This window comes from Pituophis catenifer, unplaced genomic scaffold (genome assembly GCF_029215685.1).
Source record: "Pituophis catenifer annectens isolate HBS135680 unplaced genomic scaffold, rPitCat1.0.hap2 SCAF_12, whole genome shotgun sequence".
Taxonomy (NCBI): Eukaryota; Metazoa; Chordata; class Lepidosauria; order Squamata; family Colubridae; genus Pituophis; species Pituophis catenifer.
The window spans coordinates 25779796-25844821 of NW_027256892.1; the positions used below are offsets into that span (position 1 = coordinate 25779796).

The following is a 65026-nucleotide window of genomic DNA, read 5'->3' on the forward strand; positions in this document are numbered from 1 at the left end:
AATTTATAAAACAAATTTAAAACAATTTAAAAGGGAGGTTAAGCCAGACCAGCCTGCTGGAATAAGAATGTTTTGAGGGCATGGCGGAAAGTGCGCAAATCCGGGATCCTCCGTATCTCCGTGGGGAGCTCGTTCCAGATGGCAGGAGCCCCCACAGAGAAGGCTCTTCCCCTGGGGGCTGCCAGTTGACATTGTTTGGCTGACGGCACCCTGAGGAGTCCCTCTCTGTGGGAGCGTACTGGTCGGTGAGAGGCTATTTTATTAGAGATGTCATATTGGCACATCTGGGAAAACCCGAATCTGAAAGCTTCCAGGTTTTCCCAACCCAAAAGTCCATGTCCCTGCTCAGCACCCAAATGTCCATCACATGGTCCAATCAAAGCACCCTCCCAACTGGAGATGCCTCCCAGTCATGTCACTCCAGGTGCAGGGCAAGATGTCCTTGACTCTCTGAGAAAGGAATGTTATTATGACTACATATCACCCCTGCTCCATACAATCCCCCCACTCCCAGTTTCCCACAGTAGTAAATGTGGCAGGCCTGAAGGCCCAATGCAAAAGAGATGGCTTCCAGGCCTGACAGCCTTTTCATCTTATCTTATCGTCTTATCATTATGATGCATCTGGTCAAAAATATTCATTATTAGATTGCCTCTGGTCTTTGACTGCAAAAAAACAGTCATTTGGCATTGTTACTTGCCTCCATTCATAATAATTGAATGGGAGTTGGGTAGTTACCATATCATTATTATTACTCTATTATGGAAACTAGGTTTTACTGAGAGTGATGGGAGCTGTAGTCAAACCCAACTGCCAAGTGATCAAAGCTAAACACCCAGCAAATGAGGAAAGCAATTTAAAAACAAAAGTTAATATTGCATCTCTATTTCTGCAATTGCTTTCAAGGGTTAGGTTTATGGTCTGCTTTTGGCATATTTTGATGGATTAATAGTTGCTGGGATTTAGCTTTTTATGATCTACAAACACAGCCTCTATGTCCTGTAAGCCACGATTAATGACCTAATATGCTATGGGAAGCCCTACCACTGTAGTTTATCTGGTAAACTATAGTTAAGAAAACCATGATTTACTGCGTGGTGTGAGCCAAGTGTTCTGTTTTTGTTCCTGAAACATTTTCTCCTTCCCTGGTCATTTCTGGGATCGGGACTGCACATCTGCCAAATTATCACCTCGTGGTTATTACACAAAGCTATAAACTCTCAACAATTTACATCTCCTGTTCACAAGGGTGCAAATTTATCAGAGATAATTAGGTATGAAAGGAGGAACCTCTTCTTCCATAACAAAACTCGTTTCCCCAATCTACAATCGATGCAGGATTTTTAATTTGCAACCCTTTGGGGTGTTGTTAGCAAAATACCTTCTTAAAGGTGAGGCCCCCAAGGTATTTACTTTTCTTTGTGGAGCAAAACTGTTATTACTCAGTGAGCTCGACACTTGCAAAAAAAACCAACCCATTCTTTGCCAGATTCTCATTTCTAATCTTTGGGAAAATGTCATCCTCAAAATAACGCCAGCCGGTGAAAAGGAAGATTTTTAAAAATGTTAAAGAAATTTGTAATGAAAAAGCAGAGCCCATAAAGCCAGAGATTACCAAAGAAAAATGTGAATATGATGATGTTGGCACCAACAAGCAAGTCTGTTTGGAAGTTGAGGAGAAAAAAAGTTAATTTAAGAAGACATCCGGCAGTTTTTCAATAGAATTGTCTCTGCTTTTGGCTGCTTCTCAAACTATTAGCAAGGATTTCAACTGCCTTTGTTGATCACATTCTATCATTCTCTAAATGTCTGGCCTCAGTTGCAGAAATGTCTGGTTATTATTGCAAGATGAAAAACATATATATGGCATCTTTGACTCTTGGGTGGCAAAGTTCCTCTTTCAAGCTAGGAATCTTAAATGCTGTGTTTGGGCTCACAGATGCTCTGCATCCATTCTGCTTCTCTGCAGGCTCCAGGAAGGACATGGGAGCGATCCCATCCTGGCCCAACGTCATACAAAATATTCTGATCTGCGCTTCTTGAATTAATATGCAGACCATAACATGATCAAGTAGCAAACCCTGCTGTGCAAGCATAACCTAAAATGCATTTAAATATGCATTTTGAAAGTAGAAACATTATTAAATATGTATTAAAATATGATATAAATATTCTTAGGCGTGTTTTTTTTTTCCATCCAGATTTTTGCAGAGATGGGTTTGTGAGTAAAGAAATTTGGCACCCGAAGCGCTGGCCCAAATTCCTCTCCGACCTTACTGCCGCATCGATAGTCCTTTGTCTTTATTTCAGCTTTTTGCTGGCTAATTTAGGACCCAGCTCTAGAGCTGTAGACAGACTGGTATCTAAAGAAGTGGAGATGGATAAAACTTCCCCAACAGCGAATGGACAGTCGAGGGTTTAATCTGCCAGCTTTGGTTACCATATTATACAAAAGATGTAGAGATTGGAAAGAGTGCAGAGAAGAGCATCAAAGATGATTCAAGGGATGGAGGCTAAAAGATATGAAGAATGGTTGCAGGAACTGGGTAGAAGGACTAGGGGTGACACGATAGCATCTTCCAATATTTGAGGGGCTACCACAAAGAAGAGGGGATCAACCTATTCTCCAAAGCACCAGAAGGCAGGACAAGAAGCAACGGATGGAAACTAAGGAGAGAAGCAACCTTGAACTAAGAAGAAATTTCCTGACGGTGAGAACAATTAACCAGTGGAACAGCTTCCCTTCAGAAGTTGTGAGAGCTCCATCACTGAAGACTTTTAAGAAAAGACTGGAGAGCCATTTGTCTGGAATGGTGTGGGAGAGAGGTCGGCAACCTTAAACACTCAAAGAGCCACAAAGGTCCTAACCGGAAGCCCCCATTCAATTCTGGAGCTGACTGGAAGTCAGTTCCCCCACCATAGAGTCTCCTCCTAGAGTCTAGCGCAGTGATGGCTAACCTTTTTGCCATCGCGTGCCAAAACTCGGGTTGCTGACCCCTGTTGTAGGATCTCCTGTTTGAGCAGGGGATTGGACTAGAATTGGACTGTTAAGATGCAAAATGTTTTGTTCTTGTGCTTTATTCATGCTCCACTGGTTGAAGAGCAATGAGGGAGTTGGGTGGGAGGGTGAAACGGAAGTTTTCCATCGTTAGAAGGAATTCCTTGCTAATCTTTGGTGCCACAAGCAGCTTAATTCCCTACATTTCATCATTTCCAAGGACTTTGGAGCCCCTCCAAGATGGGGGCAGATCATTACCTACCTTGGCTCCGTTCCTCAGAGACCCCTATTTTGGCTGGCAGGTTTTCATTAAGCTTTTGGATTGGATTTAGCTTCCTCTTTTCGGATTTATCTCTCAAACAGTATCTTCAGGTACAAAAGAATAAAAAGTAGCTCATTAGAGTTTGAAAGGGATTCTTGGCAGCGTTTCCAGATATATTTAAATCTGTATGATTCTCCCTTGTCTGAGTTCTTATTCATAACTATTCAATGGTTGCTTCTGGTGTTTAAATCTCTCCATGAGTCTCCACCTTTAAGTTGGGGCAGGTCATTTTCCAAGTTAATGCATGATGGTGATTATTCAGCCACAATGGAAGACCCATTTCAAACAAGGTGCTGTTAGCTTTGGGATGAGCAATGTTGAGTGTTTCACGAGGCCCAATCTTGGGTTAAAAAGGAGGAGATTGCAGTAATTAGAAATATCCTATTTCCTGGCTCATTTCAAGGCTCATTTCTAGCCTTGCTCGTTTGTTCCTGTTCAAGGACAGTTGAGTGAGGCCCCAACTGGCCCGGGCAGATATCAATACAGATCATTTTGAAGCCTGGATGGTGCCATGAGGAGCAAGTGTAGGCAAGCAGTGGAGAACGCCTGCCTCTTCTCATTCTCCTCACATCCTCTGCTTCTCCTCTTTCTTCTACAACCCTCAAGTCTGGGGCTTCCTGTCAGACATGCCAATGGCACTTTTGGAATTGATCTAGTACAGGGGTCTCCAACCCCTGTACTCCAGGAATATAAATCCTTCCATTCCCCACCATCCAGTCAGAACTGAAGAAGCTTCTTGGATGAGAAGCGAAACGTCTTCAAAGAAAAACCAGAAAGTCAAGTAAAAAAAGAAAAGCACTTTTGGGATGATCTCCATAAGTCGGTTCCCAATTTAAGATAGGAGCATCTGTCAGATCACATTGTTCTAGATTCGTGTTTCTCAAAGTTGGAAACTTTAAGACAGATGGACTTAAGGCACATCCACCTGTCTTAAGGTTGTCAAGTTTGAGAAACACTGATCTAGATCAGGGGTCTCCAACCTTGGCAACTTTAAGACTTGTGGACTTCAACTCCCAGAGTTCCTCAGCCAGGAACTCTGGGAGTTGAAGTCCACAAGTCTTAAAGTTGCCAAGGTTGGAGACCCCTGATATAGTAGATTGGAACCTGTAGCTCCACCACAATATTTCCAAGCACTATCTGAAAACCTTGTCCCGCACGTATCTCCTATTTTGGCATCTAACAAGGATCCCTCATGCTGAAAAGATCACCAATCCATCCATTAGAGAGGCCTAAAGTTGAGAAGACGGGGAAGGAGAAACAAAAGAATGGGTCCCACAGCAGTTGTGGCCCTCGTCCCAAACAATGTCACCCAGAAAAACAGGCTTGTTGTGGGATAATTCCAGTTATCCCCCCACCCTCAAGGCCTTTCTCTCATTGGGGTATAAATACACACCTCGATGCCTTCCCTGTGGAGCAACACAGTTTCATAACACGCAGTTTCCCAACCTGCCCTCAGCCATCTTCCCTTCCTTCACCGTTCTCACTCTTGTCTGCTGCTCCTGATGAGAAGAGCCTGTCAGTCCCCTCTGCATTTTGCTTTCCGCTTGGAACGATAATAAATATTTGCCTCAAGCTGCTTCCTGTCATACATTGTTCAACCGGGAAAGAGCTCTGTTTTACTGCAAAGATTGTGGTCATTAACCTCTATTGCCTGTGGAGCCATGAAGGTCTTTGGGGAAACAGTTCAAGACCTGGCGGAGTCAACATACAACCCAGGCTCTGATTATTATTATTATTATTATTATTATTATTATTATTATTATTAATTTAATTTGTATACCGCCCTTCTCCCAAAGGGACTCAGGGCTGTGAACAGCCAAAATTAAAATACATACAATACAAAAGTTAAGATAATTAAAAAAGATTAAATCAATCGGCCACCCAATTTAAAACCCCAAGTCTATAAAATTTAAAAATCCCATTAAAAAAACCATTTAGGCTAGGCCGGCTTGATGAAGAGGGATTAGTCTGTTTCCATTCTGGAAGTCTCTCCCAAAGCTTGCTTGTTGTTTCAGAATTCAGAATCTTCTTTGGGGATTAAATAAAGCCCAAAAAAACTATTTCTTGCAGAATTTACAATATGGTCAAGTTTAATTCCAATCCTATTCTTGGAAACTTACATTGCTAGTGAAGTAACCCTTAGGATCCGTGATGGCGCAGTGGTTAGAATGCAGTATTGCGGGGTAACTCTGCCCACCGTCTGGAGTTCGATCCTGATGGGTCTCAAAGGGGATCATGACTCAATGCGGACAAGACTGACCTTTTGCCCCCAATCCCTCCCTTTCCGATCCCCAATTATCTGCTTCTCATTGGCTATCTTCCAAGTCACTCCACTGACTTCTTGTCTCGTCATTTCCCAGGAATGTCTCCCCCTCATTTCCACGACGACCGGGCTTCAAAGGGATTTAGCAGGCAAAAGTTCAGGGCTTATCTCTCTCCTCTCTATGCCAGTGGTGAGACGCTGACATGGGGTTTGTTGTTCCTGAAAGATGTAATGTTAGTTAGGCTGGCAGGTAGAAAAGGGAGCCTCACTTCAAGAGACTGAAGAGTTGAGGAAAGGCCTGTTCAATGTAGCTCTTCAGAGGCTGCTTCCTTCTGCCATCTTCACAGGTTCTTGCTCTTCTTCCTTTGAACTCCATAGGCTTGGCTTCCATCTCAAAGCCAAGATTCATTGTTGGACACTTCTGAAGGATATGCTGCCAACAGAGAAGGCTTTTCAATTGAGGTTATTAAATAAATTTATACAGAGCAAGAAACACAACGGGTGGACTGTTCTCTGCCTAATTAGCCAAACATGGTTAATCTGACAATGGTCCAGATTAGCAGAATTGACAAGACTATTGTAGGGCTTCTTTTGCATCTTCTTTACTCTGGAGCAATGATTGTCACGCAGCCAGAAGAGCAACAAAGGAGACAGGAGAAGCAACCCAGGATTTTGCCATGAACCAGGTTAATGAGTATACGCTGGGCCCAGAGAGATGAGGGTTTGCGTCATCCCACTGTACTTGTGTCATCTGGTTGTCCCCAGTGCAACATAATGAGCCAAAAGGACAAAGATGAGAAGGACAAGATCTGGGCTGATCAACTTTGATTCCAAGATCAAAAGCAAGCTTCAACAGTCTTTGGTTTGGTCTCTAGAATCTCTCCACAAGTTGTGAGTTTTAATGGTCAACAACTTGCGGTATGATTAGGGGACTGGAGGCTAAAACATTTGAAGAACAGTGGCAGGAATTGGGTATGGCTAGTTTAATGAAAAGAAGGACTAGGGGTGACATGACAGCAATGCTCCAATATTTGAGAGGCTGCCACAAAAAAGAGGGAGTCAAGCTATTCTCCAAAGCACCGGAAGGCAGGACAAGATACAATGGGTGGAAACTAATCACAGAGACAAGAAATCTAGAACTCAGGAGGAATTCCCTGACAGTGAGAACAATCAACCAGAGGAACTGACTTGCCTTCAGCAGTTTTGGGTGCTCCATCACTGGAGGCTTTTAAAAAGAGCCTGGACAGTCATTTATCCAGAATGTTGTAGGGTCTCTTGCATATGTAGGTTAGATTAGAAGACCTCCAAGTTCCCTTCCAACTCTGTGATTCTATTATTCTGTTTTTGCCATAATGGGACTACCAGTGGAAAACATTCTGATTCCAGGAGCAGACGTTGGGGATGGCTATCCGAAGGTGCCACAGAGTTCTCCAGTGGGACGTCTGACTAAATACGATAAGGCTGTAATACTCTCTCATCTGGCTTCAGAGATAAAGCTAACCTTTCAGAGGCACTCAAGCTATTCTCCTCTGCTCTAAATGTGTGCCGAGATGGCCAGGTGTACTTCTGAAGTCCGCTCTGCCATGCCATCAAAGCCCTGGATAGTTTGCAATTATGAGAAGATGTTCTTTGGAAACAATGAAGGCCATTTCTAGCCGGCTTTTATCTTCTCCAGGAGGGGCCGGTGAAAGCCTTTGAACTGAGGCTCTTCCATGGGACACGGCTGACCCTTTTCACATTTTACAGTTCACAGCCTTGGAGGAGGAGGGGGCTTCTTCCTTTTTTATTTTTTTAGGCAAGGTAGGAACGACATGTGTACCATGGACTAAAATGTATTCGAATGGAAGGACAATAGACCCAATGCTGAGCTGAAGATGATTATTATTTAATCAGAAGTATAATTAAAATATTCATCTATTGATGCTCAAAAATTAAACAAAGCCTTTGAAGATGAGTTGAAAGGGAAATGTAGAAGAAACTGGTCCCAGCTTCATCATGTGGTGAAGGCTGAATGGAGAGGGTGATGTTCTGGTGGGTTTGTGTTTCCATCCATGGTCAGAAGTTCTAGCAAAGATTCGGTTAAAAACCAACAGTGCTCCAGATAAGGGAAATGTTTGTGGTGTAGATCGTCCTGATGTTTATCCTCAGCATCTGTTAGCAAGAAAATTATGTTCCACCAGAGATGGTTTAATATAACACCTGGAGGCCTCACGTTGCTTTGTAAAATCTGGGAACCGACACACAACCAGAGGACGTCAAATTAGGAAATATGGACATCAAAGCCTCCTTTTCTTGTGTGAAGTCTATTGTCTGTGTATTCCACAGGCACATTATTGGCAGATTTGTGGGCCCGTAAGAGTCATCAATGTACTAATCACACAACATGGGTGACACAACATCCAGGAGACCATATTTCTTGACAACATTTCGTCAGCATGTTTAGCATGTTGTGTTTAGCATGTTGTGTGAACGTGGCATTGTGTGATTGGAGACTTGTGATTTAGGCTAAGTGTGTTGCAAGATGCCAGCCGAATGTGATTAAGCAAGTCAGGATACAGCCTGATATGGGAACGAGCCAAGGAGGGAAACGGAAGTTTGCAGTTTATGAAATGTGACTTGGCTGAACTCAAATAATGCTCTGTTTTGTTTTGTTTTTTGATGGTCTTTATTATGATGTCTATAGAGATTCTCAGTCATCCAGGTCATGGTTGTCCCAAAGGTGCTTTTTCAAGAGGCAACTGGACTTTCTGGTTTTTCTTTGAAGATGTTTCGCTTTTCATCCAAGAAGCTTCTCATCCAAGAAGCTCGTCCGAGAAGCCTCTTGGATGAGAAGCGAAACGTCTTCAAAGAAAAACCAGAAAGTCCAGTTGCCTCTTGGAAAAAGCATTTTGGGACATCTTTATTATGATCATATTGGATCACCAAAAGAAAGATCTACAGGTAAATCTATAGCTTTGTCAGAATCCCTAAAGCTTACTTGCATAATTTCCTTCCTTCCTTCCTTCCTTCCTTCCTTCCTTCCTTCCTTCCTTCCTTCCTTCCTTCCTTCCTTCCTTCCTTCCTTCCCTCCCTCCCTCCCTCCCTCCCTCCCTCCTTTCTTTCTTTCTCTTTCTTTCTTTCCTTCCTTCCCTTTCTTTCTTTCTCTTTCTTTCTCTTTCTCTTTCTCTTTTTTTCCTTTCCTTCCTTCCTTCTTTCTTTGTTTTTCTTTCTCTTTCTTTCTTTCTTTCTTTCTTTCTTTCTTTCTTTCTTTCTTTCTTTTCTTCCTTTCTTCCTTCCTTCCTTCCTTCTTTCTCTTTCTCTTTCTCTTTCTCTTTCTTTCTTTCTCTTCCTGTCTCCCTCCCTCCTAAAAGAAGCCTCCTAAATTCAGGGAGAACCTCATTATGCTCCATGTCTGGAAATAAAACAAATATTGCGTATCACCCTCTCACCCCCAATCTTTACGCAGCTACATAAAATCAACCATGCTTTCTTTGGCAAAGGGCAGCTCTGCCTGGCTGCTGCTGCTTCCCCATTTCTCAGACAGGTAAGTGAAAGGAAACCAAAAACAATTGCTGAGCCAGGATTCCATAGAGAATTCACAGTCCATTTTGCTCTCCAGCTTTAGGGGGGCTAATGAGAAGCACCGAGCAAAAGTGTCAATATTTGCAGAAGGAGAGGACCTTCCTTTACAAGCCCAACCGAGTCTCTCCAACATGTGGGGTTGCTTCCCCAGAGACAGGCAAAGTAAAGTTCACAACAACCTCATTGTACAGGCAGAGTGACACACACACTTTCACCTACTTGCTGATCCTGCGGTGGAAGAAATCTTTCATCCTGCGGCATTGGTTAAAATAAAAGCCGTTCAAGGTTAAATGGCCTACTAGGACTAAATGGCTATTAGGATTCATCCTGCATTCCCAGGCTTCTGGAGGCCAAGTGTGCCTCTGGAATTGACTGACTTATTCTTAGATCCAGCTTTGGCTTTTGGTCGAAGTGGGGCTCAAGTCGGTGAACCATCACAAGAATAAAAATTAAAAGCGTAAATTACAAACTTAAAAACACGTCTATTAAAAAGAGCCAAGTAGGTTAAAACCTTGCCCCAGAAGACAGACATCTCCATCTGTGCCAGATGTCTGGTTAAGTGAAAATATATTTGGGTCTTGGCTGTAGGCTCCAAATTGTCCACCTTCACACCCTGCCTAGTGTGGCTCTAAAGCAGATGAAGTCTTCTTCTAAGACACGGTCTTATCATCGATTTTTTTTCTCTTATGTCCCTCACTCCATTCGTGCAGATTCTTTGCTTTGAAATCGAAATTGATGACAGCTGAGGCAGAAGTGTTTCAGAAGATAGAAGAAACTGAATATAAGGGAAGGGAATGGAGATTTTACAGTATCCTTCCCCTGCCATGCCCACCAAGCCATGCCATACCACGCCCACCAAGCCACACCCACAGAACCGGTAGTAAAAAATTTTGAAACCCACCACTGCTTTATATATTATATTCATTTCTTTCCATCCACCTGCTCCTGTTTTGATTCCGCAACGAACATCTGGGGCAATGTTGTGCTGATATTAGTTCAAATGTGTGACACTAAGCCAAGCTGGTTGCAGCCACGTGGATGGCAACCACGGGACAACATAAAAGGAGAAGTCAGGCTTTACCTCTGGATGGTTCTGGTTAGATGAATGGTGTGCCACTATTTCTTGACATAGCAACAGCAGCAGCACTTAGACTTATATACCGCTTGACAGTGCTTTACAGCCCTCTCTAAGTGATTTACAGAGTCAGCCTCTTGCCCCCAACAATCTGGGTCCTTATTTTACCCGCCTCAGAAGGATGACAGGATGAGTCACCTTGAGCTTGGTGTGATTCGAACTGCCAAATTGCAGTCAGCCGGCAGTCAGCAGAAGGAGCCTGCAGTACTGCATTCTAACACTGCACCACTGTGGCTCATTATCTGTATCTGTTTTCTGCTCCTTCAAGAAGCTCTGAGATATATTTAGAAGAAATAAATGCAGTGAGAGGACAAACAAAAGAGCTCCTTGTGCTTTTTAGAGAGAGAGAGAGAGAAAAGAAAGAAAGTTTATCTCCTTCTCCTAGTATCTTAACATTTCATTTATCTGGACTTATTCCGACACTTCTAGGAACATGACCTTTGGAGCATGATAAACTAAATAAATGAAGGAATTCTAATCATGGCAATCTCCACGTAAGTGGCCTTTTCATCTGGAAGAAATCTCAGCGTTAGTAAACTGTGGAGGCTGTCATCTCACCAGGCTGCCTTTCTGTACCCTTTGGAAAAGACGAGTTGATGACTTGTTGCGACGTATTCAGTCACTTGGCTGGATTAGCAACCCAGCTGGCAGAGGCAAAAGAATGGCCTACAGCTGTTCTCTGCAGTTGGATATATACCCTGTTTCCCCGAAAATAAGACCTCCCCTAATAATAAGCCCAATCGGGCTTTTCAGCGCATGCACTAAAATAAGCCTCCCCCCCAAAATAAGCCCTCCCTGAAAATATTTAAACGTAGATCTGGAAATCAGTTAAGATGGCAAAAGGAGCCCCATCTTGCTCCATGAGCCCCAAAATAATAAGACCTCCCCCAAAATAAGGCCAAGCGCTTATTTCAGGATTCAAAAAAATATAAGACAGGGTCTTATTTTCGGGGAAACACGGTAGATGGCATCTCGTTTTTTCTTTGGCAAAGAGAAAAAACTTCTTCGATTTTTCCAGAGCAAACAAAATGCACCCACAAACCCCCCAGGTATCAAGAACTAAGGTGAGCAAGGGACAGGTCCCCCAGTTCTAAAGATAACCCACTCCTGATGATGTCCCCAACATCTCTAGATGTTCCTCAGGGTTTTTAGTGTGTGTGTATTCTTCTGCAAAAGAACAATCCAGTCCTACAGAAGAGATCTTCCTACCTTGAGTAGATCCAACAGTCTAAGACACTGTGCTTAGAAAAGAATAAGGCCTCTCCACACCACGAAAAAAAGGGGGGATTGTATCTTGAGTAGAGAGAAATATGGATCATAGGCGATTCATTTTTTTTTTTTAATTGATCCAGATCAAGTCAAGCATTTGGAAATGAAAAAGATTCTCTCCCTCCAGAAGAAAGGAAAGAAAGTACTTGGTGGACAGAAGAATTAGAGATACAGATGGAACATTTTCCCAATTTCAGGCTGTTACTTTCAGCATCCTGAACCAATGCATGTTCCTTAGCAGCACGTGGCTTGATCCGCTTATGTTCTTTGGGTGCTACCACTCCGATTTTACTACAAATCTTCTCTCAGCTCCCTATTCTCTCTTCCCCAAAGTGATGGAATCCCATTGAGCTCAATGGGATTAGGGCTAGGATTGCACCTATTTCTGCATCTATGTGGATATATTTTGTGTCACTGCTTTTTTTTTTCCAGAAGACATTAATAGAAAAGGCAAAAAAAATAAATCACATTTGTAATCATGGGTTATTTGCATGTGAAGCAACCAGTTTGCCTTTGTGTGTACAAATGCATTGATTGCTTTTTGGCTGATTGTCATTGCACTACCCTAAGAATTCCAGCATGGGTCCAAGTTATGGGGAATCGTGTTTCCAATTTCCACTACAGAAACCTCTTGTCAACTTTTATTTATTTTTATTTATTTATTTGTCAAGAACCCATTAGGTAATAAGTATAAACATGGATTGGATACATAAAATAGATACAAATAGAGGAAATATTAGGACAGGGATGGTAGGCATGCTGGTGCACCTATGCACACCCCTTACAGACCTCTTAGAAATGGGGTGAGGTCAACAGTAGACAGTCTAAGGTTAAAGTTTTGGGGGTTTGGGGAAGAAACCACAGAGTCAGGTAGTGCATTCCAGGCATTGACCACTCTGTTGCTGAAGTCGTATTTTCTGCAATCGAGTTTGGAGCAGTTCACTTTAAGTTTGTATCTATTGTGTGCTCATGTGTTGTTGTGATTGAAGCTGAAGTAGTCATTGACAAGTAGAATAGAATAGAATAGAATAGAATAGAATAGAATAGAATAGAATAGAATAGAATAGAATAGAATAGAATTTTTTATTGGCCAAGTGTGATTAGACACACAAGGAATTTGTCTTTGGTGCATACGCTCTCGGTGTACATAAAAGAAAAGATACGTTCATCAAGAATCATAAGGTACAACACTTAATGATAGTCATAAGGTACAAATAAGCAATCAGGAAACAATATCAACATAAATCGTAAGGATACAAGCAACAGAATTATAGTCATACAGTCATAAGTGGAAGGAGATAGGTGGTGGGAACAATGAGAAGATTAATAGTAGTGCAGACTTTGTAAATAGGACACTGTAGCAGATAATTTTATGAGCTATGCTTAAGTCATACCGAAGGCGGCATAGTTCTAAGTTTTCTTAGCCCAGAAATTCAAGTCTGGTGACATAATCAAGAAAGAGGAGATTGGAGAAAACTCATTTCTGTACATTCATTTGTTTTGATCTGTTTTTAGTTCCTCCCATCATTTCTCTGTTTTATTTCCTGTATCACCGCTCCATTACTCAATTTTGCTCAAGACATCTCACAATAACTGTACATTGGAAACGGCAAGAGGAAACTAAATGCCAAGCTGAAAACACAAAATGAAAAGCCCTGTTTCTCTCCCATGCTGGCTTCAGGTTTCTCGGATTTGTCATGCCAGAACAACTGGAACAACTGGAAGCGACCACTGACCAGAAACCTCACCAACTCAGCTCACAGGATTAGATCTTTGGGGATCAGTTCTCTACTTTCACTTGCTCACTTCTGCCTTTTCTTGAGGCTGGCTTTACTGGTGCTTTTCATACTGAAATGTTCTCCTCGATTTATGCTTTGGTAAGTGAAAACCTGCACGTTTCCTGAACATCTGGGAAAGCACAGGTGAACAGCTGGCAAGAAGAGCAGAAAGAGGCAAATCCAGCCACAATAGGAACAGACGCAACAGATCGGAATGCATCAATGTTTGTGATGATGTTAGATGGAAGGAAATACAGTCGGTCAGAGTTCCACCTTCCAGCCCAGATCATAAGTCGCAACGGTTCGCCTCCTGATTATCTCAGTGAGAGAAAAGCAAAGGCAGATGTTATTGGAAAGGTTACACTGCTAATACGAGAGTCTGAAAAGATCCGAGGAAGATCTGTGCTGGAGATCTTTTCTGAATGTGAGGTACGGAGGAACAATCAGATTGAAATTCAATAGAAAATCTCCTACTAAGACGTCTGAGCCCTAAACTTCGAAATGAGCTACCAGCTACTGATTCCCAAACTGTGCTTGCCTCTTCTTCTGTTACGTGCATAACGTTCTCCATCTGTCCTCTCTTGGGGTCTTCAAAGAATAGACATGGAAACATGAATACATACCGACAGAAAACAAAATAATCACTAAAATCACAGAATGTGCAGAAATGGACAAACTTACAAAAGGAGAAAGATGACACGGAGTACTACTTAGCATGGCAAAAATGGTATAACTGGTTGGAGAAAAAGTTAGAAATACATTCGTAGGGACACTAAAGAATAAGGTCAATTCTGAGAAAAATTTTTGAGTACCAATTAAGGAGTGTAACAATTTAAGGATGGAATGTACATTAATGCCTCACATGTAAATACATAAATATACAGACATATAGATAAATAAGGGAAAAATAGTCTACCGATGTGACAACTTTAAGAGCAAGTCGTAAGACTGATTGATGTTTGTTTGTTTTGTATGTTGTATTGTTGTATTTATATTTGTTTGCATTTTTTAACTAATAAAAGTCTAATAAAAAATAAAATTAATTTTTTTTTAAAAAAAAAACAAAGAATAAACATTCCTGTCTCTTCCCTTCAGGTGGTTCGGCTCAAGCTCCAGCCAGCTATTTTCTCTTGCAATGTTGGTTCAGGTTACTCCACAAGCCTATTCCAGATGCAGGTCCAATCCTGCCAACCTGTTAGGTACTCAGCTCGACATTAAGGGTTCTTTTCCCTGCTCCTAGACAAGTTGTTTTGTGTGGGGTCCTCAGTACTCTCTGAGCTTGGTTGTTTTCCTGTAGACATTTCATGACCCAACTAGGTAACATCATCAATGCTAGAAGGGGTGGGGTTTGTGAGGAGAGGGAGGAGGAGGAGGAGGAGGAGGAGGAGGAGGAGGAGGAGGAGGAGGAGGAGGAGGAGGAGGAGGAGGAGGAGGGGAACTGCAAGGTCCTTGATGCTCTCCAAGCTTGGCTGTTTTCTTGCAGACGTTTCATGACCCAATTAGGTAACTTCATCAGTGTTAGCAGGGAGTAGGGTTTGCTCTCTGTTTATCTATTAATGGCTTGTCCTGTCAGTGTTGGTCGGAGGGTTCTTGGTGGTTCCTTTATTAGGCTGTTGTTTACTGTTACCTTGTTTGCCTGAGGTGGCAGTTCATTGATTGGGGTGTTGTTTACTGCCAGATTGTGGGTCTAATATTAATCTTGCTGTTAATCTCTGCTCACCTGGGTGTTGATTTCTGGCAATGCTGAGATTCTGAAGTGCCTGAATCTTGAGAGAGGCTGGCTTCAAAAAAAGAGGCTGTTGACACTGCTCTGCAAAGCCATTTCCTCTCCGAGAGGGCCCTCAATTTACAACCTGGCCTGGTTGCCCCACACACACACACACCCATCCAGGATGTGCCCATTTCAAAGATGCTCTGTGACATTTCACAGAGAGTTTTTCGCAAACCCATTACTCATGCTTCAGAATCTATAAAGCTGATGGGATCAATAGCTGGAGAATGATAGCCAAGCCTTCTGCTCACAAGTAATATTGCCATCTCATTTTTTTTCCTCCCCCATCTTACCTTGTCAATGTCTCAGTAAATAAATCTAACACGTACAAGATACGACTCTGGAATCCCAATGCATTTTTATTTATTTATTTATTTTGCACAAGTGCTATAGAGCCTGGAGAAGGGAAGCTTCCCCATCCTAAGTGTCTGCTCAGAATGTCATTTGGGAAGGATGGAATCTGGACCTGGGAAAAGTGTTCCATGGACAGTCCAGGGACCAGATGTGCTGGGGTTGATGTTCTGGTTTACTGAGGGAAGAGCACATTTTCATGTTTCAAAACAATGTTCATCCTCTTTCAGGATGCATGCTACAATTGGTGCCTGCTTCCTGCATCAAACACATGGGAAAACTAATAACTTTCATCTTCTATATGCTTTAGGGGCTGAATCCCCATAAACCAGGGGTCTGCAACCTTAAACACTCTGTCAGGGCGCTGATTAATCCCATTCTGCTTTTGGGATAATTGCACCTTGATTAAGAGGGGCGGATCGAGACCTTTCCTTGCCAGCATACTTTAAGAAAACAAACCGGAAGATATATCTTCTAAGAAAACTCATTTATTTGTTATAAAGAAAATAAAACATCTAACTATCTAAAAAAATTAATTGTTACATTTTTGCAAAAGTTCTTATCGGTTACTTCTCAGCAGCCGGACGTCTCTTGGCAAGAGAAGAAAGAAAAGTGTGTGAAGAAGGAATGTGGTTGGAGAGACATGCGCAATTTAGCTTACTGATAAGGATTCTTGGCAAGCTACGGAAAGTCTGATAGTCCAGAAATGAGAGCTCAGCTGGTAAATAAAAGAACGCAGTGACACACTCATAGAGCCATTTGGATCCGTTTCCCACAGAAAAGAAAACACCGGGAGCCACAAAATCTGGGTGGGCGTGGCCAACTCGACGTCATTCACTTCCACAAGTCACATGACCCCCCTAGCCACGCCTACCCAGCTGGTCATTAGGGCAGAGAACCAGTTGTTAAAAAACACTGGGAACCACAAAACCCTTTTGACATCTCTCTCTCTCCCCTCCTTCCCTCCCTCCCTCCCTCCCTCTCTCTGTATCTCTCTCTGTCTCTGCCCTGATTGCTTCTCCATCCCTCCGCCGTCGCCCTTACCTTCTCAGGCCAGGCGAGGAATGACTGGGAGGGGAGGGCGAGGGGTGGGGCCAGCAGTGGTGGGATCACTCAACAGGGAGTGTCAAGTGGCCCAAAGAGCCGCATGCAGCTCCCAGAGCCGCAGGTTGCTGACACCTGCCCTAAACCTTGCAGATTGTTCTCCCTCCCACCTCCCTCCCAAAAAAACCCTGCCCTCCCCATAATTCAATAAAGCACCAGCAAGGAGGGAAGAGGGACGGTGGGATGTGTATTAAATATCACCGGCCACGCTAAGCCTTACATTGTCTCAGCCCCCAAATCCCTGCTTTGCAATTAGGCAAAACGATGTCACTGCTTACAGTCTCTTGATTACATTTGCATACAGGATGCCTTATTGTGCTGCGGCTGTTATTTTGGAGTAGCTTAGGTGGGAATGCGCATTTTAATAATAGGCTTCTAACCGCTGCTGATTAGTTTATGGATACAGCAGGATTAATTGGCCCATGCTAATAACACAGAGCACTGATGCTGTGGGAGGATTTGTTGGACAGGCGAGAAACAGAAACTGTAGGGCGTGGAGGTTTTTTTTTTTTTTTAGCAAGCTAAATCTCAGCTCTCTTTTCTGATTTAATTCACCGAGCTTTTTCCACTAGACGTTTATGATTTGGCTGGCACTGCAAGGGTCAGGAGTTCCAAGAGTCGGAATAAGCACAGAAACAAGGAGCTGATTTAATTGCATTTGCAGTAGGAAAAGAATGCGTCTGGTGTCAAATTGCATACTGTGAGAGAATTAAAATACTGTAATTAAGCCAACAAATACTCTCAGGTTTTTCAGAACGTGGGACAAAACTGTTCTCCTCCGGGTATCCCACTCTGCGGGATTGTTGGCAGGGTGTTGCAAAAAATTCAGAATGGAGGCCACCATCCATGCCCATTAAAAAAAAAGAAACAGGCATCACTTTGATTGTACTCTCACGGCTGCCATTTTGACTTTTTTTGACTTCCAATATACCTCTTGCCATCTCGCAGATATTAATTCTGAAATTTGGCAACCGAACGTTTGATGTGTCTGTGTCCCTTTTCAACAGATGAGAAGCAAGTAAAATGGATCTTTGGCGCTCGCAAAGACTTCTGATCCCAATTGTGTTTCCAAATTAACCCCTTTTTGAATGGATGTATGTTTGTCACCCAAGGATCTCACCACTAGCTTGGTTCACAGATAACATTCAGCCATTAACTATGGGGGAGGGGGCCTTTCTACTGCATGCAGATAAAAACATTATAATATCCTGGATAATGCATACCCTCCTTAAGTATTTCAGTTGAGCAATCCCAGAGACAGGGGTACAGATTAAGAGTGTTGAAGGGAAGGGGAACAAACCCCATACCACAATTTTGGGTGAGAGCAAAGGGCATTGAATATCTGAATATCCTGAAACCTTGGAAGGTCCAACAATATGGGACTGTCTCATCTGAGGAAGTTCTGGGGAGAGCCTTCTCTGTGGGGGCCCCGGCCCTATGGAACAAACTGCCCCCGGACATATGAAGGATCCCCGACCTCCGTGCCTTCCGTCGTGCTCTTAAGACCCTATTATTCCAGCAAGCTGGTCTGACGGGATAAAGGATTTTAAATTGGGTTTTGATAGGAGTTTTAAAATGATTTTAGTTGGGTGTTTTAAATTCGGCCAATGATTGAATTATTTTAATCAAGTTTTTAAATTTTTGTTGTATATTGTTTTTACCATGGCTGTTCACCGCCCTGAGTCCTTCGGGAGAAGGGTGGTATATAAATATAATAAACTAACTAAACTATACTAACTAAACTCCTTCATCTCCAGCAATTCCCTATGCAAAGCCAAACCCTTGGCAGGGACCCTCCACCTAGCAGTTAAAAAAGCCTTGGTGCTCTCTGACTTTGTCTTCTTGCAGACATTTAATGACCCTACTAGGTAACATCATCAGTGCTATAAGGGGGTGGTACAGAGAGCAAAGCCCGCTCCTTTCTAACACTGGTATTACCTAGTTGGGTCATAAAATGTCTGCAAGAAAACAACCAAGCTCAGAGAGCACCAAATGACCCCTCATTTCAACCCCGAGCTACAAATATTCTCCTTTATAAGAATCAAAAAAAGCGCATCGGCTTCCACCACTGCTATATTCAGCTTTATAAAAAGAAGAAGAAGAAAAATTAAAGAGTGCTTTCACAGCAACTCAGGGAGAAGAATACATGCTGCCTTCTTTCTTTTCTTCTTCATATTTCCAACCTCTTTTATCTGGAGGGACTTTTAAAAAAAATGAGTTGTGGAGTTTCCAAAGAAATAGTGAGATACATCCCAAAGGAGATCACACCATCTGCCAAGACAAAACTCAAACAAGTTAACTGGGAAATACATCTAAAGCTACCGAGTGAACAAAATGTTATTTCATCGGATGTCTTGTCTTATATCGGAGGTCTGTTTTTCCTTTAGGAAAGGGGAGGCAAGGAATATCACAGGGCATTACCCAACCTGATGCCCATCAGGCAAGCTGAACTTCAAATCCCCGGGGTCTTGAGTAGCTCAGAGTCACCTTGAGGTGGGTGGTGTGTACATTTAATAACTAAATAAATAGGATTTTTCCCAAGACAGAGAGCCAGGTTAGGAAGTACATCATAGGTACTTTTCTGCACAGGTATGGACATGATAGCAATGTTCCAACATCTAAGGAGCAGCCACAAAGAACAGTGGGTCAAAACACCCAAAGGCAGGACATGAAGCAATGGGTGGAAACGTGTTAGAAATTATGTTTATATATTTATAGCACCGCAGGGCAAACAAAGAGCACAATCACCATGTGCTTTACTGCTCAACTATAAAACTGTAACAGGAAACAGGAAACTCTACTTAGAACAAAAGAGCATAGAGTATATACACCATAGATCCAAACTTGTAAACATTGCCATCTACTGGCTGAATACTACTGTAGTTGTTGCATAGAAATACATTCCAACAATGAATTCCAACAAAACTAATCAAGGAGAGAAGCAACCTAGAACTAAGGAAAAATTTCCTCACAGTGAGAGTAATTAACCAGTGGAACGACTTGCCTCCGGACGTTGTAGGTGCTCCAATACTAGAAGTTTTTAAGAAGAGATTGGATAATCACTTGCGTGAAATGGTATTAGGGTTTCCTGGTTGAGCAGGGAGTTGGACTAGAAGATCTCCAAGGCAGGGGTGAAATCCAGCAAGTTCTGACAGGTTCTGGAGAACCAGTAGTGGAAATTTTGAGCAGTTTGGAGAACTGGTAGCAGAAATTTTGAGTAGTTCAGAGAACCGGCAAGTATCACCTCTGGCTGGCCCCAGAGTGGGGTGGGAATGGAGATTTTGCAGTATCCTTCTCCCTGAAGTGGGGTGGGAATGGAGATTTTGCAGTATCCTTCCCCTGCCATGCCTACCAAGCCACACCCACCAAGCCACACCACACCACACCAAGCCCACCAAGCCACGCCCACAGAACCGGTAGTAAAAAAATTTGGATTTCACCACTGCTCCAAGGTTGCTCCCAACTCTTATCATTCTTCAGTTTTCTTAGTTGGCCTAACCAATGTCCGGTCAGGGTCTCTGGGAATGCTAACCCAGAAGAATGGGGTGAGGTCTACAGTAGACAGTCTAAGGTTAAAGTTTTGGGGATTTGGGGAAGAAATCATAGAGTCAGGTAGTGCATTCCAGGCTAAGTCGTATTTTCTGAAGTCTAGTTTGGATCGGTTTACCATGAGTTTGTATCTATTGTGTGCTCTTGTATTGTTTTGGTTGAAGCTGAAGAATTCATTGGCTGGTAGGACATTGTAGCAGATGATTTTATGCACTATGCTTAGACTGAAGACGGTGAAGTTCTAAGAAGTCTAAGCCCAAAATTTCGAGTCTGGTGGCATAAGGTACCTTCAAGGGGCCTGTTCTGCCCTAGCTATGGACCCAAAGAATGCAGCACACACAAAGTCTGTACAAACCTTAGTTTACTAAATTAAGGTTTTTTTTTCAAACAAAGGCTGTTAATTAACTTTCTTAACAGCCTACAAAATTCCAAAGAATAAATAATCTTAATCTTACTATGATTGGCAGAAAGCCCAGAAGCAATTTGCAGAGAACTAAGATCAAGGCATGAAGGAGAGTGAACGAAGTTGTTCCTTGCAAATTGCTTCAGTCAGCGTTCCTCCTTAAATAGGCTAAGGGAGTGGCCAATTAGCCCCAAGCCTTACTCTCGAGGAGACCTCCTCCTGAGGAGTCAGTCCTGCCTTTTGGCAGCTCTGCGCGCCCGTGCATTGAGAAGAGGCTCCTCCTCTTCTTCCTCTTCACTTATGGGAGCTTCTGGAGGTTCTGAAGGCCCTGGCTGAATCCCCGCCTATGGCACCACATCTTCTCCAGCCTCCTCACTGTCCGACTCGAGTGCCAGCTGCACAGGCTGCTGGCGCAGCACCACACCAGCCTCCTCGCTGTCCGAATCAGCCACCAGCCGCACAGGCTGAGTACGGGCCACAACAGGGCCAAGGATGAGAAACGTTGCTCTATCTAAGCGATGCCAGAAGTTGAAGCATCCTCCAGAACCAACATAAATAAGAAAAAGCAAGAAGCTGGTTTGTAATTATGTTCCCTGTTACCTTGAAGCATTCTTTTTCACACTTTAAATGACTCAAACCCAAGCATTTCATTAACTCCAGTGAATAACTCCTCGCCAGCATCACAGGCAGGTTCTCACCTAAAACAGAAGCCAGCAAGAATCTGTTTTGACAGCTCTCTCTCTCTCTCTCTCTCTCTCTCTCTCTCTCTCTCTCTCTCTCTCTCTCTCTCTCTCTCTCTCTCTCTCTCTCTTGAAAAGTTAACATAACCCAAATTTTCTTCCTTGGATATATAATGGGGAAAGGAGTGAAAAGCGTGCTGCAGCCAAGCAGCAGAGAAAATACAAGGAAGATATTTCCTCAAACTCTCTCATTGTTGTCCTGCTATGAATCACATCATGTAGATTTTATACCTGCTAATGGAGAATGAATTTACTGGACATGACCTTCTCTCTCCTTGGAGGGAGGATTTGTGAAAGCATCAGCGTTAAAAAGCCCCAACTGCAGTAAATTTAGAAGGCTCCGCTTCTCCCATCCGTCTCTGAAAATGTAAGAAAATAAGGCCTTATTTTCACTTGCTAAGCTGTGAACCCATATCTCAACTTCAAACTGATAACAGTTCCAAAAAAGCTTTCTCTTCCCCCACCCCCAAACTGGATGGAAATAATTCATTGGGTTTCTTCTCAGATGACCTCGTTTCTCTGACCTCTCCTTCTAAAGAGATGGATCTACTTCAAGGGGCATCTTGTTTGGGAGTGCAGGGCACAAATCATCAGTTATCTTATTATTATTATTATTGGTTAATCTTTAATGAGATTCACAGCCTTTGAGGCTGGTTAATAGCTCAGCAGCTCGAGTCCTAACCAAGGACCTAGGAACTGTTAAGGTATCATCGGAGGATGTAAGCTGTTCCGAGTAAGGTGGTTTTTTGGAGAGTCAAAATGTTCAAGTCCGGCAAATTTAGAATTTCTAAATAGCGGGGTAGCCCTTTGGGTATTGCTCCAAGGGCTCCAATTACAATCGGGACAACACACGATTTCTTTTTCCACAATCGCTTAACTTCAATTTGCAAGTCCCGGTACTTTGTGATTTTTTCTTGCTGCTTATCTTCAATTCGTGCATCACCAGGTATTGCAATGTCAATGAACCATCCTTTTTTCTTTTCAACTATTATTATGTCAGGTGTGTCAAGTGCCTGTCAGTCTGAATCCTAAAGTCCCACAAGATCTTGAGTTTCTCATTCTCTAAAACTTTCTCAACCTGATGTTCCCAGTGGTTTTTGCTGTACTCAAATCCAAACTTCTGGCACAATTTCCAGTGAATGACCTTAGCAATGCGGTCATGGCGTTGTAAGTAGTCAGTTTGTGAAATTTTGCTGCATCCTCTGATCAGGTGGTTGACTGTCTCATCTTTCTCATTGCAGAGGCGGCATTTGCTGTTGGTGGTAACATGTTGAATTATTATTATTATTATTATTATTATTATTATTATTATTATTATTATTTCTTTTATTCATTAAACATGAAACTCAGTCAACTGAACATTCAAAAATGCACCACAAATACCATTGACTAGTACTAATGGTGGATACGGGTTGCTGCCAGCGTCCTAGGTATCAACCAAGGACCTTCTTAAGATGTACGATGTTCCAAGTAGCGCAGTTTTTTGCAGTTCCGCTGGTGTTATTGCAGGAAGCTGCAATTTGTTGATGTATCTTATAAAATTCTTGGACATGGTACTAAGTGCCCCGATGACAATGGGTATCACTCTTATATGTTTCATCCATAGCCATGTAGTTACGATGGCCAGGTCGCGATATTTCGTAATTTTTTCCAGTTTTTTTTCTTCGACTCTGGCATCTCCTGGTACTGCGATGTCAATAAATTGTACATTTCGGTTTTTGAAAACTGTGATATCCGGCATGTTGTGTTCCAAGTGATGATCCGTCTGTATTCGAAAGTCCCACAAGATCTTCACCTTCTCATTTTCTATAACTTTTCCCACTTTATGTTCCCATGACTTTTTGGATACAGGTAAGTCATATTTTTTACATAATGACCAGTGGATTAATTTAGCAACTCGGTCATGTCTATATTATTGATGTTGTTGTGTTGTTGTTGTTGTAAGGACTGAGCAAGCTGTCAGGACTGAGCAAGGTATATTTTTCCATTCTGTCTCCTAGATTTTGAAGCCTCCTTAAACTGGATCCAGTACCGGTCTGTGGCCTGTTAAGAATTGGGCCCCACAAGCAGCAAGGCTTCATCGGCACATGTGTGGGATGTGGTTGCGCACAAAACTATCCCCATCTCCCCCCCCCCCCCGTGGAAAATTTATCTCCCATGAAACCGGTCCCTGATGCCAGAGAAGTTGGGGACCATTGTCCTTAAGCAATTAGGGGAACTGTCCCCTGTAAATCAATAATTGGCTGAAGCTTTGAAGAATCAGAAAAAGGAATAATCAGGTATTGACGGTACACGGGAAGGTCAGTGGCGGGGGATGAGGAGGGATGGAGAGAAAACAGAGAGCTGGCTGCTTTAGAAGAGGCTAATCCTGGGATGAGGATAATTAATCCCACACTAATGTTGCAAAATCTTTCCACAGACACATGATGTCGAACGCTTGGCATCCTGTCAACAGCTCCAGTGGACACCTCCACCTCCAGTTTGGATTATGCTAAAAGAGGATGAGGCAAATCCAATATTTATCATATAGTTTTGGAGTCCTGGGGCTGGAATTTATTCCTCTCAGGTTCATGTGAGTGGGCAGGAGCTCTTGTTTTAAAGGTATTCAGCCGGTCGTGTGGAGAAATGAATACTGGAAAACATGAGATGTGGGGCTCATGCATTTGCAATTAGGTCTTACGAGCCTTGCAGAAGTTCTTTGGTGAACCGAAATCCCCTTTTTGTTAGAGATCGCATCTTTTACATATGTATATATAGCATGTATTAAAATCAACTTTGCAGATGGCTTCAGAAATTTAGTGCCGCCAAAGGCCACTTCATAAGCGTTATTCTGAATAAGCACCTGGGAGAGCGTTCCGCGTTCTGCAAATGCAGCCTTGTGAAAATCTTGTCGAAAGCTGCCAACAGCAGCTCATTTTCTCCAATTTACGAGATAACGGTGACTCTTCTGGGCATTTGCAATGGTCTGAAATTGAATACTTGACATTTCCAAACCTGGTTTTAAATCTGAGCATACAAAAGGATAGAGGAATTGTTACTTTGCCTTCCTTCCTTCCTTCCTTCCTTCCTTCCTTCCTTCCTTCCTTCCTTCCTTCCTTCCTTCCTTCCCTCCTTCCTTCTCTTCCCTTCCCTTCCCTCCCTCTCATTCCTTCCTTCGCTTCCCTCCCTTTCCTTCCTTTTTTCCTTCTTTCCTGCCTTCCTTCCTTCCCTTCCCTCCCTCCCTCCCCTTCCTTCCTTCCTTCCTTCCTTCCTTCCTTCCCTCCTTCCTTCTCTTCCCTTCCCTCCCTCTCCTTCCTTCCTTCGCTTCCCTCCCTTTCCTTCCTTTTTTCCTTCTTTCCTGCCTTCCTTCCTTCCCTTCCCTCCCTCCCTCCCCTTCCTTCCTTCCCTTCCTTTCCTTCCCTCTCCTTCCTTCCTTCCCTTCCCTTCACTCCCTCTCCTTCCTTCCTTCCTTCCTTCCTTCCTTTCCTTCCTTCCTTTCCTTCCTTTCCTTCCTTTCCTTCCTTTCCTTCCTTTCCTTCCTTCTTTCCTTCCCTCTCTCTCCTTCCTTCCTTCCCTCCTTCCCTTCCCTTCCCTTTGCTCCCTCTCCTTCCTTCCTTCCTGGATTAAGGATCAAGATTCTGAAAAGTACAAACTAAAAGAGTTTGTAAGAATAAGGGTATATGTTCAAGGGTTTTTTTCCCTTGAAAATGTTTCGCTTCTCATTGAAGAAGCTTCTCCAGTTCTTCTCGGATGAGAAGTGAAACGTTTTCAAAGACAAACACCAGGAAAGTCTGTTTGCCTTTTGGAAAAACAGCTTTGGGGCAACCGTGGCCTGGAGGAGGGAGAATCTCCACAGACGTTTCTTCATGGAAGGAGACCAGGGACAGCACTTCCTTCCAAAGACCTGCTGTTTTGGGGGGAAAATGCCAAACCCTTAGAAAACTGAATAGGCAGAAAAGGGGTGCCATTCAGAAGCCAGCTTGGCTAACTACGAAACTCAGGTCCTCTTTGGTGAAAGTTTTAAATTTCCAATCTCCTTTTCCTGGGCGAATCATTTCCTCCTTTCTAATACTTCTGACAACCCAGTTCCTTCCTCCCTGACATCAAATCGTCCTTATTGACATGTTCCCCCACAACAAAATCTTGAAAATGCTCATTTAATAGCTGCGAGAATGATTCTGTCAGAGACTCACCCTCCCTCAGCCATTCCTCGTCTCCGACAAATGCAAAACAAAAGGAAGAGGAAACAGCCAAAGATGGACACCCATCGATCGCCTTGTCTGGACTTGGCAGAGTTTCCACGCCATCTGAGCGACAAGAAAAGCAGATCAACATTCAACGTCAGGCCCAGCTTGTTGTTAAGAGGTTATTATCTGCTCAGATCGATGGAATCATTTTGCAAGTGAAAATTTAATACCGATACGAGTTTGAATTTTATCAGCGGCCAAGCAGGATTGGTTTTGCTTCAAAAGCTACGAGCAAATTCCTGCTGATACCAGATAGGCTGGTATCTTTTTTCTTCGGCTTCAGAGTTAGATACCCTCCAGTCCTTGGCCAACGCAAAGGAGCTTTTGCAAGATCGGTGTTTGAAAGTCATTTGCATTATTTGCAAAGCAAGATAGTTCGTATCAATAGCTGCCCGCTGTGTATTTTGCAGCCTGCTGCTCACCGTTTCTTCTGCACTGGAAGAAGGATGAATAAGCCGAATGAGAGACTCAGCTAGCACTTTCTCATTCCCCACCTCGGTGGCCTCGTTTTTTTTTTTTTTTTTTAATCAATTTGCATTGAAGCGTTAGATGTTTGCTTTGGAAGAGAGAGAGAAAGCCTTTGGTTTAATATTAGCTGCATTTATTTTCAAAAGTATTTGGGTTTTCTTTTTAAAAAAAAGAAAAAAAGCTCTTATTTCCAACATTGGAAGCTTTGTTGCCTTCAAGTAGAACAAGTTTCTATGCAACCTGAAGGGTTTTAATCCCACTGAACAATGCAGGGTCTCCCAAGGAAAGAAGGTTGGTGGCTAGAGATGGCTTCTGTCAACTCGTAAAGCATTTTTGGCCTGCTCTTGAGTTGCCGTAGGCAGGAGAGGGGGAAACTGACGGAGCAACATGGCAGCAACTGGAAGCACATTCCACGCATACCTTTCTTAAGGCTTTCTCAAGGCCTAGGTTACCAGACCCAGCCGGAGAGGCGTGTTCTCTATAGCCCGCAAAAGTGCTCCATTGGAGAATGTGATTTATGACACACTTTGGAAGGAGGGGGTAAACAGGATCATAGTTGGGACATAAATTACGTGGGGCAGAGCTGACTCCACTTGGGTATGCGCCAACATGTTGCTCCTAATAAATAACTGGATTTCTTTTGAAACTTGGCTCGAGGCTTACGAATTAATTAGGGCATCTGTCAGAACCCTGACAGCTTCATTCATTCCTGGTTGCCACCTCGGAGTAGCTGGGCAGGTTCTGTGCCATAAGAGTAAGACCAGCTGTATGTGTCAGGCCTCAAAGGCCATGGAACTGGTACCCCTCCCCTCCCAAGATCATGAAATAATGTACATTACAAGACGAATGCAGGAAGAGACCTGAGTAAGAACAGCCAGGCGAAATCAGCCCTCAAGTCCATTCTTGCACCAGTGAGATGTTTCTACACAACCAATGAACAGAACATGATTGCCGTAGATCTGTTCAGCTGTTGATCCCAAGAGTGGCATTGAGACATCTTTGGGGCACCAATGTAATCATCACGAATACAAGCTATTGACACAGGAGATGGGAGACTCTTTCTGGCATGGTTTGGCTTGGCAATTTGTCTCCATCGTGTCTCCATAATAACTTTTGACTGGGGAAAAGGAACATTTGCATTTAAGTAGTTTGATTTGAAGCATCTCCTTGGGCTTTGAACAATATTTTGAAAGAGCTACAAGAATGACCCCTTAATCTTAGTCCATTCATCACTAAAGCACAGTGACTGTGAACCAGCGAATGAGTAAAACTAGTTCCTGCCAAGGAGAATTTCCCAGGAGAAATGGGCCAGGGGTCAGGCAATTCCCATCATGCACAACTTCTCCCCTTGCTGGCTGGAGCTGATGGGATTGGAGGTCCACAATGCCTGAATTCAAGATGTTGAGAAAAATATCCATTTGGTTCAGTTCCAAGCCAGGAGAAAAGCCCTGGAGACAAAATGGTGGCTGGAGACTGATTGGAAAGAGGGTCCATTTATTGATGAAGCAGAAGCACATGTTTGTAGTTCTGGTGCAGCTGACCCACATGGCGTTGAGAGTGGGGGGTATTTATACCTTCGCTTGGGCTTTGAACTTGAGCTTCCTGTTCCTGTGCAAGAACGTGTATTCTATTGGCTGTTGTCAGATTCCTATGGGGTCATGTTTGTCTGAGCTCCCAGGTTTGGTTGAAGTTTGCTGGGTGATGCCATGTCTTTAGGAGATTGTGCAATGTAGTGAGCTCTGTGTCTTCTGCTAAATGGTCTTATTATATCCTGGGGGTTAGGGTTGTCTTAATCCCATCACCCTGGAGCTGAAGGTCTTTTGTCTTGTAGATATCTGCTGAGGGCTATTAAGAAAGGTAGGGGCTGCTTTCTTCCTCTAAAAAAACACGTTTCTCCATTTCTCATCCAGGGAAATATAATATTCTGCCTCTTTAATATTATTTCTCAAAATATTTCATTCTTCTAGTCGAGGGGTGGGTGCTAACTTTCTACAAAGGTGCACAGATGCCACTGCTCCTCTTGCAGACTGTTTCAGCCATGCCACCTCCATCTTTCAGCTATTCTGGTTTATTGTTATCAGGCTTCCCAGCTCTCAGACAAGGAAAGAAGAGGGAAAAGAAAAGAATCCCCTACACACACACGCACAAACACACACAAATACACACAAACACACAAAGATCTCCAGTGCTTTGGCAGTCAAGACTCAGGAGTGGCAATTCAATTTTGTTTCCTTTTGTTTCCTTTGATTCCCATCTAATGAGATGTTAGATTAGCCAAATTTGCAATTATGACAAAACAAAAATCTGATTACCCAGAAAAAAAAAAATTGCCCTTTTGTGGATTGAGAGTTCCAGATCCTGGCAGGCTGCCCCAAACTGTTGCTAAGAGTTTGCTTTTAACGAAAGATAATCTTTCAACCGTAACCTCAGATCGTCTTTCTTTGAGAAAGTAATGTATGAAGTTGGGGAGTTTCTTGGCACCTGGGAGAGAGAGTTTGCTCTAAGAGTTTATATCTATAATGCAATGGGGCGGGGGGGGGGGGAGATAATCAGATGAAAAGAAGTAGAGAATCATAAAATTGGGCAGGGCTCATTTAAAATGACTTGCTTTGCAGCATAAATACTGGCCCCAATTGCAATCCTAAATCAAGGACCACCTGTGTATCCCAGACAATAGAAAAGGAGGAAGGAGGATTCAATCCGGTGGTGAAATCCAAATTTTTTTTACTACCGGTTTTGTGGGCGTGGCTTGGTGGGCGTGGTGTGGCTTGGTGGGTGTGGCTTGGTAGGCATGGCAGGAGGAGGATACTGCAAAATCTCCATTCCCTCCCCACTCCAGGAGAAGGATATTGCAAAATCCCCATTCCCTCCCCACTCCAGGAGAAGGATATTGCAAAATCCCCATTCCCTCCCCACTCCAGGAGAAGGATATTGCAAAATCCCCATTCCCTCCCCACTCGGGGGCCAGCTAGATGTGGCATTTGCCGGTTCTCCAAACGGCTCAAAATTTCCACTACCGGTTCTCCAGAACCTTTCAGAACCTGCTGGATTTCACCCTTGATTCAATCACATGGTAGTGGATGCCATCTTGATTTTTTTAACCCCTGCTTGGATGGACAAGGCATGGCCCAACTCCAAAGAGTCTCCTCGAAGCGAGATGGTTTGGCAAACAAACCAAATTAATAAATCATCTGAATTTCCAGATAGGAGAAGCAGTTTTCAGCCTCCTGCCTTCCTCCTTTAACTCTCCATTTCAGATCCAACTTGCAAGAATTCACACATCGGGGTGCAAAGCTCTCGGCAACTGTCCTGTTTCTTCAGGCACCCAGAGGAGGTTTTTGCTTCCACAGGCAAAGGGAGAGGTGGGGATGATGGAAAGTCAAGCTCAACCTTGGATGAAGCTTCTGTTTTCTCACTTCCGGTGCTTACATAATAATGTTGTTCTGCAATCATGGGCAATTTGGAAAAATCAATGTGGAAACGGATTGATCCAGCGGGGGAAATAAGCGGGATGGCTGTTATCCTGACGTGACACTTCTCGGCTGTGTCCTACGCAGCCACCAGTGTCGTTCAGACACACTCAGGACTTCAGATGGCAAAAAAACAACAATAACAACAACCCAGAACGGAACTGAAGTGTGGCAGGCAATCGTCTTTCCAACAGACGATGAATGCATGCCACGCATATTGAAGAAATATAAATGGTTCCTTTGGGTGAAGAATTATCTCATTATCTGAGAAACTCATCTACGGCAGATGAAATATGAAGCCTTCCTCCTTGGCTGTAGCTATCTGCAATCTCAGAAAGTTGATCGTTTTCAGAAATCTCTTTTTTCTCTGCTCCAGAAAGTCCTACACTCACACTCAGAGCTTTGCTGCCAACCCAGTAAAATTAAAATTGTAAGTCCTCCTTCTTGGAGGTGGCAAGTGAAAGAGGGAATCGTGAAGGCAAGGTTTGTGCACCCTTGTTTAGCAGGGTGAAAATGGAGACCCAACTCGGTGACTTTCAATCTCATCTCTTGAAGATACGTGGACAAGGAAAGGAAGGGAAGGGAGAACGAAAGGGAAGGAAATGGAGAAGAAATGGAAAGGAAAGGAAAAAAGGAAGGAAAGGAAAGGAAAAAAGGAAGGGAAAGAAAAGAAAGTAAATGGATGAATAAGGAAAGGAAAGGAAAGGAAAGGAAAGGAAAGGAAAGGAAAGGAAAGGAAAGGAAAGGGAAGGGAAGGGAAGGGAAGGGAAGGGAAGGAAAGGAAAGGAAAGGAAAGGAAAGGGAAGTGAGGGAAGGAAGGGAAGGGAAGGGAAGGGAAGGAAAGGGAGAAGGAAAGGAAAGGAAAAAAGGAAAGGAAAGGAAAGGAAAGGAAAGCAAAGCAAAGCAGAGGTTCTAGAAGGGAGGGAACAACCTTTCAAAGACAAAGGAAGACATGGCCATTGGTCCAGCCAGGAGTCAGACAGACAAACTGCCAGCCTTGTTGAGAAAGGCGAGATGCAGAGAATGACCAGTCAGATATTCAGGAAGGCTGCAAATGGGTTTCTGCTCCCCTGGAGCCACTGGGAATCAAACCAGAACGCCTGGTGAGGCAGCTGACCTTCTCCCCCCTAAAGGCAATACAGACTGCATTTTTCCTAGGCCGGTGCAGTGTATTAGGTTAAAGAAGCTTTCAAAGTTGCTCTCCCAGTCAGTTGAGGTTCCTCACAACTTGAGTTGGAGATGGGATTGCGGCTTGCTAGAAGATGTTCTCCACAAACAGCATCTCTACCATTTCTTCCATCCTTCAGTCCAGTGATGGGATTCAGCTGGTTCAGGCAAATCGGTAGTTAAATTGCAGGCTGCCCCCTCCCCTCCCTGCCTCTTCCAGGAGTCCCCACGTGCCCCATTTTGGCTCCCAGGTAAGTGCAGGGAGGCCTACTAGGCCCAAAATGGGGCACGGGGGGCGGTGCACCCCTCCCCTGCGGCCTGTCTTTGCTCCCGTGGGGGTGCAGGATGCCGTGCTGCCCTTCAGACTCCCTGGCCATGCCCACCATGGCCACACCCATCCAGCCGGTCATTAGGGCAGAAAACCGGTTGTTAAATTATTTGAATCCCACCACTGCTTCAGTCTATGATTTGTTTTGAAGTTGAACATCTCCAGAGCCGAGCCACAGACCACTGCCCCGGTCTAACTTTCAATGGGAACCTCACAGCTTCTGTGAGATGGGAATTCAAGTCAATGGGAAGCTTCTGTTTGACGCTTCCTTGCCCAACCTGGCCTAGAACAGTTTTTTTTTTCTTATTTTTTTCCCCCCGATTTATTTACGCTGAACAAGCAAAGTAGATTTACAACCAAGCAAAGGAGCCATCCAAGCAAATTTACTATTCAGAAGCAATTTTGTCAAGAGGACACGACAATATCGAAGAATGGAAATACAGAAATTTAAGAAGATGATCGTGTTAGGTGTTTTTGTGCCAGCCATGGCAGTCTCTTCAAAGGCCACCAGATGGGAGCAAAGAGGCACCTTTGATCCCACTGGTGGGTCAAGGGGCTCCAACCCCTGCAGCCCCATTGGGGAGAGTTAATGGCCCTCCGGCCCCCTCACACACCTTGTAAGAGAGGGGCCAGGGACCCCTATAAGAATCCCTGCAGAGGGGCTGCTCCCCACTTTCCCTGCTCTTGTTCTACTCTCCTATGGGACTGAGCCATGGGCTCAATCCAGGCATGGATGCCTCCATGCCTGGGAACTTATTTTACTCTACTTTTACTTCTAAGTAAAGACTTAATTTGATTGCATCCTTGCGTGCTGACCTTTTCTTGGAAGCGCCCTCAACGAACCATCGTTCTTCGTGAGATCCCTCACAGATCGTTCCAGAGCAGTCGTGGGTTCCACTCACCTTCGCTACTGGTAAAGGAGAAGGCACTTCAGAATGCTGGCTTGTTCCAGGGTAGCATCCCCTGTGAGCAGGCATCTACCTATGGCAGGCTGTCAAACTCCCGGCCCATGGACCAGATGCATCATACACTGACCAACCCCACGCCCAGTTTAGCGAAGAGGACATCCCATGACAACGCCGTGACAACGTGAGTTTTGATACCCCTGACCTATGGTTTAAGAGGAGCTTGTGCTGGATACAATCCTGGTAAGTTGGGCCTAACCTCTGTGCTTCTCCTGCCCTCCTTTCCATTCCATCTTTCCCTGTGCCCATTTTCACATCCATTCTCATAAAAGGCAGCTGGGCATGTGTGAAAATATATCCTCATAAAGGAACTCCCAAAGGATGCACTTGGGGAAGTTCAGCAACTGAAATGTGGCTCGTCTTTTACAAACAGTGCTGACTGACCTTCTAGGGGTGAGACTCCCCCCGAGACCACAGTTGCTATCATCAGTGCAATCTCGTAGGATAGACCGAGTTGCGTTATCCGCCGATCGCCAGCAACTAGGAAAGGTGCTAGCTGGCTTCCAAAGATTCTACCTCCATGATCTCTGATAATAATCAGAACAAATACAGCATCCCCGCGTGGTCACGTGATTAAAATTCAGACGTTTGGTAACTGACTCGTATTTATGACACTTGGCAGTATCCCAGAGTCACGCAATCCCCTTTTGTTGCTTCCTGACCAGCAAAATCAATGGGGGAAGACAGATTCGCTGAACAGCCCTCTTACTAACTTAACAACTGCAGGGTTTCACTTAACTGTGGCAAGAAAAGGTCGTAACATGGGGCAAAACTCGCTTAACAACTGCTTCACTTACCGACGGAAAACCTGGGCTCAATTGTGGCCTGTAAAGCTATGGTCCCTATGAAGGCGTACATCCACTCCCATTAACCCAATCTTCCTCTTCTGATTTCCTTTTTTTTTTTCCTCCCCCATTTGATCAACTGCCTAACCAGCTTATGAAAAATGCAATTTCACAGAATGAATTGGACAGCAGAAAATGGATAAATCGCTTTTCAGAGCAGAGTGCCAGTGTTCTCATACAGGCAGCAGGATAATGGGACTTTCAGCAATGCCTTTTATGCCGTAGAAAAACAGTCGGCGCTGCCTTCTAAATCAGATTATATTGTTCACCAAAGGAGAGACTTCAGCCTCGGGTGGGGGGGGGGGTTGTAATAGCGGGTGGTGTGGGGGGGTGGAGACTGGGCTTGGGTGTTTTTTACTTCAAGTAAAGAAAATCACAGGAAATGAGAGGAAAAAAGAGCAGCTTTCCTGCAACCTATCTAAATGTTACGACTTTAAATAGTTTGATTAATGTATAATATGGCATCCAAAGGGAATACAGAAGCAAATATTAGGGAAATTAGGAAAGGAGAAAGGGAAGTGGATGGTGGGGGGAAGCAGTGGTGAAATCCAATTTTTTTTACTACCGGTTCTGTGGGTGTGGCTTGGTGGGCGTGGCAGGGGAAGGATACTGCAAAATCCCCATTCCCACCCCACTCTGGGGACAGCCAGAGGTGGTATTTGCTGGTTCTCTGAACTGCTCAAAATTTCCACTACCGATTCTCCAGAACCTGTCAGAACTTGCTGGATTTCACCTCTGGGGGAAAGCAAGGGAAAAAGAGGGGAAAAAAAGGCATTGACATCCAACTCCTTTGGTGCAGTAAAATAAGGCATTAAGATCTAAATGTTAACGGCAGAATAACCATTGACACAGAAAGTCATTTCCCCAACATTTCTTCAATCGTGGCATTTATATTTCATAATCCGCGTTTTAATACTATTGCATGAGGGATGCCTTCACTTCTTAGTGACTCTAGTTGTTTCTTCGTTTCTTTCTTAGTGAATCTCCCAGCTCTCTCTCTCTTCCTTTCTCTTCTCCTTCTCTTTCTCTCTCTTCTCTTTCTCCTCTCTCCTTTCCCCCAAGTCAAACATCTCGGGGCAGCTTTGAACGAGGCTCACACGTTGCCAGCAAAAACTTTCTCAGCAGCCCCACCGAGGGTCGTGTGATGTCAAGATTTTAGAGACAACCTGGTTTAAACAGCGCCTCTTTTCCGAATGGCCAAATGCTGAGACTCGGTAATTGTAAAATGTAGTATTTAGAGGGAGTTCTGTGTTTAGAGGCTCCCGTTTACCGTTTATCAGCAATCAATAGCAATGTTCTGCAGTGTTGCTTGCCATTTCCCTGGGCATCTTTGATGCAGGCAACCTGCTCTCCATCGTTTCTTGACCTGCTGTGGGCACCTCCCTGTAGCTACTGCCCCAAGATGACCCTGCTCATACGATCCCATCGTGGCCTATTTAAGCTTGCATTATATGCTGGAACTAGGTTCCTGCTAGCACCTTCCAGCAGCTGGATGAGCTGTCCTCATCCATTCCAGTCCCATCACAGGGTTAGCAGGTTTCTGGACCGAAGCCATGCAGAGGCACCTGTGGGAACGGCTCAGGTGAACCCACCTGGAGAAACCTCGAAGGCTGGGCGATTAAATCAGACCGGTAAAGCCCAAGGAAGCCCTCTGACAGAGGTGGCCCTAAAGGACAGAAAACTGCCTGCCTGCCTTCCTCTTTGGGAACACGCTGCTCTTGAAAGTAATGACTGCCATGGATCATTAGGACATCTGCAGGAAGAAATAACTTCTTCTAAATTGCTTTCATAAACCTTTAAGTAAACTACCTCCAGGCAACGCGCAGCAAATGGAGACAGAGGGCAAGTGATTCGTTGCCCCGAATCCACCTTACTTCTATGCCCCCACCCCAAAAAAAAGAGGAAAAAAGAAAAAAGAGACAGCAGAGACATCTCTAGAGAAGAGATGGAGGAGAATAGAGGATAAATGAGCTGGACACCTTTCCCGACCCTCTGAAGGTGTTTCTCCCAGTGGCAGCTTCTCACATATTCCAGAGCAGTGTTTCTGAAGCTGCCAAGGACTTCAACTCCCAGAATTCCCCAGCTGGCTGTCTCACAATAGAGACAGGGTGGGTGAGGGTGCAGGGGTGAAATCCAGCAGGTTCTGACAGGTTCTGGAGAACCGGTAGCGGAAATTTTGAGCAGTTCAGAGAACCGGCAAATACCACCTCTGGCTGGCCCCAGAGTGGGGTGGGAATGGGGATTTTGAAGTATCCTTCCCCTGCCACGCCCACCAAGTCACACCACGCCCACCAAGTCACACCACGCCCACCAAGCCACACCACGCCCACCAAGCCACACCACGCCCACCAAACCGCGCCCACAGAACCTATAGTAAAAAAAAATTGGATTTCACCACTGCTCCTAGGTCAATTTGCAAGAAGCAATTAAACCCCCTTCTCTGTATAAAAGCTAAGCTTCTCCAGGAAAACAAAACAGAATACTGAAAATTCAGATTGATTCGGATGCTGTTGTTACATTCCAGAAGCCAAAGAAGAACAACATGTATAAATGGGGAAAGAAATGAAGCAAGAATAACATGCACATTCCTGATTTGGGAGTGTGGGAGGTTTAGGGTTTTTGGGTTTTTTGAGCAAGAAGGATTATGAGGATGGCATTTTCTGGTAATTGTTTATTGCACGTTGCAGATTTAATTTTATGGCAAAGTTGTGTTTGTTTGCACATTTCTGTTCCTTTTTTTTTTTTTGGAAAGAGCCCCCAGAGTAATCACTAAAACAATCAGAAAATGTTTTGTTTGGGATTCTGGGAATTCAAGTACGATCTGCAATCCAGCGCAAAGGGTTTTTATTTTTAGCAGCTATAAAAGGAAACAGGTGGGCCAATTCAACCCCCTCGAACAGATGATAGCATCAACATGGCCAAGGTGGGCCTGAACACAGAAAAGCAGCATTTGCCTCTGCTTACTGCCCCTTCAGGGCCAATGGCTGTTTTGGGGGCTGGCCTTAAACAAAGACCCAGCACTTCTGCTCTGGTGCATTTATGGGTCCACCTTGGTACGACCGAAATAACATTGGCAATGGTCCTGTGCTCGTCTCAAGACGGATCATAAATCAAGGAGCAATCAAGGTCATTTATGGATCCACTCCTTGGGAAGATCTGATCCAGGAACCAGGTGGTGATTTCTTCCTGCCTTCAAAGTTGAATGAGGTGGTGGGACCAGGGGTGAAATCCAGCAGGTTCTGACAGGTTCTGGAGAACCGGTAGCGGAAATTTTGAGCAGTTTGGAGAACCGGTAGCGGAAATTTTGACTAGCTCAGAGAACCGGCAAATACCACCTCTGGCTGGTCCCCGAGTGTGGTGGGAATGGCGATTTTGCAGTATCCTTCCCCTGCCACACCCACCAAGCCACGCCCACAGGAACCGGTAGTAAAAAAAAATTGGATTTCACCATTGAGTGAGACCACCAAAGACCAAGCACGACCGTGCTCTTCCTTTCAATGGGTTTCCTTCCTTTCTACCAATGGTTGGAGAAAGGCGATGTGTGTCTTGGTCGGGGAGGAGGGAAGAGAAAATCCCTGATGAAATTTGGCGTGACCTTTCGGAAGAAGAAGAATGTGAAGAGGGCAGAATTCCCCATCATTATAGTTATTGCCTTCCCATCAAAGTGGGCTCATGAAGGAGGAGGAGAAGGTGCCTGGCGGCTTGCGTTGCTTACTTCCAGAAGAGGTCCTCAACTCCAAAGGTCAGCCAGGCCAAGAAACCCCAGGAAAGGTTCCTCGGAGCGACATTGGGGGGGTGGGGGTGGAGGTGGACAGAAGGGGGCAAAGGTTGCTAAACAACCAAACCTCTTCCTCCTTTTCCAGGCTCTCCAGCAACAGAATAGAGTATGGGTAGCAGGGGAAATCAATGGTTTAACCCAAGTGAGACACATCTAAACTCATTCTTGGGTTGGGCAGGAGTAAGTTGGTGCCTACGCATAGGAAGAGAGCAGTGGGCGCTATTTAAGGAGGGGGGCACCCTCTCTGCCCCCTTAACCCTCAGCAGCTGGGGAGGGGGTTAAGCTCCAGCATAGTAAGGTCTCTCTCTTGCAATGGCTGATGCAGCCCAGAAGCCCTTAAGAAAAATGCAAATTAAAAATTCTGGAGAGATCCCTCCTCGTCCTTCTTCTTCTTCTCCTTCTCCTCTTTTGCTTGCTTTTGTGGGTTGAAGGATGCAATGTTCTGCTCCTTGCTCTTGTGGTGGCCTCAACCATTGTTAATTGATGTTGTCGTCGTGTGTCTTTGATGTTGTCTCTCCATCTTCTTCAGGGTCTACCTCATGTTCTTTGGCTTTCTCTGTTTATACATTCCTTGCAATTCCTATGGAATCCCAAAGGCAGAATAACAAGAGTTGGAAGGGACCTTGGAAGTCTTCTAATCCAACCCCCTACTCAAGCAGGAGACCCTAGGCCAGGCATCTCCAACCTTGGAGCAAAGCTGGCTGAGGAATTCTGAGAATTGAAGTCCACAAGTCTTAAAAGTTGCCAAGGTTGGAGATCTCTGCCCTAGACTATTCCAGACAAGTGGTTGTCCAGGCTCTTCTTAAAAGCCTTCGGTGATGGAGCACCCACAATTTCTGGAGGCAAGCCATTAATTGCTCTGTCAGGATATTTATCTTTAATTCTGGTTGGATCCCTTCTTGATAAATTTCCATCTGTTACTTCTTGTCCTGCCTTCAGGTGCTTCAAGTCAAGGCCCTCTTCTTTGGGGCAGCCCCTTAGATACTGGAACACTGCTATTGTGTCACCTCTTAAATATTGGATCATGGATCCCAAAATCTCGGGAATCCTAAGATTCTCCCAATGGAGGGATCCGTTGTCCCCATTTATTAATTCGGCCCTCTGGTTCAGCTCTGCCGCTCCACCCCCTTCCCCTGCTTTCAGAAATGATGGGATACCCTTCCTCTAATTGGGCTTTTCCAGCCATGTTGGACGACTCCTCAACCATCCATGGCCAATGTGTTATTTCACGGATTCAATTTCTGTTGTGCCTGAACAGCCTCAAGTGAACGAGCAAGAGAGCAAAACTGGCGCTGAAATCTCATCAAGGGATAACAGCTTTCCAAATTGCTTTTACAGATGTTGCAAACACATCCCCGTTTCCAGCAGGAGGACAGCAAGTACAAGCCAGCAATCAGTAGTCCTAATCTGAAATATGAAGAGAAAGTGGGTGGGTGGGAAGAGGTTGACTGTAATAGCACGGAACTGGAAGGAAGAGATGGGAGTTTAAAGCAATGTCTATAGAGATTCTCAGCCCTCCTGGTCATGGTTGTCCTAAAGGTGTTTTTTTCAAGAGGCAACTGGACCTCCTTTGTTTTTCCTTGAAGATGTTTCGCTTCTCAACCAAGAAGCTTCTTCAGTTCTGACTGTCAGAACCGAAGAAGCTTCTTGGATGAGAAGCGAAATGTCTTCAAGGTAAAACAAAAGAAAGCTCAGTTGCCTTTTGAAAAGGCACTTTTGGGACAGGGGTATATATCCAATCTTGGCAACTTTAGGACTTGTGGGCTTCAACTCCCAGAATTCTCCAACCAGGCATTCGTGGCTGGCTGGGGAATTCTGGGAGCTGAAGTCCACAAGTCTTAAAAGTTGCCAAGGTTGGAGATACCCTGCTTTAAATCTTTAATCATCCTAAAAAAGGGTCTGTTGAAAACTCTTCTCATCTCCCCCACCCTAATAAATCTCTCTGTTGGCTACTTCCTGAGCAGACTCTTCGGGAAAGTGGTCTGAAAACTTCTCATGGTAACCTGAATCTTCCACCCTCTTCCCATCCATTGTCTTCAGTCTGCTCATCTTCTGCAGATACTTTGAAAGCATCTTGCTTTTATCATTCCTTATTCGGCAAAGCCTTTTCCCTACTGTTCTGGCTCAACAGCAGAACAGTTTTATAGATTTATAGCCTCTCCCTTCCATCCCTTTGCATTTCAGGATAGTGAAAATACACAGGATCTTGGTTTTAGAAATAAGACAATCATCAGCGAAGGCCAAAAGAGGAAAATCAACTACTCTCAGCCCTCTCCCCAAACTAACGTTGGCACCAACTGAAACCTCCAGATATGCCAAGGCTAGATGCCAAGGCCCCCAGAACTGCCTTTCCAGCCCTTAAAGGCTGGACTTCACTGATGGAATAACACAATAATTCAAAACTGCCAAAGTGAAAGTAATTTGTTTAACAACCCGAGAACAAAGGCTCTGATAGGGCCATTTTCATGACATTACTCTAAAAGGTCAAGATGATTTTGATGCAAGCTTGTCTCTTGTTGACCAAGACAATTTTATTGCAGGCTGTGAGTGTTGTCATTGCTTTTTCCCCCCCCCAAAAAAATGCGTTGTTGTTTTAGTAGCTTTACAGCTTTATTTTTCTTTGCCTGGCCAAGATTAGCCCGGGATCAGCTAAAGTTGGCCGTGTACTGCCATCTGCTGAGAGGAGTCGAAAATTAAACTTTTAAAAACTGCCCGTGAATTCAAAACAGAGAGAAAAAGACAACAGGACAAATTCCAAAGCAAACACAAGAAATCCAGTCAATAGAACTGTGGGGCAGCCACAGTTCTCCAATAACCCAGTAAAATGAGAAGAGTCCCCCATTCCTCTAACCGCAATAAAATACCTGATGCCACCAGAGTCCAAATTCTGGGCTTAGACAACTTAGAACTACGCCAACTTCAGTCTGGGAGTTGAAGTCCACAAGTCTTAAAGCTGCCAAGTTTGAAGACCTCTGTTCTAAGTAGTGGCTCCATTGCAGGAGGAGTACAAGCTGCAGCATCTTGATTTGCTCTTCACCCACCAAAGTACCGGAAGAGGCCCTTCCCAAGACCAAATTACAAGAGAGGGAAGGAGCAAGCCCTTCAGTCTCAAAAATTGGCAAGATGGCTCCAAGACCAGGGGTCTCCAAACTTGGCAACTTTTAAGACGTGTGGACTTCAACTCTCAGAATTCCTCAACCAGCAAAGCTGTGGGAGTTGAAATTCACAAGTCTTAAAGCTGCCAAGTTTGGAGACCCTCTGCTCTAAGATGAAACCTTGAGTGGAAAACTGTGTCTCATCAAGCAACCCACTCTTGGAAGAGGGACTCCTTTCAATTCAGCGGGCTTCTTGCAGAAAGAATTGAAATCACTGCCTGGTTGCCTTCCAGAGGCACTAGTGACCAAGAAGGAACGATGGATTTGTCCATTAGCTCTGGAGAATCTAGAACTCAGGGCCAGGAAAACTGTCCTGCTTCCTTTATTGTCCTTCTGGCAACTTCTAAGCATGGAAGAACCCAGCATGCCCCTTCTAAGATTTCAAGAAATGGCAACAGCTGCTGAATGAAATGCAAGCAAAGTTCACGCAACTCTAAAGTGAGACTCTCTGAGAAAAAGACGCCAGTTTGGGGGGAGGTTTCCACATTGGCAGCGAAAGTTCAACTTTGGGGTTCCTGGGAGTAACTCCGTGCAAGGATGTGACTCTGTTTGCAGATGCTTCAAGAAGCAGCAAAGTCCACAACGGAGAAGAAAAGGGCCAGTTATCAAAAGACCTCCGTACTTTTCGTCGGGCCCTGAAAACACATCTATTTCATCTAGCTGGGCTGGCTTGATCCCATCCTTTCGGTTTTAATTTGAAATTGGTTTAAATTGAGGGCCGAAATTATTTAATGTCTTTTAAATTGTTTTTTAAATTTTATATGTTATGTTTTATCTCGGCTGTTCACCGCCCTGAGTCCTGTGGGAGAAGGGCGGTATAAAAATCAAATCAAATAAAAATAAATAAATAAAATGGCTTCACACCAAAGCAGTCCAGCAAATAAGAATACCGTTTGTCACTCAGACCACAGGACTTGGAGACACCCAATTGCAGCAGGATTTTGAGAAGTGTAGAAAACAGCAAGCAAATTTATCCAAGGAGTACAGCAAGATTCCAATTGGGGGTTCAATTGGGGAGGAGAGGGAGAAGGCTGAAGCATGCAGAAGGCAAGTGAGAAGACTTTTTTTCCGGCCAGTACTTTAGCTCCACCGCCCCACTTGGTCCCTCAACACCTTTCAAATGCCTGAAGTTAAGCAGGAGCAACACGGGGCCACCCTCCAGGCTCTGCCCAGGGCAGCCAATTAACCCTGGGACCCCAGATCCCTGCCCGGGGATTGCCTCAGTGCCCCCAATTAACGGCTGCAAGGGGAACAAGTTGCCAAACGAGACTGCCTTCCGGTCTCATCCTCAAGGGCCTTGCAATGTCCCATTTCACCTCGCAGGCATGCGGTGACCCTGCTGAGCTCAAAATCGATGCCACCCTGCAAAAAGCTGCCCGCCCTCTCCTCCTGCTCCTTCGAGAGACTTGCTGGGTTAGTAGAGTTTAAGTTGCTGGGGCGTCACCAGGAAATCCGGAGTCTGTGGCAAGACCGAGGGCTCTCCGAAACTTTACCTGCGCTTAACAACTGCTGTGCCCACTGCAACAGCTCACAGACTACGGCCGGTGATTAATTGGCACAACAACACGCCCAGGGCGGCAGAGGCAGGAGGAATAAACGTGGGACGGAGCGTTTGAGGAAATGAAAAAGAGAGCTGCGTGAGAGAGCAGGATTTTCTCTGGGTTTCAGGATAATTAAGGAAGGAGGAAGAGATTAGCAAGGCCAACAAGATGGTTCATAATCTGAAAGGAGGGTGGTGGGGGGGTGAGAAGAGGCAAAGGGGGCTCTGAAAGCTGGTTTTCTCTGGGACTCCTTCCGTAAGATGCCCGCGTGGGAAACAGCAAAGTGGAAGGAACTCTGAGCACAAAGGAAGGGGGGGGGGAAGGTTCGTCACCAGCAACCTTGCCAACTTTAAGACCTGTGGACTTCGTCTCCCAGAATTCCCCGGCCAGCGTGGTTGGCTAGGAAATTCTGGGAATGGATGTCCATAGGCCTTAAAGTTGCCAAGGTTGGACAAAACACGGTAAGTGAAAGATGCAGATTGGTGATCAAAAGCAATTAAGCCCAAATCCTAAAGTTAAAACAGCAGCTCCTCAGATTTATCCATGAGGGCAAGCAGGCTGGAAAACAAGGAACAAATTAATCCACCTCTGAAGGTAATACAGGAGCATGCAAGAGGCTACATGGCTGAAATCATATCCTCAAAATATCCCCCCCCCCAAATAGTTAATCCAAGCACTTCCCCCACCCCTAATTTCCGCCATTCCCTTAAAACTTTCCTTTTTCAACAAGACGGGCTGGCCTAACAAATCCTTTTAAATGATTTTAAATTCGTTTGCCTTTTTAAATTTTGGGCCAAATTGAGATATTTCCTTTTAATCTGTTCTTAATCTATGTATTATGTATTTACGTGTTTTTACTTGGCTGTACACCGCCCTGAGTCCCTAGGGAGAAGGGCGGTATATAAATCTAAAGTAAAATAAAACAAAATAATTTGAGCATTTCTTTTAATCAGGGCAGGGAGTGGCTTCTATTCTGTGCAGGCAGCACTTTCATTTTAAATGCGAAACAAACTCAAACCAGAGAGGGGCATCGCACCCAAAGCACTATTTGCCCTTTCAAATGCTGGACCTGGGGAGGGTTTTATGAGATGCCCTCAGATTCTACACATGAAGGGACAGGGGGGAAAAAAAGATGCTCGCCAATAAGACAAGAATGTTTACAAACTGCCAATATGCAGGGATTTGACCAGGGAGAGATCTGGCATGGAGGAAAATGCACCAACAGGCATCTGGGCAGGTGCTGGGCATCAAGAAATGGGACATAAGGCTCACCCTTGTTGCTTGACCAACCAGGCTGCTGCAGTCCCCATGCCAGACGCTGGTTCAGCGAAGACCGACTTCCATGGGAGCAGAATTCCTGAAATCCCAGAGGATTCTCCCACGAGAAAAGGCTCAGGGGTGCTCGGGGAACAGGAAGCGGGGCAGCCAATGGGGGGAAGAGGGGGGGGGCAGGACCAGCCACCCCCCGTCCCTTTTTCCCTTCTTTTAAATCCAGTCACTACAATCTCCCCCCCACCTTCCTCCTCCCCATCCCAACACCAGAGAGTAAAGGAAGAGGCCGGTAAAATCAAGGCCGCTTTGGCACTTTTAAGAGCCTTGAAAAGGCTTCTGCTGGAAAGTTGATTTATTTCCCCCCCCCCTTCAAGTCAGGTGTGCTTTAGAAGCCACTTGCAAAAGAGAAGCGGTAAGGTGCGCGAGAAGAGAGGCTCCCTTGGGAAGAAGCTGCATAGATGCCGTTTCTTCACGCCCGGCTTTTGAGGTGCCGCTGCCCAGAGGTCCAGCAAGCCAACTGGGCTCGGCCAAACGGAGGAAGCAGGGTCGTGTCCAAGATCTGGACCAGCTGGGATCTTCTTTGGGCAGAAGGACGAGTCAGTGGATCACATGTCCTGCTGGGAAAGTCGTTTCCTGAGGTCCAGAGACGGTGGGCTACTGGATGGGCTTCGAAATGACCACGGGACAGCTCCAGGAATCTCTGGACGCATCGGGCCCAGGCAGAACCCCAAGAAGGGGAAGGGGAGACCGGGGAAGGAGCAGCCTCAGCTGCAGGGAGTGCGGCAGGGCCAGGATGGTCTTTCCGAGGGGCAGACGCTACTTGATGGCGGCCAAGGCAGCTGCCCTGCGCTCCGTGTTCTGGAACAAGGCTCGGATGAGGGTCTTCACCTCGCTGGGGGAGAACTCCGCGGCCAGGGGCCCTTTGCTGCCCGCCCACCTTCGGAGGAGAAAGCAAAGGAGAAAGTTGGGGTTTCAGAAGGCAGGAGGAAGGGAAAGGGAGGAGAGAAGGACAAGGGGCTTGGCAAGGCAGTTTTTTAGCACCCCTTCCTACAGTCTGGTTGATTAGGACAGGGGTCTCCAACCTTGGCAACTTTAAGACTTGTGGACTTCAACTCCCAGAATTCCTCAGCCAGCAAAGAATCCAATATACCAAAGCAGCACGGAACTGTTACCACTTTACTTGTCCAACTGCTTTGCCTAAGATCAGGAGTCAGCAACTATAGCAACTTTACCCCCTGTGGACTCCAAATTCCAGGATGGCTGGTCCAGGAATTCTGGGAGTTGAAGTCCACAGGGGGAAAAGTTGCCAGAGCTAGCTGCCCACTCCTGCCCTCGATTAAACTTTCTGACTGGGAGGGGGCCCAGGGCAGATGGAGAAGCCCCACCATCTTTGCTTCCTCAGGGTTCTGATTCTTTCCCCACCCCCCACCCCCACATGCAACTGGACGGAGGAACAGGTGAGACTCCCACCTGTCCACGATTTCTTGCAGATTGGCCTGCAAGACCAACATGAGCTCCTGGAACATCATCCATCTGGGCACGTAGACTGGCACCTCCTCCTGGAAGTGCCGATTCTCCTTTTCTTCCGGAAGGGGCACGAAGACCCGGGGGCCCTCGTCCACCACGGTCTTGCACAGGGCGTGCAACCGGTCGGCGTTCTCCGCGGAGATGTCCTGCAAGGGGAGAGAGAGTGGCCAAGGGAGGAGGAGGAGAGGATGACCTACCCCCCCCCCACAAGGCCTTCCAGGGTGGGCTTCTCTTCCGCCCCATCACTGACAGCCGCGTTCCCGTAGGATCGAATGGACAGAAAAGTGCCCCAAGCAGAGGGATGAAGCGGGAACGGCTTCCAAATGTACAGGAACTTAAGTCCTTTCGTGGACTCAGCTCCTACAAAACAGGTAGTCCTCAACTTACAACCCTAAGAGAGCCTGCGGGTTATGGTCACAGGTTGCGATAGTTGTAAATCATGTCATCCTGTGATCCAATTGATTTTTATGATATTTTTTGTTTTGCAGGAGTTCACTAGCAGGCACAAGTCTTGCCTTGCCTTTAAGACTTGCCACAAGTCTTAAAGCTGGCAGGCCCTGAGGTGCTTCTCTCATCCCCGTCCCCAATGGGCTCTTCTTAACCATGCTGGGAAACCCACATTGCAGCCCTCCGGTCCAGAAGGGATCCAGGCGAGCTTTAACTCACGACTGGCCTCTTCGGCTGCTGCTGCTTCAAAAAGCAAGCCAGTCACATCCTGCGACTTAATTAAAACCAACCACCTTCTTTGCCAAACACACTTTTATTCCGATAAAAAAAAAAAAAAGCATTCTTTTAAAAGCAGCACAGCTCTCCCAGTGAATCTAGGAAGCTGTTCTGTCCCAGCTACGGACCCCAAAGAAGGCAGAACACACAAAGCCCAAATCAAAAAAACAATAATAACTCCATTCTGAGGCACAGTATTTCAAATAAACCGTAATCATACTGTGGTTGGCAGAATGCCCAGAAGCAATTTGCAGGAAAACTGACACGAGAGAAACAAGAGCCGAATCAAAACGTTTCTGGAATCAAGACGTGAAGGAATATGAACAAAGTTGTTCCCTGCAAATTGCTTCAGTCAGCGTTCCTCCTTAAATAGGCTAAGGGAGTGGCCAATTAGCCCCAAGCCTTACTCTCGAGGAGACCTCCTCCTGAGGAGCTATTCCTGCCTTTTGGCAGCTCTGCGCGCCCGTGCATCGAGAAGAGGCTCCTCCTCTTCTTCCTCTTCACTTAAGGGAGCTTCTGGAGGTTCTGAAGGCCCTGGCTGAATCCCCGCCTCTCGCACCACATCTTCTCCAGCCTCCTCATTGTCTGCCTCGAGCGCCAGCTGCACAGGCTGCTGGAGCAGCACACCAGCCTCCTTGCTGTCGGAATCAGCTACTAACTGCACAGGCCGCTGACGGGCCACAACAGAAGCACAATCCCAGGGGCCATCTGTGGAGGGAGACCCTCCGTGGCTCTAGGTGGGCAAACATTTGGATCTGGTGTGCCACTACGTCAAGAAGCAGAGCTGGACCTCCAGAAATGTGTTTGCGTGGAGACTCCTTCACTCACTTACTCACAGACACACTCACACATAACCGTGTCGTGCTCAGTCCTCACCTCCAGAGCAATGATCCTGCTGATGATTTCCACAAGGGCCGTGTTCAGCAGCGTTCCCATGGCCCGGCAGTAGATGTTGACCGGTAGAACATCCTGCCAGATTTTGCCAAGCCTCTTCAGTTGGTGCAGAACCTGGAAGGAAGTGAAACGGCCCTTTTAGCCTCCGCGAGGAGCAGAAGCGGTCAGGGAGAGAACCGACTGCTTTGTGGGCAGAGCCGGAGAAGCGAATAAATCCTGGAAAGTGGAAGAGCGAGGATGGTAGAACCTCCCCTCCCCTCTCTCGTCAGGCAAGGAGTCAGTGGAAAATCCGTGGAAAAACGAACTGACAGCAGGTTCAGGAGGAGGAGGTGGGGGTGGAATCTCCTGCTAGACTGGAAGGAGGCGTTAAGCGGGGACCAAGTTTGGAGTCCTTGCGCTGCAGAAAGCAGCAGAGGCCTGATCTCCCCCAGCATCCCTGGAGCCTCATCTGACTGTTCCCAAAGTTAAGAATGCAGTCTCAGTCTGTTAAGACTCTTGTAACATTGGTGAGTACAGGGAGTCCTCAACGTACGACCACAATTTGAGTCCAAACTTTATGTTGCTAAGTGAGAAATTTGTTAAGTGAGTTTTGCTGGATCGGGCGACTTTTCTCTCCGCGTTCGTTAAGGGAATGACTGCAGTTCATCCATTAGTAACACGCTTGTTAACTGAATTGGGTTTCCCCGTGGACTTTGCTTGTCAGAAGGTCACAAACGGGGACCCAAGGGGCACTGTGACCTGTCAGCGTCTCACCGCTGGCATAGAGAGGAGAGAGATAAGCCCTGAACTTTTGCCTGCTAAATCCCTTTGAAGCTGGGTCGTCGTGGAAATGAAGGGAGGAGGGACATTCTTGTGAAATGACGAGACAAGAAGTCAGTAGAATGACTTGGAAGATAGCCAATGAGAAGCAGATATTTGGGGATCGGAAAGGGAGGGATTGGGGGGCAAAAGGTCAGTCTTGTCCGCATCGAGTCATGATCCAGTTGCTGTGCTCAAATAAAGAGAAGATTTCCTTAAAGATTGGCAGTTTGGAAATTCATTTATTTTGAGATAGCATCGAAGTCTGACACGACCGACATAAACACAAGTTCTGTTGTCAAGCATCCAAATGTAAATCGCGTGACCAAGGGGATGTGGCATTGGTCATTAAGTGTGAAAAATAGTCATTTTTTTCCCCCAGTGCCCTTGTAACTTTGAACTGTCACTAAATGGTCTGCTGTAACTCAAGGACTGCCTGTATTAACTTGCGCCTAGCGGAAAGAAAGGTCTTTTTGTATATAATGCGCCATTCACATACAAGCACTCACTTGTATGCAGGAGCAGGATGCTGCAGGGAGGGACCGCATGAGGTGGGGGGGGGGAGAGAGAGAGAGAGAGGGAGGGAGGGAGGGAGGGTGTTACGTTCAGGGTCTATTTAGGACCAGTGAGAGACCTGATGGAATCCGGGGGTCTAGTTTTCCAGGTTCCGCCGAGCGCCCACCCCATTCCTGACCTGACGGACAGCTCTGTTGGCTGCAGAGTAGTTGTCCTCATCGTCCAGGTTGGAGAAATTCCTCGAGATGGAGAGTCTCTCCAGAAGCTCCTCCTTTTGAACCCGCATCTGGGCAAGGAAACACTTTGTTCCTGGGGAGAAGAAGAAATCAATGGCCCGGGTTTCAGGGGCGGGGGGGAGAGAGGAGAGGAGAAAAATCTTGGTAGGGAACCCAACAACCACTCCAGTCATCATCATCATCATCATCATTTTGGCAAAACAGGTATTTTACTGCTGGGGAATTTTTTATTTTTATGGCTCAGAGAAAAGTAGCTGTCAACCCTGAAAGTTGGCCTAACTGTGGCCATCTGTAGCCTTTCCTATGAGGGTTTAGTCTTCACATTGCTTCAGGGCTGACACAGCCTGGAGCTGAGGGGCAGGGAGGGAGAGGGGTGTAGAGATAGCTGGGGTGGCTGTAGCCAAAATAAGTTCTTTCCCCTGGGAATCAAGGACATTTCTGCAGGTGTTTGGAAGGAGGAGACTGAGGTCACCTAGCAACTGGGCTGTATGCTGATTGGATCACATGACTGCTGGGGAGAGGGAAGAGACAAGCTTTTGTTTTAATTAAAACTGGTGGGAACTTAAGAGCTGGTTTTCCACCAAGCTTGTGCCAATATGATATACCGTGTTTCCCCAAAAATAAGACCCTGCCTTATATTTTTTTGAACCCTGAAATAAGCGCTTGGCCTTATTGTCATGCACTCAAAAGCCCGATTGAGCTTATTATCAGGGAATGTCATATTTGGGGGGAAACAGGGTATCTATCTATCTATCTATCTATCTATCTATCTATCTATCTATCTATCTATCTATCTGTTATCTATATCTATCTATCTATCAGCTACCTATCTGCTATCTCTCTATCAGTTATCTATCTATCTATCTATCTATCTATCTATCTATCTATCTATCTATCTATCTATCTATCATGTTTCCCCGAAAATAAGACCCTGTCTTATATTTTTTTGAACCCTGAAATAAGCGGTTGGCCTTATTGCCATGCGCTCAAAAGCCTGATTAGGCTTATTATCAGGGGATGTCTTATTTTGGGGGGGGAAACAGGGTATCTCAATAAAATGTTCTTTGAGAAATATGCCTGCCTCTGAGTTCTTATTGCTGGGGATGTATTACTTGGAACCTTGACAGTAACTTTAGTTTCTTTTCTCTTTTCTTGCACCTTTTCCCATTAGATTTGACTTCCTATATAAAATTCTCCATAAATATTAATTTAGAAAAGAGGGAAGGCCGTTTGCATTCTGGGATGGTTCACCCAGAAATACCCCCCAAAGGACTCTCAACAGAAAAACTTCTGTGAAGTGAGACCCCTCCCCTTTCTGGGAAACAGCCTAAAATCTGAACTGTGTTCACCAGGGATAGACTCAGGAGAAGCAACCAACACGTTTGGTACTGATGAAGTACATTTTAATGAGGAGCCTGGTTTAGCTCAACAGACAGAAGCACTGTAATTTAACACCAGCTGTCTGCAATTAAAGTAAGATCGAATCTCGCCAGGCTCAAGGTTGACTCAGCCTTCCATCCTTTCTAAGGTAGGTAAAATGAGGACCCAGTTTGTGGGGGCAATAAGATGACTTTGTATAAATATACAAAAGTATGAAGGCTATTGCTTAACGCATTGTAAGCCGCCCTGAGTCTCCGGAGAAGGGCGGCATATAAATCAAATTAAAAAAAAAAAAATGCAGTGCTACACTGGGAAACCGTCTAGCTTGAGAGGCAGAGGATCTACTACTCAAAGGCCCCACAAAACTCCCAGACTCACCCAGTTTCCTGAACCCGGGCACCAAGTCAACGAAGGTGGCTGTCCCGTCACTCAGCCGACTCCTGAACTGGTGGCCCATGGTCAGGAGGTGATGGGCGATGTACATGCAGTTGTTATGGTGAATGGCAGCCAGCTGGGGAAGCTTCTGAAGGTTTTCCCTGGGGGTGGGGGTGGGGGTGGGGAGATGAAGAAGAGAGGAGGGTCCTTAGAGAACGTGGAGAGGTCTCCGCACATGTGGTGCCGTTTTCCTCCAGGTTACAACAGTTCACTGAATACGCTTTTGAGAAGTTATAAAGTCCTCCGTGTTTTAAAGCAGGGGTCTCCAACCTTGGCAACTTTTAAGCCTGGCGGACTTCAACTCCCAGAATTCCCCAGCCAGCTTGGGAGTTGAAGTCCGCCAGGCTTAAAAATTGCCAAGGGTTTTAAAGGGTTAGAAAGTTCTTAGTGCTTTAATGTAACTCCACAAATTTAAAAGGAGAACGCAATAGAGGTAGTCCTCTTCTAATGACCTGTTGCTTAGTGACTGTTTGACCCTTGGACCCTCCCAAAGGCTACTTATGACCTGGTTTTAAGAGTTTGGATGGCTGCACAACCCCGTTTTTTGCCGGTTTCTGGTCTTTGGGGCCACTTTCTGGCAAAAACATCCATAGGAATAAATGGATCTGCTTAACAGCCGTGGCCATGTTCGCTTAATGACCGCCGCACAAAAGAAGTCATAAAATCGGGTCTAGTTATGTGAGTGCCTCGACTTATGACTGCCAGGACTTCTGATGGGAAATTCCAGGCTCCGTTACAGTCGTTAAGTCAAGGACAGCCCGTAATTCAACAGGTTAAGTCAGAGCTTTGCCTAGCACCCCTCTGGCTTGGGCTGATTTCCCCCTCAAGGACGGCCGTCACTCACTTATGATACATGGGCACCACGTCGCAGAAGAGATGGAAGATGTTCCGCACCAGGTAGAAGAGCTGGATGCAGCTGCCAAAGAAGAGGAGAGAGGAACTGCATCACATCTGCTTTTCCAGACCCCAAAAAGGGGGATTTGCCGGCTGTCTTAAGCAAGCCTGGAAGGTCCTCGCTTGAGGAAATGCAGGGCAGCCGGCCTTCACACCCCCAGGAACACAACACCAAGACGGTTAAGAAGCAAACCATCGATTGTTTTTTTGTTTTGTTCGTAGGCTTTTATGTGCATATTCTTTCTAGCCAGGTTTTACCTACGTAAAAGATGCAGAACATCTTAGCTTACGTAGGTAAAACCTGGCTAGAAAGAATATGCATATATATATATATATATATGTAGGTCTTTGGTTATTCGGGTTTTCTCCCGGGAAAATTGGAGGTTTCTTGGCAACGTTTCGAAGAAGTCTCATTCGTCATCTTCAGGCTGGTATTTTCAGCTTCGTGCTTCTAGGAGCAATGTGACAATGTGCTTCTAGGAGCAATGCAACATTGCTCCTAGAAGCACAAAGCCGAGAACAACAGCCTGAAGATGACGAATGAGACTTCGTCGAAACGTTGCCAAGAAACCTCCAATTTTACGCGGGAGAAAACCCGAATAACCAAAGACCTACGTACAAACACCCGCGAAAACGGGTCAATATACTTTATATACAATAGTAATAATCATACTACCCATGTTTCCCTGAAAGACCCTGTCTTATATTTTTTTTGAACCCTGAAATAAGAGCTTGGCCTTATTTTCGGGAAAGTCTTATTATTTTGGGGCACAGAGCAAGATGGGGGCCCCTCTTGCCGTCTTACCTGATTTCCAGCTCTGCGTTTAAATATTTTCGGGGAGGGCTTATTTTCAGGGGGGAGGTTTATCTTAGCGCATGCGCTCAAAAGCCTGATTGGGCTTATTATGAAGGGATGTCTTATTTTCTGGGAAACAGGGTATTTAGATATACATAATCATAATCTTTCAACTTCTAACATTTGTGTATACGCTGTAATTATAATATATTCTATTATACGTCAGTATACATAATACTATTTGCCCAGTTTCTTTTTTTTCCCTAACTCTTAATAAAATAACCACTATATTAAGAAACATTCTACATCTATCCATCGTCTCTTGCCCTTTTTAACATTTCAACTCTTATTGAGAGGTGTTGGGACCTCAACTGTGAACAGCCGTCACTCACCATTGGTCGGTGCTGCCAGAGGCCTCCTGGAGCGTCTGATAGGCCAAAGCCATCAATCTCTGGACCGAGTCGCTGATGCGGCAGGTGGGGAAAGAAAAGGTGTGGCGGCTCAGCTTGGTCTTGTTCTCCAAGTTAGTCACCTGCTTGAGAAGTAGCTCGGGCCCTTCCGGCACCTTTGACTGGTCCCCGGCTCCGGAGGTAGGCAGGGTGGGGAGAGTTACCATAGAGTCTGGGGTGACCTGGGGAAGGAAAGGAAGGTTCCGTTGGTTTGGTTCCGGGTCAGTTTCTTAAACGTGGAGGCCCCCCCCCCCACGTCCCCCCCCCCACCCAAGGAATCAGAATGTTTTGCGGGCAATTTGAGGGCTGGCAGATGCCAAAGGCAGAACTGCAGCCGGTTCTTCTCTCTCCCAATCTCGGTAACTACCGTATTTTTCGGGGTATAAGACGCACTGGAGTATAAGATGCACCTTAGATTTTGGGGAGGAAAATAAAAAGCTGATTGGTGGGTGGATCGGCCTCCCGGAATACCCCCAATCAGCTGTTTCCAGAGGCGAATTTTAGCAACAGGTTCCTTGGTTGTGAGCTCTCTGCCTTGCTTTTCTTTTTACTTTTTTTTCTGCCTCTGAAACTTCTGAAACTCTGTTTCAGAAAAAACTTTTTTTCCTGCCTCTGAAAGCCTCCGAAACAGAGCTACAGAAAAAAAGCCTCTGAAGCTCTGTTTGGAGGCTTTTTTTTTTTTTTGAAGCTTCGTTTCTGATGCTTTTTTTCAGCCTCTGAAACCTCCATTTGAGAAGCTGGGCAGGGCTACATTCGGAGTATAAGACACACCCAGATTTCCACCCTCTTTTTTGGGGGGGAAAAGGTGCGTCTTATATTCTGAAAAATACAGTACCTGCCACCAGGTAATACACCCTGGAAACAGGTGGGCCAAGTGGATCACTTTGAGAATACTTCTTGCTTAAAACAGATCTTAATTTGACAAGGACTCTCTCTCTCTCACACACACACACACACACACACACACACACACACACACACACAGAGAAGCCTGACTTACACACCAAGTACCTTTTCCAAGACAGACGCGAACAAGAGAAAAAGGGTATCCGGTTGCTTTAAGTGAACCAATACCCATGCTCCACTACCTTCACGGTGTTGTGTATTTCTGAGGTCATCAGGTTTCTGGCTGCCACGATGACATCTTGGCATTTCTTGTTGGCAAAATGGCAGTTAACATTGCGGGCATAGGTCAACAGGTCCACGGAATCCTCCGGAAGGAACTTCATGTCCTTTAAGGCTTTTTCAAAGTCTTCTGTTGCGTTAATAACCTGGGGTGAGATTGGGGGAGGGGGGGAGGCATAGGAAGGAGGTCAGTCCATCCCGAGATCAGCCAATATACCGTATTTTTCAGAGTATAAGACACGCCTTAGTTTTTGGGGAGGGAAATAAGAAAAAAGCTGATTTGGCGGGTTGATGGCCTCCCGAAATACCCCCAATCAGCTGTTCTCAGAGGTGAATTTTAGCCACAGGTTCCTTGGTTGTGAGCTCTGAGCCTTGCATTATTTTCAGCCCCTGAAACCTCCCTTTAAGAGGCTTTTTTCAGCTTCTGAAACCTCCGTTTCAGAGGCTGTGGGGGCTACACTCGGTGTATAAGATGTACCCAAATTTTCACCCTCTTCTAGGGAGGAAAAAGGTGCGTCTTATACTCTGAAAAATACGGTAGGTGGATTTATACTCCCGTCCCCCCTAAAACAGGCAGGCTGCAGCGATATTCAGCTATCCAGCCCCACAAAGCCCTTCAGTGTTGCCGAGAATTCTTCAGCCGGCTCGCTTTTTGAAAAGGCTACGGGTAGTCCTCGACTTACGACCGCAACGGAGTCTGTTGTTAAGTGAGACACTTGTTAAGTGGGTTTTGCCCCCATTTTACGACCTTTCTAGCCACAGCTGCGACGGGAATCACCGCAGTTTGGTAAGTTAGTAACCCGGTTCTTAAGAGAACCTGGCTTATCCCCGGGACTTGGCTTGTCCGAAGGTCGCAAAAGGGGAATCACGGGACCTGGGGGACACTGCAACCGTCATAAACGTGACGTCAGTTGCCAAGCCGCGTGAATTCTGATCACGTGACCATGGCGAGGCCGCAAAGGTTGTTAACTTGAAAAACGGTGCTGTTGTAACTGAACGGACACCCAATGAAGTAAGTCGGGACTACCTGTATTAAGAAAAAGCATGTGCTAAAAAGCATAATTTCAGAATTTCACTTCGGTCTCCTGGGCAAACCTCCTGCCCCCTCCTCCCTAATTTAAGAAGCAGCCCAGAGAGAGATGGAAGGTCCCAGAGGTCAAAGGTCGCAGCACCCCCACCTCCGTGTACTGTGCAAGCTGGCTGCTGTTGCTGGGGATGGAGTGCACCAAGCAGTCGCAAATGAGGCAGTCGGACATCTTCTTCCAAATCACGTTGCCCAGCACCTCGGCCAAAACAGGCCTGGGGTCGGTCTCCTCCCCTTCCTCTCCCTCGCGACGGCCAAGCGGGGTGTCTGGAGAAGGGAGAATACTCTGTGTGTCAGCGTTGCAACGCTGGCATAGAGAGAGAGAGCAGAGGACAGCGAAAGATAAACTCTGAAACTTTTGCCTGCGAAATCCCTTTGAAGCTTGGTTGTCGTGGAGATCAGGGGAGGGGGGCACATTCCTGAGAAATGACGGGGAAAAGGAGTCTGAAGAATGACTTGGAAGACAGCCAATGAGAAGCAGAGACTTGGGGGTCGGAAAGGGAGGGATTGGGAGGCAAAAGGTCAGTCTTGTCCGTGCGGAGTCATGATCCGGTGGCTGAGCTCAATTAAAGAAAGATTTCCTTAAAGATTGGCAGTTTGGATATTCATTTAATTTTGAGACAGTACTGCAGTCTGACACTGTGGTTCCTTCTGCAACCTTCACCCGACGGGGACCCCCTGGGAGCCAATGGGCAACGGGAGCAGAAGCCCCTGGGGTCCGTTTCCTACGGCCCCTGCCTCAAAGGCTTCTCCCAAGCCCAAGCGGGATGAGGACCTTACCCATCAGGTGTTGGTGGAGGACTTTGAACACCGATTTGAGCTTCGCAAACACTTCCAAGGGGGACGGATGGCCCAGGCTGGAGCCCACGGACTCAAATTTGAGTGCGACGCCATTGGGTGGCTCTTCCATCGAGAGCCGCAAGGAGGGGCAACAGATCAAAGGCTGGAGGACGTGCTTCAGCAGTAACTGTCCTGGCGAGAGGGAGAGGGAAAGGAAGGGCAGTGAGCAAGGGCTCGAAGGATATGGCAGTGTGGCAGCCCTTTCCCAACGCGGCCTGTGGCCATCTTCTCTTGCCCTGTCCTCGCTCTGCTCAAGGGGAGGGGGGCAATTCCCACAAGAACAGCCTGTGGAGGAAGACAAAGAGGGGCCGTGGGAGGGGGGAGGAGAAACAGGCTTCCCTTTGGACCAGACGAAAAGGAATTTTAAAGCACAGCTGCATTATTTTATTTATTTATTTATTTTATTTATTGGTTCGATTTATATGCCACCCTTCTCTGGAGACTCAGGGCAGTTTACAATTTGTTAATAGCCTTCATACTTTTTGTATATACCTGCGCCAAATTTATAACATCTGGGCGCCAAGTCAGAAGCTGAACCTCTTTCGCACTCAGGAAGCTTCTCCTGCTGCTGCTGCCGCCGGAGGAGGAAGAAGGACTTACCAAAATGCTTGAACTTCATCTCCAGTTCCCCCAGGATGGCAAAAGCCTGCAGGACCGTTGAAACTCCTGGGTCTGTGGCCGCATCTTCCGTGGACAGGCACAGGTGCAACTCTGTTTGGGTAGCCGCCTCTAGGCAGCTGAGTTCTAGGGAAAGGAAGGTAGAGCACCAGCCGGGTTACAGCGAACCATGGTTCCAAAGCGGCAAAAGGAGCTGAAAAAAACGGCAAGCTGGCCTCTCCCTCCAGTCTCTAGTCATCCCAAGCAAGGAGCTATGGCACATATTCCCCACCCCACCCCACCCCAGCAGTCAATTACCATATTTTTCAGAGTGTAAGACACACCTACCTTTTTTGGTGAGGAAAAGAAGAAAAAGAAATCTCCCTCTGCCTCTGAGCAATTTTGCCTCGTTGCAGCAAACAGCCTGCATTACTTTCATTTTCAGTATAGCTTGATTAGCACAAGGGAAAAAAAATCTGCTCCCAGCAATTTATCTCTTTGCAGCAAGCAGCAGAGGCCCTGCGCAAAACAGCTGAGAGCAAACCAGCTGAGAGTCGGGAGGCCGATCCAATCAACTTGTGCCAATTAGCCTGTGCAGAAGCTGAAAGGAGCTGTTTTTTCTTGCTGTTTGCTTGCAAGGAGGTAAACTGCTGGGAGGGTGGGAACGGGGCTACATTCGGTGTATAAGACGCAACTAAATTTTCAGCCCCTTTTAGGGGTTGGGGGAAAGGTGCGTCTTATACTCCGAAAAATACGGTAGTTCCTTTACTTTATTGATTATCCCATGGGCCATATCAAAGCGCAGAGTTCCAATCACACAAATTATTACTAAAATCCAATAAAAACAATTTAAAATGAGATTGCAATAAAATACAATAAAATTATACACCTATACCCCCCACCCCCACCCCCGGTCTTTAGGCCACCCCAGAAACAGCAAGTCTCAAATCAGAATTGCTCAGTGACAGGGTAGGAAATGACTTCAGGGGTCTAGCAACCTTGGCCGCTTTAAGACTTGTGGACTTCAACTCCCAGGATTCCCCAGCCAGCCCCTTGACCCCTCAGCAGGAACGCAGAGCGGGCCCAACCGAACAGCCTCTTCACCTTGTGTCTGGGGAAGCTTCCACACCACCATTCGCTGCCACTCCTGATCCAAAATATACAGAATGTTTTGGGTCTGTATGGTGAGCTCCCGGCCGAGCGCCTTCAGAATCTTCAGCTCAAAGCCCCGACGGGACTCCATGGTTTTCAGGCTTCTCCGGGCCTGGCAGGAAACGGGAAAAGGTTGCATAAGTCACACAAAACCTGCCATGAGCTAAGCCATTCCACTTTCAAGGAGCCTGGAAGCTACGCGATGTCAGCGCTCCAAATCCTGCACCCAGTGAAAGCAGAACTCTGAGGCAGGTAGATTCCTCGAAGGACCATTTATTGGATATACCATATTGGCACAACTGGTGAAAGCCGACTCTGAAAGTTCCCGCAGCTTTCATCTAATTAAAAAATGAAAGTTCCTCCCCCCCGCCTCAGGTCATTGGTCACATTGTCCAATAGTGTTGCTGGCTGGTTGCTTGGTTACTTCTCTCCTCCTTTCCCAGCCACCTGTTGGAATGACCTTGGTTCCCACAGGACAAACTTTTTGTTTTGACTGCAAAAGCCCAGTTAACTATGTCTTAATTTACCTGGGACCAGAGTATTTAATATATTTTAATTGGTTTTTAACGTTTGTATTATATGTATTTTTATCTTTCGCTGTTCACTGCCCTGAGTCCCTCGGGAGTAGGGCGGTATATAAATTTAACAAACAAACAAACAAATAAATAAACTATTCCCCCCTACTTGTCTCTGTTACCTTGTGGCAACCCTGAAGCCACAAAGATGGCCTCGGCCAGGCCCGCTTCAGGGTTGACACCCAACGAGGGACATAAAGAGGCGTCCATCCCCAAGAACTACCTTGTTTAGGTGGCCGGCTGCTGACGTGTACTTCTTCAGCGGCAACAAGGTACCGAACTGTTTGAGAGCGGTGTCAAACTGAAGGCAAAGGGAGCAGAAAAGGGGAAGGCTGATAACTCAAGAGCCAGCCTCAAATCAAGATGGTCCCAAAACAGGCAGGGGAGCTGAGATTCCCCCTCCGTCTTACCTCCTGGAGCTGCTTCAACACGCTCAGAACGAGCATCTCCCTCTCCAGCTGCTGCTTCAGGTCAGCAAAGTCTGCGATGGCCACGTTGAGGTCTTGCTGGACCTGAGGAAACCCCATTAAATCCCTTTGGTTTACAAAAAAGAACCTCCCTCAGTAGGCAAGGAGAGATTTCTGCCTGGTTTTAGGAGGCACATACAACGTGACAGTCAGAAAGGCTTAGAGGAGAGGTCTTCAAACTTGGCAGCTTTAAGACTTGTGGACTTCAACTCCCAGAATTCTCCAGCCAGCTATGCTTAAAGTCTTAAAGCTGCCAAGCTATGCTGGCTGGAGGTGTGAAATCTACACATGTTAGAAGTTGCCAAGGTTCAGAAACTCTCCCTGAATGTATAAATGGCTGGTCACCCATGCCATCGGATCTCATTCCAACCTGCCTTACGAATATAAATCGGAATATAATAATTTAATTAGACTACGACCACAGGTGTCCTCTAAGGTTACTTTAAGAGGGACAATCCTGAGATACCAGCTGTCATCCGCAAGAAAGTGGAAAAGTGAAATGGAAGGAAGATCTGGAGCTCCGGTCTCCCAAACTTGGCGACTCTAAGACAGAATTCTGGGAGTTGAAGTCCACAAGTCTTAAAGCTGCCAAGTCTGAAGACCTCTGGGCTAGAGGGAGGGAGGAATGGAGCACTTCCATACCCTAATTATTTATTCATTCATTCATTCGATTTATATGGCTGCCCATCTCAAAATAATGGCTCTGGCGAATCTATATTTTAAAAAAATATAAACAGCAGGAAAAACCAAAAACAGCAGCCAGGGTAAAAATACCTTTCTCAGTAACTATGAATACAATGCATGACCGGGCTCAGCACCCCCCATCCTCTGCCCTCTCTATGGGACTTCTTTAGCCAAGGCAAGTTCCTCCACGGTCCTCACCTCATTCTCGATCCTGGATCTCAGTTGATCGATGCCGACCGAGAGCTCCTCCACTTGGCTCTCCAGGTCCTTGGCGCTCTGCACGCTGGGCAGGAACTCCACATACCTTTGGTTGATCATGCTGCAAACCTCCTCCTGGAAAGTGGTGGTGGGGGGGGGTGCAGAGGAGGAAGTGACCAGGAGGACGCCAAGATTAACATCAGACTATCAATCAAATAAACAATCCCCCCCCAATGCCAAACAAGCCAACAGTAAACAGCCAAACCAAAGAACCTCTAAGACCACCCAACTATCACTGACAGGGCAAACTCTTTGAATATAAATTTAGAGCAAACTCCTCTCCTTCGAAGCACTGATGATGTTCCCTATTTGGGCCATGAAACGTCTGCAAGAAAACAAGCAAGCTCAGAGAGTATCAAAGATCCCATAGTTGTCCTCCTCCCCGCAACTCCCCCTCCTCCTCTCCACAAACCCCACACTCCCTTCTAGCACTGAGGATACCTACCCAACCAGCTCAGAGAGCAATAAGCACCCCACAGTCATCTTCCTCCTCCTCCCTGCAACCCACTCCCCCTTCTAGCACTGATGATATTCCCTAGGTGGGTCCTGAGACATATGCAAGGAAACCACCCGACTCAGAAAGCAATAAGGACGCCATAGTCATCTTCCTCCTCCTCCTCCCGCCCTGCAACCCTCCCTCCCTACTAGCACTGATTGGGTCATGAGACGCTTGCAAGGAAACCACGCAGCTCAGAGCACAATAAGGACTCCATAGTCATCTTCCTCCTCCTCTCCTTTCTCATCCTCCTCCTCCCCCCTAGTGCTGAAGTTACCTACTCTGGGTAATGAGATGCCTGCAAAGAAACCCAACCAGGCTCAGAGAGCACCAAGGACCCCTTAGTCCTTTTCCTCCTCCTTTCCACAAATTCCCTCTCCCTACTAGCACTGAAGATGTTCCCTAGTTGGGTCATGAAACGTCTGCAAGAAAACCACCAAGCTCAAAGAGCACCAAGGTCCCCTCAGTCAGTCCGTCCATCCTTCCTTCCTCCTCCTCCTCCTCTTCTTCTCCCTCCTCCTCCCCTCCCTTATAGCACTGAAGATGTTCCCTAGTTGGGTAATGAGACACCTGCAAGGAAACCCAACCAGGCTCAGAGAGCAGCAAGGACCTCACAGTCCTCCCTCCTCCTCCTCCCTCTCTTCTTCCCCCTTTTCTTGTCCCCCCACTCCCTTCTAGCACTGATGATGTTCCCTAGCTGGGTCACGAAACGTCTGCAAGAAAACCACCAAGCTCAGAGACCACCAAGGAACCCACAATCCTCCTCTTCTTCCCCCCCACTCTTGTAGCACTGATGATGTTCCCTAGTTGGGTAATGAGACGCCTGCAAGGAAACCCAACCAGGCTCAGAGAGCAACAAGCACCTATTGCAGTCATCTTGGAGCCTTTAGCCCCGCCCCACACGGCTGCTCCTCCCCTTTTTTTCCTGCTGCCCACCCTGGGCCAGAGAGGGGGAGGGGCTTACCTGGGCCACGCCCCCTTCGGCGAGGGCGCTCCCCCACGTCCCCTTCGCCGAAGGGGGCGTGGCCCACGTAAGCCCCTCCCCCTCTCTGGGCGCTGCCTTTTTTTTTTTTTTTTTCCCCTCCTCCCTTCCCCCTCTCCTGCGCACCTTGAGCTCCTCAGCCCGGCTGGAGAGGCGGGCGAGGCGGCCGCTCAGGCCCTCCTTCTCCGGGCGCCCCGAGCAAGCCAGCACGGCCTCCACCAGCGACGAGCCGCGCGCCGCCATTCCGCCGCCCGTCGCGCCGCGCGGGGCCTGACGGGAAAGCGCCGCGCCTCTCCCGCCCAGCGCCGCCGACTACCGTTCCCGGCGTGCCTTTCGCCGGCCATTTTTTTTTTCTCTCTCTCTCTCTCCCCCCCTCCCACGTTTACCATAGAGCCGCGCTGGGGATAGAGAAGGCCTGTTTATTGGCCTTTCCCCCGCCCAATCGTGGCGCTGGCTCTCCGCCTTGGGACCACAAAGGTGAAGGCCTAGAGGGGCTTGGGAGGTAGGTCTTGGGTTGTTGCACCCCTGCAGGTGGAGGGCGGAACAGAGAGATCTTCATTCTCTTGTTATCTGTGCATGATGCGTGTCTGAATATAAACACGGGCATGTGGAGATCAAGCAATGATTGTGCACTGACAATAAAGATTTGAAGGGGGGGGAAGAGATACACATGCGCAGACATCTGTACATGCAGAGGCCCCTTCCTCCAGCTTCAGGATAGTGTTGGACTACAGTTCCCACAATATTGGGGATTATGGTTTTTGCAGTCCAGCAGCTCTGGAGAGCCCCAGAGTAGGAGAGCAATATTCCTAAATCTCCATTCCCACCCCACTCCAGGGGAAGGTTATTGTAAAATCCCCATTTCCTCCCCAATCCAGGGGAAGGTTATTATAAAATCCCCATTTCCTCCCCATCAGCTGGGACTGGGGAGGCAGAGAATAGATGGGGGCGGGGCCAGTCAGAATTTATGCTACCGGTTCTCCAGAACTGATCAGAACCTGCTGAAACCCACCTCTGTTCTCCACTCCTCTCAAGTTTCCTGATCAATCACTTGGCCCAAAGCTTGTGAAGATGAAAGGGGTGTGTGTGTGTGATTGTGTGTGTGATTGTGTGTCTGTGTGTGTGTTTAAACAAAATCTTGCTTAATGGCAATCAATAAAGCCAGGGGGATTAACAAAGAATTCCTTGGGTCATGTAGCACGATGGATTTGCCCAAACAAGATCACACAAACTTTGACTTCATTAAACTGGGGCCTGCGTGTTTCCCTCGACTTAGGGCCACAACCGAGCCCAAGATTTCTGTTGTTAAGCGAGACATTTTGTTAAGTGACTTTTGCCCCATTTTTACGACCTTCCTCGCCGCACTTATTCCATGAACCGCTGCGGCGGTTAAGTTTTCGTCACACGGTTGTTAAGGGAATCTGGCTCCTCCATCGACTTTGCTTGTCTGAAGGTCACAAAAAAGGGATCGCGTGACCCTCGGATGCTGCAACGGTCATAAATGTGAGTCGGTTGCTAAGCCGTGATCTGAATTTTGATCATGGGGCTGCTGCAATGGCCGTAAGTGTGGAAAACGGTCATAAGTCGCTTTTTAAAAAATGCAGTTGCAAGTTTAGATGGTCACTAAATGAACTGTTGTAAGTCGAGAGCTACCTGCACCCTTTAATACCCTGCACATAAACTGTTTCAACTCCTACCCTCAAAACGACGCTATAGAGCACTGCACACCAGAACAACTAGACACAAGGACAGTTTTCCCTCCACATGCCATCACTCTGCTAAACAAATAATTCCCAAAACACTGTCAAATTATTTACTAAGACTATTACTATTATTCTTCTCATCCTTCGTGTTACCTATATCCTTCCACTAATGACTATAACCTCATTGCTTGTATCTTTATGATTTATATTATTTTATTTAGTTTCCTAGTATGATTTTGATTACTTATTTAGTATCCTATGACTATCACTAAGTGCTGTAGCTTATGATTTACGATGAATGCATTTTTTTATGTACACTGAGAGCTTATGCACCAAAGACAAATTCCTTGTGTGTCCAATCACACTTGGCCAATAAAGAATTCTGATTATTCTATTCTATTCTATTCTATTCTATTCTATTCTATTCTATTCTATTCTATTCTATTCTATTCTATTCTATTCTATTCTACACTACACTCTACTCTACTCTATACCCCATTCGCATTCCCATCTCTACTCTACTCTACTCTACTCTACTCTACTCTACTCTATACTCTACCCTGTTCCCATTCCCATCTCTACTCTACTCTACTCTACTCTATATTCTAGCCCATTCTCATTCCCATTCCCTACTCTACTCTACTCTACTCTATACTAGTCTAGCCCATTCCCATTCCCATTCCCTACTCTACTCTATACTCTAGTCCATTCCCATTCCCATTCCCTACTCTACTCTACTCTACTCTACTCTACTCTACTCTACTCTACTCTACTCTATACTAGTCTAGCCCATTCTCATTCCCATTCCCTACTCTACTCTACTCTATACTTATTGCTTAGCGCATTGTAAGCCGCCCTGAGTCTCCGGAGAAGGGCGGCATATAAATCAAATAAAAAATAAAAATAAATAAAAATAAATAAATACTCTGGTCCATTCCCATTCCCATTCCCATTCCCATTCCCATTCTCTACTCTACTCTACTCTACTCTACTCTACTCTATTCTCATTGACCAAGGCAATGTCTTCAGCCATCTCAGGATGCTCATCGCTGAGCTATGGAGCCACGGAGCACTGCAGGCAGGGAGAGCCAGTAAGACATGCCTCAACGGGTAGCAATTGACTAAGAGACACAACACAAGGGACACACTCTGTGGCTTCAGAGTGCTGTGCAAGAAGGAACTTTATTGCTTCCCGGGGGTCCTTTCCCCTTCCAGATAGCCTTGTGGGCAAAAGAAAAGCTGGCTTAGAATAATCACACACGGACCCTGCAAACAAGTACAGAAGGAGAGTTCGGGAACTAAAGGCATCAGTTCGGCAAAAAATAAATAAATAAAACAAAGGTAGCAAGCCCTGGTGGGCCGGTGGAGAAAGGGGATGGGGGCAATACCCACCATGAGAGTTCCTATGGCACCATAAAAGATGAAAAACATTCATTTCCATGGCCAGGCCAGTGGCTTGCCATGCTGCAGCGCCAGGTACGTACAAAATGTGGGGCAAGGCAAAGAGGAGGAGGACCGAACACAGGCGCAAGGATTTTTTTCCCGGTGGCAAAACAAACAAACACGTTTCAAATAACCGTTCCACAACGTTGGACAAGGACAGGCATGCCTACAAAAGTAGTTCAACCTTTTGTTTTTGTTTTTGTTTAAAAAGGGCAACAGGTTCCCCATGTGTAATCTCTGCTTGCAGAAACCAGAATTCCTAGACAATCCCTTGGGAGTGCAACACGGACTCTGGCATGGATCCAGCTCCGAGTGGGAAGGGCGTTGATTGGAGGACTAATCCAAGGACATGACCGGTTCAGTCGGGAGTTTTGTGATCCCAAATGGCGCCCAAACAAGACGATGCGCTGCTTTCCATTCGATTCCGCCGTGGATTGCAACACAGCCGCACGAGGAGGCAGCGGTACGCGGCTGTTTCTTTTCCTCCTTGTGGGTTCACAGATGCTTCAGAAAGCTGGTTCGAAAGGTTTAGAGCCTGGTACTGTGATTGCGGTATTCATTGTTCCTCTTCTCCTCCGTGAAGTTGGAGAAGCTCTCCTCGTTGGGGCAGCCCCCTCGTTGGGCTTCATGGTTGGGCTCTACCGAACAGCAAGGCTGAGCCAGATGATCCCAGTAGAAGTTCAGCGTTGATTGCTCCTGATTCTCCAACTCCTTCAGGTCGTAGATCTCGCGTGCGCTCAGCAGCGGCGTCTGCACCTCAAAAGTCCTCTCGAATTTGGTGTAATCTACGTGGAAGGCACCTTTTTCCAGGGTCATGCAGGGCTCAAAACGGTGGCCCCAGAGGATTTCGTTCTCAATGTACGATGTCCTGGCTTGACACGTCATTCCTGAAATAAGAGAATGTGAAAAGACAAGCTACGGCTGGGAGGTATCGAACAAATTCAACATTCGTAGTGTAGGAAGCCGAGGGAGGAGGAGACAAACGTGTTATCAGTCTGGCATCCCTTCCCACCCACAAAGGATCATAATCCAGCCCACCTTGAATTCCATTCACTCTTATTTACCGCCAGTTGGCTCTGAACTTTAGTAGTTCAGATTCTTGTAGGGAACTTAAGCTTGCAAACAAACCTTTATATGCATTTGAGCTGGGGTTTGACAGATTATTAACGTTAGCGGGCTTCCCTTTGTGATCTAATAACTCACATTCTGCTCAGAAATTTTAATGAATCCAGTCCAGCGCTACAGCCTCTCACCTCCTGATGAGTTTCCAAACACAATTCAAATCTGCTTATATTTGGAGTCTTACGTGACGTATTTTCCCTCCTCTCATCCTGGCTGAAGAATGCCATGACGGGGAAAATCCCCAGTCCCCCAAACGGTGCTTTGTTTGGTCTGCCCTCAGCGTGTTAGAAGAAAAAACCAGGTGCTTGTGGGTTATGCAATGCCCTCGAGGTAAAGAAATCTTGGCTTAGTACAATATGTAACACCTGCGTAAAGATTGGGGGTGTGTGGCGGCAACTGTATTATGCATGGATTGGGTGCAACACTGGATTAAATGGGGAATTAAGAAACGGCACCAGAGTTGCACCTAAAATCAACATGGACTCTGGAAAGAGTGCAGAGAAGAGGAACAAAAAGGATTAGGGGGGCTAAAATATGAAGAACGATTGCTGGAATTGGGGATGTTTAGTTTAATGAAAAGAAGGACTAAGGGTGACATGATAGCAGTATTCCAATATTGGAGCAGCTGCCACGAAGAAGAGGGAGTCAAGCTATTCTCCAAAGCACCTGAGGACAGGAGAACAAGAAGCAATGGGTGGAAACTCATCAAGGAGAGAAGCAACCTAGAACTAAGGAGGAATTTCTTGGCAGTCAGAACAATTAACCAGTGGAACCACTTGCCACCAGAAGCTGTGGATGTTCTATCACTGGAGGCTTTTAAGAAGAGACGGGACAACCATTTGTGTGAAATGGTATAGTTTTTCCTGCCTGAGCAGGGGGTTGGAGTAGAAGACCTCCAAAGTCCCTTCCAACTCCCTTATTCTGTTATTCAACATCTGGATTCCCTGAGGTTCCACATAGTACGAAGGCAGCTCTGAAACTTTAGAAACGTGACAGGCACGACAGGCTCCCCAAACACACGTCACACCTGAGACTACAGCCTACAAAGTCTTTCCTACAGGAGGCTGCTGTGCGACGACGCACTCACCTGTGGCTTCCACAATGCCTTCCAGGATTATGATGATTTCAAACTGCTCCCTCTTCAGCGCCTCGGCAGACATCTCCCAGAAAGGGCTGACCTCGTTGATGATGTGGCAAATGACCTGCGGCTCCACCAGGAAGAGGCGGTCCTCCCCCGTGCCGTAGCCCAGATTCAGTTCAGATTGGTCGAGCGGGATGAACTCCCCTTCTTTGGTTTGCCTGGATTTAATGAGTTTGGCCCTGATTTTCGCGTCCACCATGTGGCTGTCCCGAAGGTCTCCGATGCGGAACATGAGACAAAGCTTCTCATC

General features: G+C 46.0%; 2 protein-coding genes across 2 annotated transcripts in view; both read right to left on the reverse strand.

Annotated features, from left to right (window-relative positions):
- Positions 1–42762: 42762 nt before the first annotated feature.
- ZW10 (zw10 kinetochore protein) lies at positions 42763–59615 on the reverse strand. Its single transcript, XM_070952632.1, has 16 exons — positions 59494–59615; positions 57830–57964; positions 56891–56992; positions 56704–56781; positions 55858–56017; positions 54757–54900; positions 54097–54288; positions 53411–53583; positions 52196–52378; positions 51051–51289; positions 49813–49884; positions 48912–49069; positions 47096–47226; positions 45586–45717; positions 43930–44132; positions 42763–43396 (listed from the first exon to the last, which is right to left on the reverse strand). Exons 1-16 carry the CDS (start codon positions 59608–59610, stop codon positions 43276–43278), a joined length of 2340 nt encoding a protein of 779 aa, XP_070808733.1. The 5' UTR covers positions 59611–59615; the 3' UTR covers positions 42763–43275.
- Positions 59616–63041: 3426 nt separating this feature from the next.
- LOC139323316 (G protein-activated inward rectifier potassium channel 4-like) overlaps positions 63042–65026 on the reverse strand; it is a 4604-nt gene continuing 2619 nt past the window's right edge. Inside the window, exons 2-3 of the mRNA XM_070952635.1 lie at positions 64723–65026; positions 63042–63400 (exon numbers count right to left, since the gene is read on the reverse strand). The exon at positions 64723–65026 is cut by the window's right edge and continues 948 nt beyond it. Coding sequence (XP_070808736.1) covers positions 63042–63400; positions 64723–65026 — 663 coding nt within the window. The remainder of the gene's footprint in view (positions 63401–64722) is intronic.

Coding starts and splice junctions, on each gene's coding strand:
- ZW10 (XM_070952632.1), bottom strand. CDS start 59,610: ATGGCGGCGCGCGGCTCGTCGCTGGTGGAGGCCGTGCTGGCTTGCTCG. Junction 54,289..54,756: donor GATGAAGTTCAAGCATTTTG/GTAAGTCCTTCT, acceptor CCCTCTCGCCAG/GACAGTTACTGCTGAAGCAC. Junction 45,718..47,095: donor CCAACAGAGCTGTCCGTCAG/GTCAGGAATGGG, acceptor ACTTCCTTCCAG/GTTCTGCACCAACTGAAGAG.